This window comes from Thalassophryne amazonica, chromosome 18, assembly GCF_902500255.1.
Source record: "Thalassophryne amazonica chromosome 18, fThaAma1.1, whole genome shotgun sequence".
NCBI classification, from domain to species: Eukaryota; Metazoa; Chordata; class Actinopteri; order Batrachoidiformes; family Batrachoididae; genus Thalassophryne; species Thalassophryne amazonica.
Window position 1 is genome coordinate 21,487,412 of NC_047120.1, and position 72,089 is coordinate 21,559,500.

General features: G+C 45.6%; 1 protein-coding gene across 1 annotated transcript; it reads right to left on the bottom strand.

Moving 5' to 3' along the window:
- Window positions 1–1,117: 1,117 nt before the first annotated feature.
- On the bottom strand, window positions 1,118–57,039 carry LOC117530545 (NACHT, LRR and PYD domains-containing protein 3-like). Its single transcript, XM_034193440.1, has 12 exons — window positions 56,942–57,039; window positions 52,644–52,760; window positions 48,280–48,396; window positions 29,069–29,147; window positions 28,349–28,550; window positions 22,772–24,569; window positions 12,365–12,538; window positions 4,196–4,369; window positions 3,850–4,005; window positions 2,833–2,879; window positions 2,075–2,591; window positions 1,118–1,253 (listed from the first exon to the last, which is right to left on the bottom strand). Exons 1-12 carry the CDS (start codon window positions 57,022–57,024, stop codon window positions 1,118–1,120), a joined length of 3,600 nt encoding a protein of 1,199 aa, XP_034049331.1. The 5' UTR covers window positions 57,025–57,039.
- Window positions 57,040–72,089: the final 15,050 nt, after the last annotated feature.

Below are 72,089 nucleotides of genomic sequence, written 5' to 3' on the forward strand. Positions count from 1 at the left end.
TTTTGGATGTTTTACTTTCACACTTTCCTTGAAATGTCAATAACCTGTGGACAAGATAGCTGTCTTCAGAGGCTTGATGTTAGGAAAGACTGGCTGTCAGAGGACAGACAACAAGTGGACTGATGACAGCACACAGTCATTTACTACCACTCATGTCTGCAGACGTCTGGAGCAGCAGGGATGTCTGTGAGGACGCTGCAGAGACACGCGTCTCCACAGACGGTGATGTCTGCAGACGACTGATCCGTAGGACACGATAGCCTTCCTCAAAATCACTAGCCACAATGAAGACAGCATCAGGGTGGACAGTCTCATGTCTGCTGATGACATTGTGCATTGTCCCGGTGCAGTCACGTGATCCGTCCACAGACGGCAAACACACAGTCCTGATCTGTCTCGGTACATCAAAGGCCTTGCATAACCCCGTCAATAGTTCAATGTCAGAACAGCATTTTTCAAACACCTGAAGGTCCAAAACACCATCTGTTGTCCACGCCCATGCAGACACCTCCTCTTCCTCTGTTCATCCCTGAAACAGACATGCGATCACTGCAGTGCACCAAGTGTGTGTGCAGCTGCAGATCCGAATCCGGCAGACTGTCCCAGATCCAAGTTTCTGAGAAAATAGTAGAAAAGCTAGTAGCAGACGAGGCAGCTTAGGTCTGGTAGTTGTAGTCTTTAGTCTACGAGCAGACACTTGCTAGTAACAGACTAAGCAGCGGAGGTCTGGTAGCTCTAGCTTTTAGCCTATGAGTGGATACTAGCTAATAACAGACTAGACATCGGAGGCTGGGTAGCGCTAGCATTTAGCCTACAAGCAGATACTAGCTAGTAACAAACTAGGAAGCAGAGGTCTGACAGCTCTAGCCTTTACCCTGTGAGCCGACACTAGCAAGTAACAGACTAGGCAGTGAAGGCCTGAGAGCTCTAGCCTTTAGCCTAGGAGCGGAAATCAGCTAGAAACAGACTAGGCAGCTGCAGTCTGGTAGCTCTATCCTGTAGCCTAGGAGTTTACATCAGCTAGTTACAGACTAAACAGCTGCTGTCTGAGAGCTCTAGCCATTAGCCTACCTCTCTTCTCTCGTTTCATCTTCTGATGTACTGTGCATCGACTTAATCACTCACGTGAATCTGGAGCTGCACTCTCCTGCCGGCTGGAGTGAACTCGGTCCAGTCCTAGGAAGAAATCCAAGTCCAGCAAGCTGGGTTTTGGCATACTGTGGGCTCTGCCGATGTCCAGATGTTGGTTTGGACTGTGCAGTAACACGGCACAGGCTAGTTGTACATTTAAAAAGGCACAACATTGCCAACACAGAACCAAAAACATGCAGTGTCGGGAACCTGCGTCAGCCACAGAGGGGCACCAAAAATCATGTTAGTTTACAACCACTGAGACATCAAAGTTAAACCAGCTGGACTTTTACTGTCCAAACACTTATGATTAGGCATAGGTATTGCTAAGATTTTATTATACAGAAAAATGCACACAAACATGCTGAGATGTGAACAGCTTAATGCTAACTTTAACATTGAAAATACCATAGACATGCTAACACGTTAGCATCGGTCCCATTTTTTAAGTTATAAAATACATCTACCAACTGTTTCAGAAGACCATAACAGGTCGGTTTAAAATAAAAAAAGGTAAATATTACTCAGAACATATGCTCTTTGGGGTTTTAGCGGGGAAAAATTAAGATAAAGCGAAATAAAACAAAGAACCAACGAAGCAGCGGGTTGGATCAATGCTTCATTGCTTCAAGCTTCAAAGAAGAGCCGTGCTGCAGAAACGGTTGATTACAGACCCTGCAGGGGTTCTGTAATCTACGTAGAGACATGATCATTTTCCTGACAAACACCCCCAAAAACAGTGGCCGCTCTGAAGGACCGATAAGGGAATCGTTAAGCAAAAAGGCTATTGATGTCGGTGGATCGAATTATTTCTTAACGATACCTGAAAAAAAAAAAACGGTTCTCGATACCCAACCCTACTCATGATCAAGTGTTTGTGTCCACAGGAGGAGACTCTCCGTCCTACAGTCCACACAGAGATACTGTGGAAAAAGGACGATACCTGGCAATCAACCAGTGCCTTAGACCAAATCCGGCACACAGAGGTTCAGTGAAGGTGCAGCAGAAGGTGTGGATGTGGATCAGAGAGTCGGAGGAGACTTCATAGAAGGACAGAGTGACGGCAGGACAGTCCACAAAAACTGAAACTCTGTGAGTGGACGAAGGGGAACGAGGACGGAGTGTTTGTCTGTTATTGTGACGGACAGAGTACCAACGACCATCAAAGCAGAACAGACTCCAGGACTGATTATTACATCCAAACTCGCAGTCATCACTCTTTCCTTTCCTTCTTATTCCCGTGTAAGACACTGATATAAAAACCTCTCCTATCCACTTGACCTCCCAGTAACAGCGACCAGTCAGACCAGTTGAAGACAGGACCTGAGGGCAAACGTCAAATCTGTCTGGATGATCAGGATATGATTGATTCTGTTTCACATGTTCCACCTTTGTGTTGTTGTTGGACAGTTTCAGTACTCTGTGTGCTGAGTTTGGATCCAGAGAGAGTTCACAGAAATCTGATGGAACAGAACACGACACAGTTATCAGTCAATCAGTTCATCGATCAACACGACGAGACAGCTGGCATTATCAATCGATCAGTGCATTGATAAACACAACACAGTCGGAGTTATCAATTGATCGTTTGTAGCAGCCTTCATGTTGAACTCTGCTTCAGTGTCAGTAGGACGTGAAAGAGTGATGTCACAGAGGGTGGTTTCTATGGAAACAGATGGATCAAAGTACAAAGACACTTACACTTCCTCAGACCTGGTCTCAGCCATCGGACTCCACCAGGATCCACCCTGAAAGGAGGAGGGGGCGGAGCAACACATGATCTTTAATCATGGAAACATCAACATGACATTGATCTCATCTACACACTTTAGTTCTTCTCTTCTTCCAAATGGATCATTGATTATTGATCACCTCTAACTGTGCTGATCAGCAGCAAACAACAACGTTTGTCTTTTTCAGGTTTGAAGATTCTGGTAAAAATCTGTTGAAGTGGATTTAACCAATCAGGGCTCACCAACCCTCCTCCTGGAGGTCACCAGACTCTCCAGGCTCCGCCCATTGCTCATTAAGTCAGGTGTGCTCAGTCAATCAGCTGCAGGCGTTACATGTCCCCTCATATTGTTGCAGATCCTCCAGAACTAAAACTACGTTTCAAAGATCATCAAGAACTAAATTAAAGTTTTATGTTCGCAAAATTAATTTCCTGCAGTTTTTATAAAAAAATAAATCATGTTTTAAATTTGGTGCTTTTACATTCCAGTTGGTGCAGAATGACGTCCACAGATGGACCAGATCAGAATTTCTGTCTCAGAAAAGTTTCTCTAATCACAGCCACAGAAGCCAAAAAGTTCTTCAGAGCTGTCTGGGTGTCTTGGTGGCTTCCCTCACTCTCAGTCACTCAGTTTTTGAGAGCTGCCTGCTGCACACAGATTTACTCCACAGTAACAGACTGTTTGGATTTCTGAATGACTGAAACATGACTCAGAACAGACTGACAGTGAAAATGATCAACTTTGTTTGTCTTTGCACCAGAATGTATGAATGACTAACAAATGATTTTCTCAAACACGTGAGCAGAACATACACACGCGTTATGTTAGAGGTCAGCTGACCTTCAGCTGGATCTCTGTCATGTGTTCACATCAAACAGTAACAATAAGTCAGCACAGAGAGTTTGCTGAGTCGCTGTTTGTCAGTGTGAGGTGTTTGAGGTCCACAGGAACCACACGGAGCTCCTCCACCAGACCCAGTCCATACCTGAGAGAGTCCAGAGTCCGGTGTGGGTCCAGCAATTTGACTGAGTCTCCTGGATGGTTGTAGCTCAGGTCCAGCTCTCTCAGATGGGAGGTGTTGGAGGTCAGAGCTGAGGCCAGAGAAGCACAGCCTTCATGTGTGATCAGACAGCCTGAAAGCCTGCAGACAACATAGCAGCAGACACAACGTGAGGACAGTGTCAGGACGTCCCCACTTTGCAGCAGCAAGGACACACTGATGTCTGCTGCAGGATGAGCTCATGACTGTGGTTCCAAACATTGAGATCCATCAACACTCAAACAACATGACATGATTTATGGAGCTGCTGCACACATGGATGAGTCCTGACCTGAGAGTCTCCAGGTGACAGTGTGGACTCTCCAGTCCAGCAGACAGCAGCTTCACTCCTGAATCCCGCAGATCGTTGTTACTCAGGTCCAGTTCTCTCAGACTGGAGGACTGAGAGCTGAGAACGGAGCTGAGAACTTCACAGCTTCTCTCTGACAGATCACACAAACTCAGCCTGAAGACAAAATCAACAAGAAACAGATTTGTGTCATCATGCAAAGGTTCAGAGTGTTCTGCACCTCAGACAGGATCCAGAAACCAGCTTTGGACACAAAGTGTTTTATTCAGTCCAACATGATTCTTCAGTTGATTTAGATGTTTACAGTCATGTGCTGGGAAATCAAGTCTCAAAAGTCAATCATCTGTTTTATAAATGTTGGTTGTGGGGTTGGAATTCGGCTGCTGGCCACCGTCAAACTTTTCACCTTGCTGATGGAAACCTGTTTCTACTTTTACTCAAGTCCTTCTTAAAGCCGTAATATACTTTTGATTTCAGAACATTTGCCATCAGCCTTCACTTCACCCGGTCTGCTCCAAAATCTAAGAGGAGGAGGTGCGCAGCTTTGGTGACCAAACAAGACCGTGATAAATGTGACACACCACAGGACAAGAAGCACCGAGCAACAAGTTCTGCCTGCATGTGGACAGTTTGGACTTCAGAATCTAAAAACACACACAGAAGAACTATGTGACTGTGTTTTTGTTTGCAGCAATCAGCAAAATCTATTTTCTCTTTTATCTCCACAATCCGTCAGCATGTTAAAGGCTTCGCTGAAAGCAGACTCATTCTGTTGTTTCATAAAGTGACAAGAATCATCCGCATCAGGAATTCCTGAGGATAAAATCTCATCACTATTTCCATTTGAACGTGCACTGTGCAGCAGTGTGCCAGAGTGCACAAGTGCTTAGTTCATACAGCTGAACCCAAAGTGCAATGAAAAGGAAACAAGATGAGAACAGAGGCCTGGTGTCACCATTTCTGCAGCAAATCAGCTGCGCAACAAAGCTTGGTCATAATTATTTTATTCTGACACAAGCTCAAAGTGCATGAGCTCAGCACAGCCAACGTGCACATGCATCACAACAAGGTGCACATAAAGATGGGAAGATGCTGCAGATGTGAGTGTGGCCTTTTGCTGGAATAGCAGTAATCCAAACAGGAGTCTGTCTGAAGCCACACAGGCAGTTTTCACAGCGGGGCTAAACCCCAGGATCCCCCGGGTTTTAGGATTTAGAACTCCTGAATGACAGCCACATAGGTGTCAATATCCCCGAGCTGTGACTGGAGATCAGTTGACTGTGGATCTGTCCAAACTCTGCTTGGAAAAGTACCAAGCAGACAAACAGTGAGAAAAAAGATCAATCAAAATGTATTAATAACTGATTGATAATTGATCCAAGGCCCTCTGGATGGTAACTGAATGGAATCGTGATGTGCCAGATGAACTTAAATTAGTCCCACGCATTTAATGTGTTCTAATCATTTGTTCAACATAGTGCGACTACTAGGGGCAGTGTGCATCGCAATGCCCAAGAACCAAGCCTCAACCTCCACACGTCTGAAATGAAGAAAACCTGGAAGTGGAGCGTCTTGTAGTTCCGTGAATGGGCACATGAGTTTGGCTTCAAAACGGAGTTACATTCTATAGAAGTCCATGTTAAAATGTCCAACATAAACAGGTTTACAGTCTGGGACTGACACGGTTTGGATCTCTATAGATAGTTTCCTCCTCCATGTGTGGGGGAGATTTTTCTCGAGTATGACATATTTTACGCCATAACATTCTGAATAATTAGGGGCAGGGTCACTTTGATTGACAGGTCATGTGTGCTGTGAGCTGAGTCCAGATCCCATTGTGGAACAGCCATGTCTGTCCTTTCTGACCAGCTGATTCCAAATGTGTGTCAGGATCCATTAGTTTGGACCTCATGGTGTTCTGTGGTTGTGTCTGTTTATTCTGTGACTGACCAGATGAATCAAGATGTTTTAAAAACTGGGAGCACCAGGGAATCCATGACAAACAGCCTTATCAGTTTCTCCATCATCGTCCATGTGAGCACTGATGTCTCCCAGTCGAACTGAGGGTCTCCAGCGGGAACCTTTTCCAGGATCCCACTCAGAGTCTCGATCATTTAGAGTCTATTGCAGTTCGTTATTATTTCTTATTGCTGTGAATGCTTTGTCAAATGTTTGCAGATGATACAATCCTGATTCTCTCTCATTCAGATTCCATGGTGCTGATGAAGAGGCTAATGTTAGCTTAGTAACCTGGACCACATGGTTTAAATGAATTAAATTATGTCTGAATGTTAAAAAAAAAAAAATTATACTGGAAGTAAAAAGGGCAGCATGGTGGATTAGTGGTTAGCACTGTTGCCTCACAGCGAGAAGGTCATGGGTTCAATTCCTGCCTGTGGCCTTTCTGTGTGGAGTTTGCATGTTCTCCCCGTGTTTGCGTCGGTTTCCTCCGGGTGCTCCGGTTTCCTCCCACATCCAAAGACATGTGGATTAGGTGGGTTGGAATCTTTAAATTGTCTGTAGGTGTGCGTGTGGGTGTGACTGTGTTTGTTTGTCTGTTTGTGGCCCTGTGACAGACTGCCGTCCTGTCCTGGGTGTGCCCTGCCTCGCATTCTATGACTGCTGGGATAGGCTCCAGCCCCCCACGACCCTTACTTGGACTAAGCGGTTGAAGATGAGTGTGTGTGGAAGTAAAAAGTTAAATTCATGCTGAGTGGACTGAGTTGTCTGCAGTGACATGGACTCAATTCTTGGGAACAGTTGATGTGAAGTGAAGTTGGAGAGAAGTGTTGTGTGGCTGGGGGGGCCTGGCTGCCTTTTGTTTCTGTTTTCTGTCCTGTCTTTTGTTTTTCCTTCCAGGTGGTGCGCATTTGGGACTGAGTGGCTGTGTAGCTGAGTTTATCAGGACCTCACCCTGATCACCTGCGGCTCGTCAGGACTCACAGCTGTGGTGCATCTACATGGATTGGAACATGGTGGCATTTAAGACTGGAGTACACAGTGTGTATTTGCCAGAGACTCGACCTTGTGACCAGACGGGTGAGATCGTCGTCTCGGGAGCCATCTCATCATCAGTGGAAGCAGAGAACGTCCAGGTTTGATGCATGGTCTGTGAAAGAGGAGGGGGTGAGGTCTCACGCTCGTCAGCACACTTCTTGAGGTACGTTAGATTTTGTGACTAACATTTATACAGTCAGTAAATGTGGTGTCCCTCACACCTTATTATATTGAGCTGTATGTTGGTCGTGTAATCAGCTTCCTCTGCAGTGGAGTTTTGTGAACAGGGTGTTCTATGCCTGCAGGGTGGGAAGCTGATTAGTAATTAAGCCAGGAAGTGTTTGCTGTTTGTGCACCTTTGAGTGGTCTCTCTGTGTGTTGAGTGTGGACTCACATAATGATTTCTTCTTTCACAGACTCGGTTTGTCGCGGCCACCTGGGGGGTGTCGGCGGGGTCCTTGGGTCCGAACTGGTTCTGGCTCCGGACTGTTTTGTGCTGCTGGGAGCACACCGCAAATCCGCCACGCCAGACCGCGCACTTATTTGTTTGTATTTTTTCACAGCAGTGTTATGTTCATTAAACTCTGTTATCCTTTGTACCGTGCTCTGCTTATTTTATACTGGGTCCTTCAAACGCTGGTCGGTTCTCCGGGCTGCGTCCGACACATAACAGTAGTCTCTGGCCAAACATCACGGACCCAGCGGTAGCAGAGACGGTAACGCGCCGGGAAGGCGGCAGCAGACGTTCAGAAGTTATCCGAATCAGTTGCGGGTGCTCTCTGCCCGGATGGTGTGCGTTGGAGAACCCATTACTGAATACTGACTTAAGCGCTCATGCAGCCGTGTTTCCTGTGTTTGTGCCTTATCCGTGGGTCGTGGTGGAGTGTGACTGACGACGGCTTCGCGTCACACTTCGACCGGATAAGAGGTTTGAACGGGAGCTGCAGGAGTGGGTCTGTAATGGGTGAACGCGCACGGCGGAGCTCTGTGGCACGGGTCGCGGTGCTTCCTGTGTTACAGTCGTAGCCCCGTTTCCCCGGGTAATGATAGCTACTGCGTCTGTTGTGTCAGCTCCGGTGTTATTTAGTTGAATCACATTTTTGGTTGTGTGTTGCTCACAGGAAAAGCAGCATGAATTATTTTCTGTCACCAAAGGGGGTTTTTCATTTTTAGCACTCTGGCTCCCTCTGTTGGTGACTGAGTCACATTACCGTCAAGCTCTTAAGTTGGAACAGGTGTGTTCCATTTGTTTGAGCTTGACGGTATAAATCACTTATTTGTTTTGTGTTAGTTCATTTTGTGTGGGTGTTTTTTGAGTTGGTTTTTGTGTGGGATTTTTTTTTTACACTATTAGTGTCTGGGGTCGTGTCCCTGCAGTCTGTTTGGAGCACAAAAAGGACCCAAGCAACTTTATGTTAGTCTGTTAGTCTTTTTATTTCTTTTAGTTTCACCTCCCCAGGGTTTGATGGGACGGTCCCCTGGGGGGTGATGGGGGGTAATTGGGTTGTTTTTTCTTTTTTTTTGTTTTGTTTTTTGTTATGCCCTCTCTTCTCCTCTGACTCCAGCCGGGTGAGCCGTAGAGTCGGCGTTGCTGGAGTGGTGCAGTTTGGTTATGCTGGGCATTTCCCAGGTAACCTCTGCACCTGGGAGGGGAGGGGGGGGTTTGGGGTATTTTCTTTTTGTTCCCTCTCTTCTCCTCTGGCTCCAGCCGTGTGAGCCGTGGTGTCGGCGTTGCTGGAGTGGTGCAGTTTGGTTATGCTGGGTGTTTCCCAGGTAACCTCTGCACCTGGGGAGGGGGGGGGGTTTTGTTTGTTGATTCCCTGTTCCACCTCCGGCTTCAGCGCGCCTTTGAGCCATCTGCCATCGGCATGGCTGAGGTTTGGGGCAGTGGGATATACCCGCAGCTGGTGGCTGGTTTGGGAGTCGGAGGAGTGGCGCCGTTTTGTGCCGTCTGCCATAACCGCTGTTCCACTCCTCCCGGTTGGCTTCTGGGGTATAGTCACGGTTGGTGACACTGGACGTGCTTCCAGTTTCCACTGCGCCAAGGGGGTGGGGTTGGGGTTGTTTTGTTTGTATGTTTTTTTTTTCTCCTCTTGTTTTTCCCCCCAGTTTCCGCCCTCAGGGTTTGACTGTGGTGTCCTCTGGGGGGGAAAGGGCTGTGGGTCCATCTAGCCATAGACGGCCGGGGCTGGGTCCGTTGGTCATGAGGGGAGGCGTCTCCTGGGGTTGATGGAATGGTCCTCTGGGAGGCGCTGGGAGTCCCTGTGGGTGACATTGGATCCCAGAGGGACCTCGGCTGTGGTTATTACTCCTGGAGCTGGCGGGATGTCCTCTGGGGGGTGTTGGTCCCTACATGTCGTTGGGGGGGGGGGTGTTAGCATTTTTATTTGTAAGCTTAAGTTTGGGTTGTGTTTTTCTTTTCTCCTCTTCCCGGGGTTTGATGGGACGGTCCCCTGGGGAGGGGGGGGTGGTTTTGGTTGTTTGTGTTTGTCTTTTTTGTTTTATGACTAATCAGACTGTGAACATGGTTGGACAAAGGCTGACCGCACAGGTTTAAGAACTCCTGGCCACACCTGTGCTAAGTGACTGACAGAAACAAAGGCAAAGATGCAGCCAGAGGAGAAGACATCAACCATTCTGTTGGAAGACGAATGCAGATACAGTTTCCAGCCATGGCCCCTGGAGGGGGGTGTTTCTCCTGGGCCGGGTTTGTGTGGTCACCGGGAGGCTTCCCGTGAGGGTGGGGTGCTGTTGTGTGGCTGGGGGGGCCTGGCTGCCTTTTGTTTCTGTTTTCTGTCCTGTCTTTTGTTTTTCCTTCCAGGTGGTGCGCATTTGGGACTGAGTGGCTGTGTAGCTGAGTTTATCAGGACCTCACCCTGATCACCTGCGGCTCGTCAGGACTCACAGCTGTGGTGCATCTACATGGATTGGAACATGGTGGCATTTAAGACTGGAGTACACAGTGTGTATTTGCCAGAGACTCGACCTTGTGACCAGACAGGTGAGATCGTCGTCTCGGGAGCCATCTCATCATCAGTGGATGCAGAGAACGTCCAGGTTTGATGCATGGTCTGTGAAAGAGGAGAGGGTGAGGTCTCACGCTCGTCAGCACACTTCCTGAGGTACGTTAGATTTTGTGACTAACATTTATACAGTCAGTAAATGTGGTGTCCCTCACACCTTATTATATTGAGCTGTATGTTGGTCGTTTAAATCAGCTTCCACTGCAGTGGAGTTTTGTGAACAGGGTGTTCTATGCCTGCAGGGTGGGAAGCTGATTTGCAATTAAGCCAGGAAGTGTTTGCTGTTTGTACACCTTTGAGCGGTCTCTCTGTGTGGAGTGTGGACTCACATAATGATTCCTTCTTTCACAGACTCGGTTTGTCGCGGCCACCTGGGGGGTGTTGGCGGGGTCCTTGGGTCCGAATTGGTTCTGGCTGCGGACCGTTGGCGCTGCTGGGAGCGCACCGCAAAAACCACCACGCCAGACCGCGCACTTTTATATTTATCACATCACTGTTATGTTCATTAAACTCTGTTATCCTTTGTACCGTGCTCTGCTTATTTTATACTGGGTCCTTCAAACGCTGGTCGGTTCTCCGGGCTGTGTCCGACACATAACAGAGAAGCCTCAGACCGGGTTAGTTGAGTCAATCCATCAATGTGGATCATAATGAAGGACATTCATCTGGTGTCCAGAAGTGTCCTCCTCACTTTTTGCTACACTTTCTTTGTCCTCATCTTTCATGTTGTCATGTAGTTTGGACAAACTTCTGCTTCTTCACAAAGGCTTTGTTGGGATCGCAACCCGATCTGAATCCAGCACAGTTTTCTACTTGGTATCAGAGCACCAACCTACAAAGTAACATTTAACATCTGGCAAAAAAAGTTTCAGCACTGTTGGGGAAGTATTTCTCATGGCTAGTTTGCTACTTTGACAACTTCATATAAAACTAATAGTAACTTCATATCGCCTTATAGAAAGAATGATATTAATAATAATTTCATATCTCCTCTGGAATGCCATGATGCATACTGTTCTTCTGCTGACCACGCTACATGGACAAAACAGTTTTATTTTTACACATACCATTTAGTACAATGTGAGCATTCAACGCAGATAAAGGTCAAAATGCAACATCAAAACTTTACTGATCCACAGTGAGGGGAGCAGCCCGTCCATCTGTGTGTGGGGGGCTGGAGAGCAGGCTGAGCGCTCTGTGAGGAGTTTGCAAACTCAGGTGGAAACTCCCTGTTTTAGTGAAGGCATCTATTCAATAAAACGTCAAAAAGTGAAGTCTGTTTCCTATCAGTTTTTGAGTCTTCTGAGTTCGCTCCCCATTAACCCGGGAAAAATTGGGAATTACAACCCAACAGCACTGATTTAGCTGCTGTCTCATAACGGGGTTCTCAGCACTTTTCTCTTTGTCTGCATGTACAGTGAGGAAAATAAGTATTTGAACACCCTGAGGTTTTGCAAGTTCTCCCACTTAGAAATCATGGAGGGGTCTGAAATTTTCATCTTAGGTGCATGTCCACTGTGAGAGACATAATCTAAAAAAAAAAAAAAAAAAAAAATCCGGAAATCACAATGTATGATTTTTTAATAATTTATTTGTATGTTACTGCTTCATTTGAAGCCTGCTGGACTCGTTGACTCTCTGCACCATCTTCTTTTCTTTCTCTGGATTTATGGCGTCATTGAAGATGTGCAACATAAAGAAAGAGGAAAAACTACTTGCTTACTTCTAGTTAGTACTGCAGTAGCTGTTGGGTCGTATCTACTAACTGACTACATACTCAGTATTCAGGCTCAGGGCGGGTATACACACACTACCTTGTTCAAGGGCAGTGGGAGGAGCCTAAAGATAACCAACCTGTTTTTAATGTCAGGAATAAACTCACAAGCATGGAGACATCATAGAAACTCCAACAGACTGGACCTGGACTTTGGTTGGAATTGAACCTATGATCTTCTTGCTGTGAGACAAGTGATGCCCGCTGCACCACCCTGCCATGTTTCCAGCAGAGACTGAAATCCTTTAGTTCTGGTTCAGATGACATATCTGAGCACTGATGTGAAACTGAATGTGATGAAACAGTTTAAAATTCAGAGACATTTTGAACCGTTTGAAGCTGAAACTAAATCCTGACCTGAGAGTCTCCAGGTGACAGTGTGGACTCTCCAGTCCAGCAGATAGCAGCTTCACTCCTGAATCCTGCAGCCGGTTGTGACTCAGGTCCAGTTCTGTCAGACTGGAGGACTGAGAGCTGAGAACTGAAGACAGAACTTCACAGCTTCTCTCTGACAGATTACAGCCAGATAACCTGCAGAGACGATTGAAAACAAAGATTTTCAGTTTAAAATCAGAGAAATTAAGTCTCTGTTCAAATTAGTGATGTAACAGATCACAGATGACCCCTCCCCATAGTTCAGCTCACGTATAAACTGTGACTTAACTCCAAAGTTTCCATCACAATGTGAAATACAGATTTATTGTCCCTGTAAGTTGTTTTAAAAGGAATAACTGAATAAATCACGATGCAGAGTTTCAGTGAAATCAAAGTGTGAGCAGAAAAAGCTTTTGTGCGTTCACATGCACAGAGTGAGTTCAAAGTAGAGGTGGGCGGATCGATCCTAATATCGATAATATCGATACCAACGCTGGTATTGATATTGAACGATCCTCGTGTAAAAAGATCGATACTCAAACTTTTTTCTCTCCCACACGCACTGACTGCGTCTACTCTGTCTGTAACAGCAGCTCTGCATATCGGTATCGGTATCAATATCGGTGATACTGGGCCTGTATTTACTTGGTATCGGATCAATACCAAAATTCCCGGTATCGCCCACCTCTAGTTCAAAGCAGACAGGGTCTGCCCCCTTGTGGTTGGCAGTTTGCAGACTGTGAAGCTCCAAACGCGACAAAAATACTCATCAGGAAGATGAGGATGAATATGAGCGCTGATCTCACTGAGATGGTTCAGATCAGTGAGTGTGAGCCGTGACGTCATCAGCAACAACAACAAAAAGAGTGTTCACGACTGTTGCTGAGTGGTGTTTATCCTGAAAGAGCCACAGAAATAGTTATTATTCTGATTTTTACCTTCTGACCAGATAATGGAGACTTCCTCATGTTGAAAAAGAATTTGAAGTTATAATCTCAGGTCTGTTTTTTATTTTAAATTCTTTTTTTCTGATGTTGTCAAAGGTGATTTTTAGTCAGGTGTGTTCATGTTGTAATTTAATGTAGCAATTTAATGGTTTCAAATGATTCTTTAAAAACGGGGTGTCTTGTTTTTTATTGTTCTTTAAAGCTATAAGGGCACCCACAAATCCTGAAATCCAAACATTATATCAGTGGTTGACAGGAGCTGCACGTGTGTGTGATTAGAGGTGGAAGTGACTTTCCACCTTCTGACTGTTTTTGTTACTGGGTGTGTGCACACACCCACATCTCACTGTTTGTGCTCCTCGCCAGCAGTACCAGATCCGACAGTCAGGGACGGTGATCACCTGGGAATTCGGGACTTGGCGGCTCCAGTATTCTCCGGGTTCTGTGGCGGTGGAAATCGTGTGGTTCCGGCTCTTATCAAGACAGACGTCTTCTATCCTCGAGCCTGCACACACGTCACCTTGGTGTATTGACTGCTGTCAGATTCTGTGATTGTCTGTATCATCGTTGTGCACATTCACAACATTAAATTGTTACCTTTTGGCTCATCTATTGACCGTTCATTTGCGCCCCCTGTTGTGGGTCCGTGTCACTACACTTTCCCCAACAGCACCATTTGTTTTATTATACATCTGTGTAGTTAATAAATAAAATAATCTTCATGGACGATTCGCTCGCGCGCGCACGTGAAAGACAAAAAAAAACCCAGTTGCTGCTGCTGTGGTGCTCCTGCTCGCTCTTCCCCCAAACTCTGTCATAATTGTGTTTATAAACCAGTCACTGTTGTGAAAGTGTCGTGACACAGACCCACAACAGGGGGTGTTAATGAACGGACAATGGATAAGCCAAAAGTAACAATTTAATGTTGTGAATCGCACAACGACGTACAGACAATAACAATATGGTGGACTGTCAATTATACACAAAGTGACGTGTGGGCAGGCTCGACGATAGAAGACGCCTGGCGAGAGAAGAGCCGGATCCCACACAGCTTCCACCACCAACGGAGCTGAAGAACACCGGAGCCGCCAAGCCCTGCGCCCCAGGTGGCCGCTGTCTTCAGCAGTCAGACCCGGTACTGCTGGCAGAGAACAGAGACAGTCCTGATGAGTGTGAGTTCGCACACTCAGTAATCCCACAGTCTGTATACAGTTAGGAGGGAAAACCTCCACCTCCAATCACACACTCGTGCAGCTCCTGTCTAACCACTTATCTGGTTGGGGTGTGAAGCAAAGCCGTCGCTGATCACACCAAACGCCAATCCCACAGATAAGGCAACACCCACAGGAAAACGGCTGCAAAGAAGTTCAGACTGTTAGTCAGTGTTTTCAGTTTTGCAGAGAATTACCTTCACAGGTAGATGATATCTCGGCAGCGAGGTGGAGATGACATCCGGCTTTTATGGAGTGATGAAATGATGGGTGATAGCTGTCATGAGTTGATGTGTGACAGCTGAGTACAGCAGAGAATATTACCTGAATGGTAGCTGATTTCTCGGCGAGGAGGTGGAGTTGCAGTCCAGCCTTTATGGTGATGGTGATGAGATGAATGAGTGACAGCTGGTGCTGATGATGAGTGACAGCTGTCACTCCCAGTGGCTCCGGCGCCCTCTCGTGCTTGAAGCCCGCACTCCAAGCAGGGCGCCATCTGATGGTGGTGGGCCAGCAGTACCTCCTCTTCAGCGGCCCACACAACAGGACCCCCCCCCCTCAACGGGCGCCTCCTGGCGCCCGACCAGGCTTGTCCGGGTGCCGGGCGTAGAAATCAGCCAGGAGGGCCGGGTCCAGGATGAAGCTCCTCTTCACCCAGGAGCGTTCTTCGGGTCCATATCCTTCCCAGTCCACCAAATACTGGAACCCCCGGCCCTTTCGACGAACGTCCAGGAGTCGGTGCACAGTCCAAGCCGGCTCCCCGTCGATGATCCAGGCAGGCGGCGGCGCCGGTCCAGGGGCACAGAGGGGAGAGGTGTGGCAGGGTTTGAGTCTGGAGACGTGGAATACTGGATGTATCTGCAGTGAAGCTGGCTTGGAACCGTGACAGAAGTCAAGGACCGCAGCTCTGGCCTCTGGTGGGACGTACAATTTGTTCTTCGGACCTGTCCCCGGGTCCGGGCTCTGTGTCAGGGCCTCCCGGACGGTCTTCTCCACGTCCCAGGTAAGGGTGGCCACGACAGTGGACTCGGGGATGATGGTTTCAGGGGGGTCTGACAGCTCGGTCTTGACCTCCTCTTCATGCACCCGGGACAGGGCGTCAGATCGTTGGTTTTTTGTCCCGGGGTGGTAGGTGATCCGGAAGTCAAAAGGCCCGAAGAACAGCGACCAGCGGGCTTGCCTGGGGTTCAGATGCCTGGCGGTCAAAATGTACTCCAGGTTCCGATGGTCCGTGAAAACCGTAAATGGTACCGATGCTCCCTCCAACAGATGTCTCCACTCTTCAAGAGCCTCCTTCACCGCAAGAAGTTCCCGATTGCCGACATCATAGTTCCTTTCAGCCGGGGTCAACCTGCGGGAAAAGTAGGCACATGGATGGAGAACCTTGTCGGACTCCCCGCTCCGGGATAGCACGGCTCCTATCCCTGAGTCAGAGGCGTCCACTTCAACTACGAACTGGCGATTAGGATTGGGCTGCACCAGAACTGGTGCAGTCGAGAACCGGCGTTTCAACTCCCTAAACGCGGCTTCGCACCGATCCGACCAGGTGAAGGGGACTTTTGTGGAGGTCAGGGCTGTCAGGGGGCTAACTACCTGACTGTAGCCCTTGATGAACCTCCGGTAGAAATTTGCAAAACCAAGGAACTGTTGCAGTTTCCTACGGTTTGTTGGTTGGGGCCAATCTCTCACCGCCGCAACCTTGGCCGGATCAGGGGCGACGGAGTTGGAGGAGATTATGAACCCCAGGAAGGACAAAGAAGTGAGGTGGAACTCGCACTTCTCGCCCTTCACAAACAGCTGGTTCTCCAACAACCGCTGTAGGACCTGACGTACATGCTTGACATGGGTCTCAGGATCCAGAGAAAAGATGAGTATATCGTCTAGATATACGAAGACAAACCGATGCAGGAAGTCCCACAAGACGTCATTAACCAACGCTTGGAACATCGCAGGCGCATTGGTGAGGCCGAACGGCATGACCAGGTACTCAAAGTGACCTAACCGGGTGATAAATGCCGTCTTCCACTCGTCTCCCTCCCGGATCCGAACCAGGTGATAAGCATTCCTAAGGTCCAATTTCGTGAATATTTGGGCTCCATGCAGGGGCGTGAACACTGAATCCAACAGGGGTAACGGGTATCAGTTTGCGAACCGTGATCTCGTTCAGCCCTCTGTAATCAATGCATGGACGGAGTCCGCCGTCCTTCTTGCCCACAAAAAAGAAACCAGCACCCATCGGGGAGGTGGAGTTCCGGATCAACCCGGCAGCTAACGAGTCCCGGATGTAGGTCTCCATTGATTCGCGTTCCGGACGTGAGAGGTTGTACAGCCTGCTGGACGGGTACTCAGTGCCCGGTATCAAATCAATGGCACAATCGTATGGATGGTGTGGGGGCAGCGTGAGTGCCAGATCCTTGCTGAAGATGTCAGCAAGGCCATGGTACTCAGCTGGCACCACCGCCAGTCCAGCCTTTATGGTGATGGTGATGAGATGAATGAGTGACAGCTGGTGCTGATGATGAGTGACAGCTGTCACTCATGATGAGTGACAGCTGTCACTCCCAGTCACTCCTCAGCAGGTGGAAGCGCGCCCTCAGGGCGCTGCTGCGGCTCCCCCTCCTGTCGATCCTGTGCGCAATAGTGACGTTCCACAGGTCATTCAACGACCCCTCCCACCTTCCCCTGAAGCATACATAAGCCCTCCAGAACCGTACGGGGGTTGTGTGGAGACATGCGCGGACTTTCTTATGCAGTGTTCGCTCGTCTTCGCACAACGTCCCGTCATGTACGCGACTGATGCTAGTAAGATAGCTTATGTGATTAATCTGCTTCGCGGCAAGGCACGCGCTTGGGCTACAGCGCTCTGGGAGCAAAATTCACGGCTCCTTCTGACATATGATGGGTTTGTGAGGGAGTTCAGAACAGTGTTCGATCACCCAAATAGAGGAGAGACCGCTTCAGCCGTGCTGCTGTCAATGAGACAGGGGCGCCGGAGCGCAGCTGCTTATGCAGTCGACTTCCGCATCGCGGCTGCGAGGTCCGGCTGGAATAGCACTGCCCTCCGCGCCACCTTCGTAAACGGACTATCGTTGGTCTTGAAGGAGCACTTGGTGGCTAAGGACGAACCGCGGGATTTGGACGGGCTTATTGATCTCGTTATACGATTAGACAATCGGTTAGAGGAACGCCGTCGGGAGCGAGGCGAAGGACGTGACCGGATACACGCCGCCCCTCTCCCTCCCGGGTTCGAAAAGGGGCTGCCCTCCCCACGCTCCACAGCCGCAGCGCTTTGTGGGGCAACAGCTCCCCCTGTTGACGTTGTTAGGGAAACGCACAGGGCCAAAATGGGGAGGCTGATCCGTGGAGAGTGTTTTCTCTGCAGCTCAACAGAGCACACACAGAGAGACTGCCCCAAACGCCCAAGACGTCAACACTCGCCCTTAGAGACTGGGCTAAGGGGGGGTCAAGACATTCAAGTGAGACACACACAAATTGCCACACGACTCCCAGTTACAATCCTGAGCGGGGATTTAACCCTTCAAGCCCGAGCACTGGTGGACACGGGGTCAGAAGGGAATCTGCTAGACAACGGATGGGCAAAGGAGGTAGGGCTCCCTCTGGTGGCGCTTCCTTTGCCATTGCAGGTGCGGGCACTAGATGGCACCCTCCTCCCTTTACTCACACACAAGACACAACCAGTAACTCTGGTGGTGTCTGGAAACCATCGGGAGGAGATTGAGTTTTTTGTAACTCCTTCTACCTCCCGCGTGATTTTGGGCATCCCATGGATGTTAAAGCACAATCCCCGGATCGATTGGCCGTCTGGGGTGGTGGTTCAGTGGAGCGAAACCTGCCATCGGGTGTGTTTAGGATCCTCGGTTCCTCCCGGTTCCCAGGCTAAGGAGGAGGTCAAAGTCCCTCCCAATCTGACGGCAGTGCCGGTTGAGTACCACGATCTTGCTGACGTCTTCAGCAAGGATCTGGCACTCACCCTTCCCCCGCACCGTCCGTACGATTGTGCCATTGATTTGGTTCCAGGTGCTGAGTTCCCGTCCAGCAGGCTGTACAACCTCTCACGACCTGAGCGCGAATCAATGGAGACCTACATCCGGGACTCATTAGCTGCCGGGCTGATCCGGAACTCCACCTCCCCGATGGGGGCAGGTTTCTTTTTTGTGGGCAAGAAAGATGGCAGACTTCGTCCATGTATTGATTACAGGGGGCTGAATGAGATTACGGTTCGCAACCGATACCCGTTGCCATTATTAGATTCCGTGTTCACCCCCCTGCATGAAGCCAAAATCTTTACTAAGCTGGATCTTAGAAATGCGTATCACCTGGTTCGGATCCGGAAGGGAGACGAATGGAAGACGGCATTCAACACCCCATTAGGTCACTTTGAGTACCTGGTCATGCCGTTCGGCCTCACAAACGCCCCAGCGACGTTCCAAGCATTAGTTAATGATGTCTTGCGGGATTTCCTGCACCGATTCGTCTTCGTATATCTAGACGATATACTCATCTTTTCTCTGGATCCTGAGACTCATGTCCGGCATGTACGTCAGGTCCTGCAGCGGTTGTTGGAGAACCGGCTGTTTGTGAAGGGCGAGAAGTGTGAGTTTTACCGCACATCTTTGTCCTTCCTGGGGTTTATCATCTCCCCCAACTCCGTCGCTCCTGATCCGGCCAAGGTTGCGGCGGTGAGAGACTGGCCCCAACCCACTAGCCGTAGGAAGCTGCAACAGTTCCTCGGCTTTGCAAATTTCTACAGGAGGTTCATTAAGGGCTACAGTCAGGTAGTTAGCCCCCTGACAGCCCTGACCTCACCAAAAGTCCCCTTCACCTGGTCGGATCGTTGCGATGCCGCGTTCAAGGAGTTGAAACGGCGCTTCTTGTCTGCACCCGTTCTGGTGCAGCCCGATCCTAGTCGCCAGTTAGTGGTTGAAGTGGACGCCTCGGACTCAGGGATAGGAGCTGTGCTTTCCCAGAGCGGGAAGACCGATAAGGTCCTTCACCTGTGTGCCTATTTTTCCCGCAGGTTGACCCCGGCCGAACGGAACTATGACGTCGGCAATCGAGAACTCCTTGCGGTGAAAGAGGCTCTTGAAGAGTGGAGACATCTGTTGGAGGGAACGTCCGTGCCATTCACGGTTTTCACTGACCACCGGAACCTGGAGTATATCAGGACCGCCAAGCGGCTGAACCCCAGGCAAGCCCGCTGGTCACTGTTCTTCGGCCGTTTTGACTTCCGGATCACCTACCGTCCCGGGACCAAAAACCAGAGATCGGATGCCTTGTCCCGGGTACATGAAGATGAAGTCAAAGCGGAGTTGTCGGATCCACCGGAACCCATCATCCCGGAGTCCACTATCGTGGCCACCCTCACCTGGGACGTAGAGAGAACCGTCCGGGAGGCCCTGGCACGAAGCCCGGACCCCGGAACTGGGCCGAAGAACAAACTATACGTCCCACCAGAAGCTAGGGCTGCAGTCCTGGACTTCTGTCACAGCTCCAAGCTCTCCTGTCATCCAGGGGTGCGAAGAACCGTGGCAGTTGTCCGGCAGCGCTTCTGGTGGGTGTCCCTAGAGGCCGACGTCCGGGATTATATCCAGGCCTGCACCACCTGCGCCAGGGGCAAGGCTGACCATCGCAGGGCATCAGGACTACTCCAGCCGCTGCCTGTGCCTCATCGCCCCTGGTCCCACATCGGCCTGGATTTTGTCACGGGCCTCCCGCTGTCCCAGGGTAACACCACCATCCTCACGATAGTGGACCGATTCTCCAAGGCGGCCCACTTCGTGGCCCTCCCGAAGCTCCCAACAGCCCAGGAGACAGCGGACCTCCTTGTCCACCACGTCGTCCGGCTGCATGGGATTCCAACAGACATCGTCTCCGATCGCGGTCCCCAGTTCTCCTCGCAAGTCTGGAGGAGCTTCTGCCGGGAACTGGGGGCCACGGTGAGTCTCTCGTCCGGGTACCACCCTCAGACCAACGGGCAAGCAGAACGGGTAAACCAGGAGGTGGAACAGGCCTTGCGCTGCGTGACTGCCACGCACCCGGCGGCCTGGAGTACCCATTTGGCCTGGATCGAGTATGCCCATAACAGCCAGGTGTCTTCAGCCACCGGCCTCTCCCCTTTTGAGGTGTGTCTGGGGTATCAGCCCCCGTTGTTTCCGGTGGTTGAGGGAGAGGTCGGTGTGCCCTCGGTCCAGGCCCACCTACGGAAGTGCCGTCGGGTGTGGCGTGCCGCCCGTTCTGCTTTGCTAAAGGCCCGGACGAGGGCAAAAGCCCATGCAGACCGTCGGCGGACCCCGGCCCCTGCGTATCGGCCAGGGCAGGAGGTGTGGTTATCCACAAAGGACATTCCCCTCAAAGTGGACTCCCCCAAGCTACAGGACCGTTATATCGGCCCATTCAAGATCCTTAAGGTCATCAGTCCAGCCGCCGTGAGGCTTCAGCTTCCGGCCTCACTGCGGATCCATCCTGTTTTCCATGTATCCCGTGTCAAACCGCATCACACCTCACCCCTCTGTACTCCGGGTCCGGCACCGCCTCCTGCCCGGATCATCGATGGCGAGCCGGCTTGGACTGTACGCCGGCTCTTGGATGTCCGTAGGATGGGCCGGGGCTACCAGTATTTGGTGGACTGGGAGGGGTACGGTCCCGAAGAACGCTCCTGGGTGAAGAGGAGCTTCATCCTGGACCCGGCCCTCCTGGCCGATTTCTACCGCCGCCACCCGGACAAGCCTGGTCGGGCGCCAGGAGGCGCCCGTTGAGGGGGGGGTCCTGTTGTGTGGGCCGCCAGAAGAGGAGGTACTGCTGGCCCACCACCAGAGGGCGCCCTGTCTGGAGTGCGGGCTCCAGACACCAGAGGGCGCAGCCGCCTCACAGGAGCAGCCAGGGTGACAGCTGTCACGCATCACCTGCAACAGCTGTTACCAATCACCTGATCAGCAGGGGTACATCAGCAGGACGACGTCTCCACCTCTTTGCCGAGATATCGTTCTACCTGGAAGGTAACGTTCTCAGCTGACCGTGAGATCTTTTCAGTAACCTTTTGTGACTTTTGTGCATTATATAGCAGACTCTTTCCAACGAGAGGTGGAGGTAGTTTCCCTACCGTGTGGATTGCTGGGTGTAAACGCGCCCACATTTAATTGTTTTTTTTTTTGTTCCTCGCCAGCAGTACCAGGTCCGACACGCGGAGGCAGTGGCCACCTGGGAGTTCGGGACTTGGCGGCTCCAGTATTCCCGGGGTCTGGTGGCGGAGGAAATCGTGTGGTTCCGGTTCTGCTTTGGACAGATGTCTTCTATCTTCGAGCCTGCCCACACGACACCTTCTGTGATTTGACTTGTTGTCTATTGTTGTAATCTGTTGTGTTTGTTGTGCCCATTCACAACAGTAAAGTGTTGTTATTTGACTTCCTCCATTGTCCGTTCATTTGCGCCCCCTGTTGTGGGTCCGTGTACCTACACTTTCCCAACACCAGTCTCATACTCCACTGTCATGAACAAGACCCCAAGGTACTTGAACTACTTCATTTGAGGCAAAACCTCATTCCCTACCCGGAGCAGGCAATCCATCGGTTTCCTGCAGAGAACCAGTGAGTGCTGGAGGTCACAGGCTGATGAAGCCAACAGGACCACATCATCTGCAAATGCAGTGATGAGACCCTGAGTCCACCAAATTGAAGACCCTCCTCCTCCCGACTACACCTCAGTATCCTGTCCATGAATATCACCAACAGGATTGGTAACAAGGCGCAGCCCTGGCGGAGGCCAACCCCCACGAAAACGAGTCCAACTTACTGCCGAGCACCCGAACACAGCTCTAGCTTTGTGAATACAGAGATTGAATGGCCCTGAGAAGGGACCCCTCACTCCATACTCCCACACGGCACCTCCTACAGTATCTCCCGGGGTACACAATCATACGCTGTCTGACTAAAGTTATAACTTTAAAGACTAAGAAATAAAATTATAGTGGTGACAAAAATATATTTTTTTAAAGCTTAAATCTTAAAAAGCTTAGTGGCTGTACACTTTTAATTTAGAACTCAGTTATTTTTGTCTCCTCAGCTTTTTTTTTTTTTTGTGATCTGAAAATGATCCAAATTGTGACTTTAAATCTTGACTTGAACCATAACTTTAAATCTTGATCTGAATTGTGAGTTTTGTGATCCGTTACACTCAGCATTCAAATACTTGTATGAAAGTGTCTTTGTACTTACAAAACTTTTTTAGATTCTTTGATCACTGGCAGGAGCATCAGAAGAGCCTCATGTGAAGGTTCATATTTCTTCAGGTCAAACATGTCCAGAAGTTGATCTGAGGACAGTAAGATGAAGGCCAGAGCTGATAAATAAGAACCAGACAGACCACTTTCAGAGAAACTTCCAGAGTTTAGGAACTGCTGGATCTGATCTAGTAGAGAACGATCCTTCAGTTCATTCAGACAGTGGATCAGATTGATGTTTCTCTCTGCAGACAGATTCTCATCAAGTTTCTTCTTGATGTACTCGATTGTTTTCTGATTGTGCTCTAAGATTCTGTCTGTCTGTGTCATCAGGCCCCGTAGGAGAGTTTGATTGGTCTCCAGGGAAAGACCCAGAAGGAAGCGCAGGAACAAGTCCAGGTGTCCATTTGGACTCTGTAAGGCTTCATCCACAGCACTCTGATGGAGATGTGTTAGCTTAGGTTTAAATATTATAGTCCACCAGGATGCTGTTCGTTCTTTAGACAGCAGATTGACTCCAGACTGGATAAAGTTCAGATGGACATAAAGAGCAGCCAGAAACTCCTGAACACTCAGATGGATGAAGCAAAAGACCTTGTGCTGGTAGAGTCCTCTCTCCTCTCTAAAGGTCTGTGTGAAGACTCCCGAGTACACTGAGGCTACTCTGATATTGATGCCACACTCTGTCAAGTCCTCTTCACAGAAGATCAGGTTCCCTTTCTGCAGCTGCTCAAAAGCCAGTTTTCCCAGAGACACAATCATCTCCCTGTTCTCTGGATTCCACAGTGGATCTGTCTCAGCTCCTCCATCATACTTGACCTTCTCCACTTTGGACTGAACCACCAGGTAGTAGATGTACATCTCAGTCAGGGTCTCAGGCAGCTCTTGTGTTCCTCTGGTGTCCAACATGTCCTCCAGCACTGTAGCAGTGATCCAGCAGAAGACTGGGATGTGACACATGATGTGGAGGCTTTGTGATTTCTTCACGTGGGAGATGATTCTTCTGGACTGCTCCTCATCTCTGAATCTCTTCCTGAAGTACTCCTCCTTCTGAGGGTCAGTGAAGCCTCTGACCTCTGTCACCATGTCCACACACTCAGGAGGGATCTGACTGGCTGCTGCAGGTCGTGTGGTGATCCAGAGGCGAGCAGAGGGAAACAGGTTCCTCCTGATGAGGTTTGTCAGCAGAACATCCACTGAGCTCGACTTTGTGGCATCAGTCAGGATGTCATTGCTGTGGAAGTCCAGAGGGAGGTGACACTCATCCAGACCATCCAAGATGATCAAGACCTGGAAGTGCTGGAAGCTGCAGATTCCTGCTTCTTTGATTTCAGGAAAGAAGTGATGAACAAGTTCCACCAAGCTGAACTTCTCCTCTTTCAGCACATTCAGCTCTCTGAAAGTGAATGGAAATATGAAGTGGAGGTCCTGGTTGGTTTGTCCTTCAGCCCAGTCCAGAGTCCACGTCTGTGTTAAGACTGTTTTCCCAATGCCGGCCACGCCCTTTGTCAGCACTGTTCTGATTGGTGGCTGTGTGTCAGCTGAGGCTTTAAAGATGTCTTCACATGTGATGGTTCTTTGTGGTGTGTCTGTTTTCCTGGATGCTGCTTCAATCTGTCTGACCTCATGTTCCTGGTTGACCTCTGAAGCCCCGCCCTCTGTGATGTAGAGCTCTGTGTAGATCTCCTTCAGAAGAGTCATCTTTCCTGCTGTTGAGATCCCCTCAAACACACGCTCAAACTTCTGCTTCACCTTAGATTTGAATTTAAGACGACAAACATCAGCACGAGTTCCTGAAAGAACAAACAGCACAGATCAGTTACTGAATGATGACATCACTTCCTGTTTTCCTGACAGAATTCATACATGAATATATTTCAAATGAACAAAGTTCACATGTCATTTAGTGTTATCAGGGAACTGGGGTTGGCGTAGCATAGGAGGTGGTTGAACACAAATGCAGACTCATTACACAGAGGTATGAGTGAAAATGCTTTATCTAAAAAAAAAAATACCAGGCTGGGCTACAGTACACAGGGTGGCTGTCAGAGGAGTGGTGGTAGAGGCAGGAGTAAAGCAGAGGTGTGGTCAAAAACAAGCACAGTTCCAAAAACCAGAAGACAAAGTACAAGGGCTGAGGTAGGTGCAAGGCCCAAAAAAAAAAAAAAAATTCATGGCAAGGCAAAACAGAGGCTGGACCGTGCACGAGAATTCACAACAAACTGGCGGAGAAGTGGTGAACTCAAAAGCCTTAAATAGGGCAGGTGATTAGGGGGGAAGAAGACACAGGTGTGGGAGAACTGTCTGGAAGGGGTGTGGCAAACTAAAGGGAGACGACACACCCATACCAAACCCTGAACACCAGACAAGAGAGTGCAGTAAGACAAAAAGCAAAGTGAACAAGACCCAACTAAAAAATGAACCTGTAACCACAGTGATCGAAATAAAATATCAAAACAAAGGTGAACAAAACCCAAGATCTAATAAATAAGAAATAAAATAAATACCTAACACCAAAGAGTAAAATCAGCAACCAAATGCAAGAACTACAACCCCTGGCAAAAATTATAGAATCACCGGCCTCGGAGGATGTTCATTCAGTTGTTTAATTTTGTAGAAAAAAAGCAGATCACAGACATGACACAAAACTAAAGTCATTTCAAATGGCAACTTTCTGGCTTTAAGAAACACTATAAGAAATCAGGAAAAAAATTGTGGCAGTCAGTAACGGTTACTTTTTTAGACCAAGCAGAGGGAAAAAAATATGGACTCACTCAATTCTGAGGAAAAAATTATGGAATCATGTAAAACAAAAGAACGCTCCAACATATCACTAGTATTTTGTTGCACCACCTATGGCTTTTATAACAGCTTGCAGTCTCTGAGGCATGGACTTAATGAGTGACAAACAGTACTCTTCATCAATCTGGCTCCAACTTTCTCTGATTGCTGTTGCCAGATCAGCTTTGCAGGTTGGAGCCTTGTCATGGACCATTTTCTTCAACTTCCACCAAAGATTGTCAATTGGATTAAGATCCGGACTATTTGCAGGCCATGACACTGACCCTATGTGTCTTTTTGCAAGGAATGTTTTCACAGTTTTTGCTCTATGGCAAGATGCATTATCATCTTGAAAAATGATTTCATCATCCCCAAACATCCTTTCAATTGATGGGATAAGAAAAGTGTCCAAAATATCAACGTAAACTTGTGCATTTATTGATGATGTAATGACAGTCATCTCCCCAGTGCCTTTACCTGACATGCAGCCCCATATCATCAATAACTGTGGAAATTTACATGTTCTCTTCAGGCAGTCATCTTTATAAATCTCATTGGAACGGCACCAAACAAAAGTTCCAGCATCATCACCTTGCCCAATGCAGATTTGAGATTCATCACTGAATATGACTTTCATCCAGTCATCCACAGTCCACGATTGCTTTTCCTTAGCCCATTGTAACTTTGTTTTTTTCTGTTTAGGTGTTAATGATGGCTTTCGTTTAGCTTTTCTGTATGTAAATCCCATTTCTTTTAGGCGGTTTCTTACAGTTCGGTCACAGATGTTGACTCCAGTTTCCTCCCATTCATTCCTCATTTGTTTTGTTGTGCATTTTCAATTTTTGAGACATACTGCTTTAAGTTTTCTGTCTTGATGCTTTGATGTCTTCCTTGGTCTACCAGTATGTTTGCCTTTAACAACCTTCCCATGTTGTTTGTATTTGGTCCAGAGTTTAGACACAGCTGACTGTGAACAACCAACATCTTTTGCAACATTGCGTGATGATTTACCCTCTTTTAAGAGTTTGATAATCCTCTCCTTTGTTTCAATTGACATCTCTCGTTTTGGAGCCATGATTCATGTCAGTCCACTTGGTGCAACAGCTCTCCAAGGTGTGATCACTCCTTTTTAGATGCAGACTAACGAGCAGATCTGATTTGATGCAGGTGTTAGTTTTGGGGATTAAAATTTACGGGGTGATTCCATAATTTATTCCTCAGAATTGAGTGAGTCCATATTTTTTTTTCCCTCTGCTTGGTCTAAAAAAGTAACCGTTACTGACTGCCACAATTTTTTTTCTTGATTTCTTATAGTGTTTCTTAAAGCCAGAAAGTTGCCATTTGAAATGACTTTAGTTTTGTGTCATGTCTGTGATCTGCTTTTTTTCTACAAAATTAAACAACTGAATGAACATCCTCCGAGGCCGGTGATTCCATAATTATTGCCAGGGGTTGTAAAAAGAGGGTCAACAAGAAAATAAATGCTAAGACATCCTAGAACAGAACTCACATGTGACAAGAGTAATAATAAACAGACAATTCAACATAAGAAAAAAGAAAAGCAAACAGGAGATAAAACGAATGATTATACAATGACAGGACTGAAACTAGACACATGACTAAAATACGAGGTCTGTAAGAAAAGTATCGGACCTTTTTATTTTTTGCAAAAACCTGATGGATTTGAATCACGTGTGCTTGCATCAGCCAACCTTGAACCTTCGTGCACATGCATGAACTTTTTCACACTTGTCGATTGCGTCATTTCCTGGTAAGCAGCCTTTGTATGAGGATTGTGCAGTGTGCTTGGCGGATTTTCATTTCAAGGAAAAAGACAGAGCGACTGGAGCAGCGCCGCATCAAATTTTGCCAGAAACTGGGCGACAGCCAGGTGGAAACCATTTGAATGATTCAGGCGGCTTTCTGTGACTTTTCAGTCGTGTGACTATCTGAGAAATTTTGGAAGAGGTGGGCATGTCACAGCATGTCCTGTGAGACTTCAACACGAAGTTGCTTTTGCTCCGCCATCAGCAGCTTTGTGCCGAAGCCATCGGCACAAATTTCACCGCCACTCTTTTCATGGCCAAATCTTCTGTCACAATAGAATGTGCCGAAAAAGTGCGGTCCTGCATCACCACAGCGTTCACTTTGGAAATGATCTGGTCATTTCAGCATGTTGATGGCTGACCGGAGCGCGGCTCGCTCTCCACCGTTGTGCGGATGTCTTTAAACCGGTTGTACCGCTCCTTAATCTGTGTGATGCCCAGAGCATCGTCACCGAAAACCATCTGAATCTTCTGAATGGTTTCCACCTGGCTGTCGCCCAGTTGCTGGCAAAATTTGATGCAGCACTGCTCCAGTCGTTCCGTCTTTTTCCTTGAAATGAAAATCCGCCGAGCGCACTGCGCAATCCTCACACAAAGGCTGCTTACCAGGAAATGACGCAATTGACAGGTGTGAAAAAGTTCACACATGCGCACGAAGGTTCAAGGTTGGCTGATGCAAGCACATGTGATTCAAATCCATCAGGTTTTTGCAAAAAATAAAAAGGTCCGATACTTTTCTAACAGACCTCATATGATGAACAGGAAATAACTGATAAACCAAAAATATAACTACTGACAAATGTATTACCAAAGAAAAGAGAAAAACAGAACCAAACTAAGATGAGACTAGACAAATGACTAAAATATCATGTCCAGATAAAAATAGGGGACAAAACTTGACCGGGCCAGAGCGGAGTGGAAACATGACAAGCATCTGTGTTAAATGTGGACAGAAGTCCTCTTACTGCTCTGCAGACAGTCAGCCAGCTCATCATAATTCATTCTCCTCATGAAGATCACTGTGAGGTCCAGGAAAACCAGTCTGCTGCTCCTCTGCTCCTCATCCTCACTCTGACTCTCCAAGTATTCTGCATCATTTGTCAGGAGAACCTTCTGGATCATCTTCAGCTCATCTTTAACAAACGTCACCATGTTCTCCTCGATGTTCTGCAGCAAAACATCAACATGGACGAAGAAACTCATTACCTTGCTACAAATGTGGATTTTGTCTCCACATTATATTTTTCACTGTGTGGGATTCTCCTGATTTTGTTCAGAAAATCCAGTTCAATTAAAAACAGACTGAAAAGTTAAATCCTTTAAATAATTTTTCTAAACTGTCAAAATCAGAATTTCACAAAATAATGTAACATTTTGATGTTAAGCACAAATAATACATATCTTTACTTTCACTACCAGCTTTCTTTACACAGCTGAGTGGACAAGCACATGAACATTCCCGTCTGATAATTAAAAAAAAATAAAGTAAGTAGCATAAACAAAATTCCAAAGATTTTTTGTTTATACTACTTTATAAAGAATCAAGTCCATCATTGTTGATGAATCCATGAATGATGCACTGATAAACATAAATATGAGAATAAACATCATCAAAGTGTTTGTTGCTGCAGCATGGAGACATGAACAAACTGTCCAATGATAATATCAGATGGACGTCAACAGACCGTAAACATGTGGTTCAGGCCTCTTTGATGCTGCTGAGCAGATGGAACCCTGAGAACCTCTGAGCTCTGCTGCTTCACTCTGTGGACCAATCCGAAATAGTTTACTCAAATGATGTCTGAACAGAAACAGCTTCAAGTTCACATCAACCTGCATCATTGGTCTGAACACTCAGACTGGTTTTCCTGGTCTTCTTGTTGGTCCCCCTGAGAGTCCCACAGCGGACTTGACTGTCCATCCACACAGGACCACACACTGACCTTGTTGGTTGTGTTTCCCTTCCACAGTCTTGGCAGGACGGCCCGCCGTGCCAGAAACAGTGACGGCTCCTCCATCAGCACCACTAAATGAGGAGCTTCAATCCTGACTGAAGATGTTAAATGTTGACTTCCTGTCTATGTTTCTGTTGTCTGCAGTGAGGATCAAAGTGAATGATCAGGAACTCAGGATACGTTCACGCAGCTGCTGTTAATTTACAGATTTCCATGTCCTGTTCTGTCTCCTCACAGCTTGCTGGTACCAATGAACCTCCTCCCTCTAAGTGATTCCAGCAGGTCGGGAAATCTCTGCACCCCATAAATGGAAACAATTTCCTTAGAGTCGTCTCTTTCTGTCCAAATCAGATGGTTGTGAAAGCAGCAAACCAAATGTGGACTTTGACAACCACCAAGTCCAAGAATCCAACGAGGTTCATCAAGACCTTGAAGTCTAAACTGGGGCTTTTCCACACCAAGGATGGAAAGTTTCCTCACAGCTTCCAGATGTAAATTATGTCCTTTCTGTAGAAACTGATATATTCTGTCCAACTGGAAGCTTTTCTCAAAATGTCAACAAGTCAAATCATTTGTCTTCTGCCTGTTTAAAAAAGTTAAATTATAAAGTATCCTGAGACAACACGTGAGGGTCACAAGATTTAACATGTTCTGTCCCTAATTCACCATCTAATGTCAAACAAAACCTGAGAATCTGCTCCTGTAGTTACAAGAAGACAACTGAAGGAGAGACCCGACCAAACGTCCTCAGTCTGGTTCAAACCTGGCTGTTGTCTTCTGAACATCTTGTACTTTTATGGATCAGACCACAAAACATTAGATTACAGCCATGAATCAATGTGGGACCATTGGACATCACCAGCATCGGTTGAGTCCTTTAAATGCTGTGGACATGAAGACAGTCCATCTAGATCGCTTCTTGTATATGCAGGTCCAAAGACAATGTTGGAACTAAAATCACTCTTTCATGATGATGAATTCCACAATCACCCAGAGATGATAACTGCTCATTGGAGATGACTTTGTCTGACGGGGTCAGGAACAACCGTCTTAGTCCTTAAGGTTGAGGGGACAACTGGGGTAAGTCCAGTTTCAGTGCCTCATCTGGATTTGACTCATGCAGTCTGTTTAGTTCTGACGCTGGACTTCACCTGAGTGTCCTTTTGGCCATCTGTCACTGCAAACACGGAACTACCTGGAGGACAGTTCCCTCCCAGGGACCAGCCTGGACGTCAGCACAGCTAACTTGCGACCGAAATAGTCCATCATGTTTCCATGACATTTTAGCAATCAAGTCAAAACCGAGCTGTCGGATCCACCGGAACCTATCATCCCGGAGTCCGCTATCGTGGCCACCCTCACCTGGGACGTGGAGAAGACCATCCGGGAGGCCCTGGCACGGAGCCCGGACCCCGGAACCGGGCCGAAGAACAAACTTTACGTCCCACCAGAGGCAAGGGCTGCAGTCTTGGACTTCTGTCACGGTTCCAAGCTCTCCTGTCATCCAGGGGTGCGAAGAACCGTGGCAGTTGTCCGGCAGCACTTCTGGTGGGCGTCCCTGGAGGCCGACGTCCGGGATTATATCCAGGCCTGCACCACCTGCGCCAGGGGCAAGGCAGACCACCGCAGGGCACCGGGACTGCTCCAGCTGCTTCCTGTGCCTCACCGCCCCTGGTCCCACATCGGCCTGGATTTTGTCACGGGCCTCCCGCCGTCCCAGGGCAACACCACCATCTTCACGATAGTGGACCGATTCTCCAAGGCGGCCCACTTCGTGGCCCTCCCGAAGCTCCCGACGGCCCAGGAGACTGCAGACCTCCTGGTCCACCACGTCGTCCGGCTGCATGGGATTCCAACAGACATCGTCTCCGATCGCGGTCCCCAGTTCTCCTCGCAGGTCTGGAGGAGCTTCTGCCGGGAACTGGGGGCCACGGTGAGTCTCTCGTCCGGGTATCAACCTCAGACCAACGGGCAGGCAGAACGGGCCAATCAGGAAGTGGAACAGGCCCTGCGCTGCGTGACGGCCGCGCACCCGGCGGCCTGGAGTACCCATTTGGCCTGGATCGAGTATGCCCATAACAGCCAGGTGTCTTCTGCCACCGGCCTCTCCCCTTTTGAGGTGTGTCTGGGGTACCAGCCCCCGTTGTTTCCAGTGGTCGAGGGAGAGGTCGGTGTGCCCTCGGTCCAGGCCCACCTGCGGAAGTGCCGTCGGGTGTGGCGCGCCGCCCGTTCTGCCTTGCTGAAGGCCCGGACGAGGGCAAAAGCCCATGCAGACCGCCGGCGGACCCCGGCCCCTGCATATCAGCCAGGGCAGGAGGTGTGGTTGTCAACAAAGGACATTCCCCTCAAAGTGGACTCCCCTAAACTGCAGGACCGTTACATCGTTACATCCCTAGACCCGGCCCTCCTGCCCGATTTCTACCGCCGCCACCCGGACAAGCCTGGTCGGGCGCCAGGAGGCGCCCGTTGAGGGGGGGGTCCTGTTGTGTGGGCCGCTGAAGAGGAGGTACTGCTGGCCCACCACCACCAGAGGGCACCCTGCCTGGAGTGCGGGCTCCAGGCACAAGAGGGCGCTGCCGCCTCACAGGAGCAGCCGGGGTGACAGCTGTCACTTATCACCTATGACAGCTGTCACCAATCATCTGATCTTCATTTGTATATCAGCAAGACGACATCTCCACCTCTTTGCCGAGATATCGCTCTTCTTAGGAGGTAACGTACTCAGCCGTTGTGTTGTCTTTCAGACAGTAAACATTGTTGCTTTGTGTTTTGACAGTAGTCAGTGAGTACTTGCAGCTGGAGACTGAGTTGGACTTTTCACCAACCTTTTTGATAAGTACTCATACTCCTACACATACCAGTTTTCTGATGAGAGGTGGAGGTGGATTTCCCACCATAAGTGTTGCTGGGTGTAAACGCACCCACATCTAACTGTTTTTGCTCCTCGCCAGCAGTACCAGATCCGACAAGCGGAGGCAGTGGCCACCTGGGAGTTCGGGACTCGGCGGCTCCAGTATTCCCGGGGTTCGGTGGCAGAGGAAATCGTGTGGTTCCGGTTCTGCTTTGGACAGACGTCTCTTATCTTCGAGCCTGTCCACATGACACATTCTGTGAATTGACTTCATTGCATTCTATTGTGATCTGCCGTGTTTGTTGTGCTCATTCACAACAGTAAAGTGTTATTATTTGACTTCCTCCATTGTCCGTTCATTTGCGCCCCCTGTTGTGGGTCCGTGTTCCTACACTTTCACAACAAGTTCACTGGTATTGGAAAAAGGACTGCATGGAAAGTGTTCCAGCAGTATCCTCATCTTCTTCAAAACTTTGGTGAGGAAGAAATGCCAAGTCCAGACACTCTACGCATGGCAGAACAATTTGTATGCAAACTGTATGACCCAAAATCAAGCAGTGAATCAATCCATGAGGTTTGATGTGCCCTGTTTCGGAAGGTGAAAGCCAATGTGGATACTTTACCTCCAACAAAGGATGCCTTGTCTCTGCACCTCATGAGGGCACACTATCAAACAAAGATTTGGAAACAATCACTAGTGTCTCATCCACAGCTTCCCTCACCAACTAGTTGTGGTTGGCATATGAAGGATGGTGTGCTGGTACCCAAGCTTTTAACCAAAGAACCATTACAGGCAAGATCTTTGGAGCTGACGACCTGTGGATGCAAGGAGAGTGGAACGCAGTGCAGCACCAGGCAGTGCCGATGTCGAAGAGGCGGGATGTTTTGCGGTGGGGCATGTGGTTGTGCTTCAGCAGCTTGGTGCAAGAATACTCAGGTAACCACATCACATTATATGTTTATCATATTATGTTCAAAATAATAATTTTCCAGTTCATGTGATGCATATTTTAACAAAATTAAACCGCAAACTCTGCTGGCAACATACAATTTCTACTTTATTTGGAGTACAACAAACCAATCTAATTCTACCAGCAGGCTTTGATGGACATTACCATGCTGTTAATCAATCAATCAATCAATCAATTTTTTTTTATATAGCGCCAAATCACAACAAACAGTTGCCCCAAGGCGCTTTATATTGTAAGGCAAGGCCATACAATAATTATGTAAAACCCCAACGGTCAAAAGGACCCCCTGTGAGCAAGCACTTGGCTACAGTGGGAAGGAAAAACTCCCTTTTAACAGGAAGAAACCTCCAGCAGAACCAGGCTCAGGGAGGGGCAGTCTTCTGCTGGGACTGGTTGGGGCTGAAGGAGAGAACCAGGAAAAAGACATGCTGTGGAGGGGAGCAGAGATCGATCACTAATGATTAAATGCAGAGTGGTGCATACAGAGCAAAAAGAGAAAGAAACAGTGCATCATGGGAACCCCCCAGCAGTCTACGTCTTAGCAGCATAACTAAGGGATGGTTCAGGGTCACCTGATCCAGCCCTAACTATAAGCTTTAGCAAAAAGGAAAGTTTTAAGCCTAATCTTAAAAGTAGAGAGGGTGTCTGTCTCCCTGATCTGAATTGGGAGCTGGTTCCACAGGAGAGGAGCCTGAAAGCTGAAGGCTCTGCCTCCCATTCTACTCTTACAAACCCTAGGAACTACAAGTAAGCCTGCAGTCTGAGAGCGAAGCGCTCTATTGGGGTGATATGGTCCCTAAGATAAGATGGGACCTGATTATTCAAAACCTTATAAGTAAGAAGAAGAATTTTAAATTCTATTCTAGAATTAACAGGAAGCCAATGAAGAGAGGCCAATATGGGTGAGATATGCTATCTCCTTCTAGTCCCCGTTAGTACTCTAGCTGCAGCATTTTGAATTAACTGAAGGCTTTTTAGGGAACTTTTAGGACAACCTGATAATAATGAATTACAATAGTCCAGCCTAGAGGAAATAAATGCATGAATTAGTTTTTCAGCATCACTCTGAGACAAGACCTTTCTAATTTTAGAGATATTGCGTAAATGCAAAAAAGCAGTCCTACATATTTGTTTAATATGCGCTTTGAATGACATATCCTGATCAAAAATGACTCCAAGATTTCTCACAGTATTACTAGAGGTCAGGGTAATGCCATCCAGAGTAAGGATCTGGTTAGACACCATGTTTCTAAGATTTGTGGGGCCAAGTACAATAACTTCAGTTTTATCTGAGTTTAAAAGCAGGAAATTAGAGGTCATCCATGTTTTTATGTCTGTAAGACAATCCTGCAGTTTAGCTAATTGGTGTGTGTCCTCTGGCTTCATGGATAGATAAAGCTGGGTATCATCTGCATAACAATGAAAATTTAAGCAATACCGTCTAATAATACTGCCTAAGGGAAGCATGTATAAAGTGAATAAAATTGGTCCTAGCACAGAACCTTGTGGAACTCCATAATTAACTTTAGTCTGTGAAGAAGATTCCCCATTTACATGAACAAATTGTAATCTATTAGACAAATATGATTCAAACCACCGCAGCGCAGTGCCTTTAATACCTATGGCATGCTCTAATCTCTGTAATAAAATTTTATGGTCAACAGTATCAAAAGCAGCACTGAGGAGATGTTAATGAAAGTTCTGAAGTCCTAAAGAAGTCCAAGTTCCTTTAAGTTTGTAAAGTGTGTTTATTTTCTATTAAACAATGTTTTTGGTCAAAACATGAATACGTTGAGTTAATGTTTTCTATTGCATATAGGCCTATATAGGCACACATGCGCACACACATATACATATATATATATATATATATATACAGTGTATATATATATATATATATACAGTGTATATATATATTGCTTTGATACAGTTGTTGCATATTGAGTTACAGTCAGGTATATGAATTAAGTCAAATAGGACCAAATGGTATGGGCTTAATTAGAATTCTAGATTTCCGCCTAGTCATTAAATGGTAAAAACCTATGCAGTGTTGTTCCATTTCACAATACATGCCTTACACTTGGCACACCTCTTTCCCCTACAACCCCTGGCAAAAATTACGGAATCACCGGCCTCGGAGGATGTTCATTCAGTTGTTTAATTTTGTGGAAAAAAAGCAGATCACAGACATGACACAAAACTAAAGTCATTTCAAATGGCAACTTTCTGGCTTTAAGAAACACTATAAGAAATCAAGAAAAAAAAGATTGTGACAGTCAGTAATGGTTACTTTTTTAGACCAAGCAGAGGAAAAAAATATGGAATCACTCAATTCTGAGGAATAAATTATGGAATCACCCTGTAAATTTCCATCCCCCAAACTAAAACCTGCATCAAATCAGATCTGCTCGTTGACATTGACCCTATGCCATGACATTGATCCTATGTGTCTTTTTGCAAGGTTTTTGCTCTATGGCAAGATGCATTATCATCTTGAAAAATGATTTCATCATCCCCAAACATCCTTTCAATTGTCCAAAATATCAACGTAAACTTGTGCATTTATTGATGATGTAATGACAGCCATCTCCCCAGTGCCTTTACCTGACATGCAGCCCCATATCATCAATGACTGTGGAAATTTAGATGTTCTCTTCAGGCAGTCATCTTTATAAATCTCATTGGAACGGCACCAAACAAAAGTTCCAGCATCATCACCTTGCCCAATGCAGATTTGAGATTCATCACTGAATATCACTTTCATCCAGTCATCCACAGTCCACGATTGCTTTTCCTTAGCCCATTGTAACCTTGTTTATGTTGTGAAAGTGTCGTGACACGGACCCACAACAGGGGGTGGTAATGAACGGACAATGGATAAGCCAAAAGTAACAATTTAATGTTGTGAATCGCACAACGATGTACAGACAATAACAATATGGTGGACTGTCAATCATACACCAGGTGACGTGTGGGCAGGCTCGACGATAGAAGACGCCTGGCGAGAGAAGAGCTGGATCCCCACACAGCTTCCACCACCAACGGAGCTGAAGAACACCGGAGCCGCCAAGCCCTGCGCCCCAGGTGGCCGCTGTCTTCAGCAGTCAGACCCAGTACTGCTGGCAGAAAACAGAGACAGTCCTGATGAGTATGAGTTCGCACACTCAGTAATCCCACAGTCAGTGTTCAGTAAAGGAGGGAGAACCTCCACCTCCAATCACACACTCGTGCAGCTCCTGTCTAACCACTTATCTGATTGGAGTGTGAAGCGAAGCCGTCGCTGATCACACCAAACGCCAATCCCATAGATAAGGCAAACACCACAGGATAACGGCTGCAAAAGAAGTTCAGATTATTACTCGTTTTGAGTCAGCAGAGAAAAGTACCTGAATGGTAGGTGATTTCTCGGCGAGGAGGTGGAGTTGCAGTCCGGCCTTTATGGTGATGGTGATGATGATGAATGAGTGACAGCTGGTCCTGAGGATGAGTGACAGCTGTCACTCCCAGTGGCTCTGGCGCCCTCTCGTGCTTGAAGCCCGCATTCCAAGCAGGGCGCCATCTGGTGGTGGTGGGCCAGCAGTACCTCCTCTTCAGCGGCCCACACAACAGTTTATTCTGTTTAGGTGTTAATGATGGCTTTCGTTTAGCTTTTCTGTATGTAAATCCCATTTCCTTTAGGCGGTTTCTTACAGTTCAGTCATAGACGTTGACTCCAGTTTCCTCCCATTCGTTCCTCATTTGTTTTGTTGTGCATTTTTGGATTTTTGAGACATATTGCTTTAAGTTTTCTGTCTTGATGCTTTGATGTCTTCCTTGGTCTACCAGTATGTTTGCCTTTAACAACCTTCCCATGTTGTTTGTATTTGGTCCAGAGTTTAGACACAGCTGACTGTGAACAACCAACATCTTTTGCAACATTGCATGATGATTTACTCTCTTTTAAGAGTTTGATAATCCTCTCCTTTGTTTCAACTGACATCTCTTGTGTTGGAGCCATGATTCATGTCAGTCCACTTGGTGCAACAGCTCTCCAAGGTGTGTTCACTCCTTTTTAGATGCAGACTAATGAGCAGATCTGATATGATGCAGGTGTTAGTTTTGGGAATGAAAATTTACAGGGTGATTCCATAATTTTTTCCTCAGAATTGAGTGATTCCATATTTTTTTCCTCTGCTTGGTCTAAAAAAGTAACCATTACTGACTGCCACAATCTTTTTTTCTTGATTTCTTATAGTGTTTCTTAAAGCCAGAAAGTTGCCATTTGAAATGACTTTAGTTTTGTGTCATGTCTGTGATCTGCTTTTTTTCTACAAAATTAAACAACTGAATGAACATCCTCCGAGGCCGGTGATTCCATAGTTTTTGCCAGGGGTTGTAGATGGGGGTACTGATTTGTAGAGGTTTTTAGTTTGTATCTTGTGTTTTCTTTTTTTTTAAATCTCTTTATTAAGGTTTTTTTCTTTTTTGATACATACAAAATTAGGAACAAATACAAAAAATACAGAGAGTTGAGAAAGGAGAAAGAAGAGAAGAAAAAGAGAAAGAAAGAAAGAATGAGAGTGGGGGCGGGTCACCTATCACAAGTATGATTCACTTTACCTGTTAAAGTAATCTAGGAACAGTTGCCATATCCCGTAGAATGTGTCCACCTTGCCTTTCAGCTCAAATTTAATATTTTCCAATTGTTCATGTTTCATTATATCCAGTAATAAATTATTAAAGGAGGGTGGGTTCTTTTGCTTCCAATTCAACAGTATTAATCTTTTAGCCAGAAGCACCACAAATTTTATTATAGTTTTTTGTTTAATTAAAAGGTTAGTTGTAATTGGGGCAACACCAAATAAGGCAAAAACCGGGTCTGGGACTAAACGTATATGGAAAACCTCAGAGAGCATCTGAAATACCATTGTCCAGTAGTTGTAGATGTTTGGACAGCTCCAAAAGGTATGAGCCAATGAGGCCGGACTCTGGCCACAACGGTCACATGATGGGTCTGTCCCAGGAAACATTTTAGTCAAACGTTGCTTGGACAGATGAAGTCTATGCAAAACTTTAAATTGCAATAATCCGTGTCGAGCGCAGATTGAAGATGAGTGGACATTATCCTGAGCCTTGTTCCATTGGGAGTCCGATATGTTTACTCCAAGGTCCTTTTGCCAACCTTCCTTCAGGTGGCCTAGAGAGGGCAGATATTCCATATCTGACAGATCATTATAGACCTTAGAAATTGAGCCCTTTGTCAGTGGGTCATTTAAAATAATTGAGTTCAACTCGTATTCAGGGGGTCGACCGGGAAAAGAGGGAAACATCTCCTTCACAAAGCTGCGAACTTGTAAAAATTTAAAGAAATCTCCCCTGTTAATGTTATACTTCTCTTTTAGTTGATCAAAATTAGCAAAAGTGCCTTGTATAAAAAGGTCACGAACACAGTGTATCCCTTTAGTTTCCCATTGCTTAAAAGATGTACCTATAAGCCCTGGAGCAAACTCATGATTACCCATTATTGGAGCGAGCACTGAACTCAACTTCCAACCGAGGTGTCTCCTAAGCTGGCGCCAAATTTTTACTGAATGATTAACAACTACATTGTTCACTTTCGGAATAGATGTCTTAACAGAAGAATAGACCAGTGCCCACAGTGAAGATGGGTGACAGCTATGATTTTCCATCTCAACCCAGTCGACCCCCGGCCCACCACAGCAAAAAGACAAAGATTGAATATTACAAGCTCAATAATATAACTGAAAGCAAGGCAACCCCATGCCCCCGAGTATTTTTGGTCTCTGCAGAAAAGATTTCTTGATTCTAGGAGTCTTCTTGTTCCAAATGAATTGAGAAATCAAGCCATCTAATTTTTTTGAAGAATGTTTTTGAAATGAAAATCGGTAAACATTGAAATACAAATAGAAATTTTGGTAAAACACTCATCCTCACAACATTTATTTGTCCTGCTAAAGAAACTGGAAGGTTAACCCATCTGTCAAAATCTGATTTGATTCGCTCAAGCAAACTTGATATATTATGTTTAAAAAGATTAGAAAAATCTTGTGTGATAATGATTCCTAGATATTAAATTTGTTAGAAACTGTGAATGGGTATGAATTTATGAAGCTGGAATGTTGCTGGTCCATTCCCTTAATTGGGAATAACACACTTTTAGAAAAATTTATTTTATAGCCAGATATACCAAAATTTTGCAATATTGATAGTATAACTGGTAGAGATTCCTTCCCATTTGATATATATAATAAGAGGTCGTCAGCGTACAGTGATACCTTGTGTTCCATATTACCTCTGAAAATTCCAGAGTATCCGTCAGCAGCTCTCAAAGCAATAGAAAGGGGCTCTATCACTATCGCGAACAACATTGGAGATAGGGGGCACACTTGTCTAGTAGAGCGGCCTAGGGGAAAAAAGTTTGAGCTTATGCTATTGATCTGCACTGATGCCTGGGGTTGAATATATAACAGTTTTACTAGAGATATAAATTTGGGGCCGAATCCAAACTTTGACAGGGCCGAGAAGAGATAATCCCACTCGACCCTGTCAAAGGCCTTCTCTGCATCAAGAGAAAGTAGCAATTCTGCTCTGTGGTTCTCCACATTTTTTGTATAAATAATATTCAGTAATCTTCTTATATTAAAGAAGGTGTCTAGCTTTGATGAAACCGCTCTGATCCTTTGATATAATTGTTGGACTGTATCTTGTGTTTTCAAGCTGATATTAACTTTATAAAGTGGTACACTTTAGGCTGAGATGGATTTTTACATGTTCAAGCTCCATTTTCTCCTAGAGTGTAATAGGTATGTACATGCTGACACTTCTACTGACATCCCAGAAGTGTCAGCTTTCATTTTATACCAAGTTTTTGTCTGTGGCCCTTGCAGTTCCTGAGATAATCACCATTTTCTGTAGTTATGTCGTGTTACACAAAATAACAATTTTTTTCCCCCTAAAATATCTCCTAAAAGTCACAAAAACATTTTTTCAGCCTGACAACCACTCTAGAATTTCACCTGTGTGTCCCTTCTGACTAAAAAAATAGGTTGTCATCTTGTACCCTGACATGTCCGCAAAAGTCTTAACGGAAGCACTTTTCAGAATTGGCCCCCTGACTATACGTATGTTTACCCCCATCAAGTTGATCTCCCTGTAGCACAAATTGACAGTTACGTGTGTCGAGATGAGCTCCCCGTCGAGCTGAACTTCCCGTCATCTAACGACAATATTTTTCTTTAAAGACAGCATTTACATGCAAGTCTTTACTTTTTAAAATCAAAAAGAAACTTGTTCCTGTATTTTTATGTAAAAACAAAACTTACACAGGTTTTCTTCAGTACTGGAGATCACCTCTACGAGTGACCGTGTCCCGTCAAGATGAGCTCCACCGCACAACTGCGCATGCGTCAAGTTGAGCTCACCCACCGAAGAAAAGTAGCAAACCCACGTAAGTTTTGTCTTTACATAAAAATACAGTAATGTGTCTATCAATTTTAAAAAAGTGAAGACTTGCATGTACACTCGCTGTCTTTAAATTAGAATATTGTTGTGAGATGATGGGTAGCTCACCTCGACACTGAGATGCGCATGTGTAGTTGTGTAGTGAAGAGAGGTAGATAAACTCGACGGGGGAGGTGTTAACGTCTGGGGTAGAGAGAACTGCGCATGCACAGTTGCGCAGTGGAGATCCTGTCGACGGGTAAATAATCTCGTCGGGACACCGGCTACTTTGTGTGGGTCCTGTTTCTTGAAGAGTCTGTTGACATCCCTCTCATGAATGGCGAGAGGTGTGGTGGGGAGGATGTGCTGGTGGGTTGGAGCTGATGTTTGTCGTTGGGAATGGTTGCAGGACAGTCCCATTGTCTCTCAAATCTTCAGTAAAATTCATTCAGTTGGTTTGCTAAAATGAGGGTCCTTGGCAGAGTGGGGGAGGTTTGGTTTGTTGGTGATGATTTGTCTGAGACCTTTCCAGACAGAAGTGGAGTCACTGGCTGAGAACTGATGTTGGATTTTCTCAGAGTACAGCCATTTAGCTTCCCTGACCACCTTCCCAAACCTGTACTTTGACTCTTTAAACTTGACCTTGTCCCTGCTCTTGAAATCCTCCTCCTTCTGCATCCTAAACTGTCTGAGTTTAGGACTGAACCAGGGTTTGTCGTTGTTATACCTCACCATGGTGCGTGATGGTATGGAGCAGTCCTCACAGAAGTTGACATATGAAGTCACAGCATCTGTGTACTCATTCAGACTGTTGGTGGTAGTCTTGTACACATCCCAGTCTGTTTTTTCAAAACATGCCTGAAGATCCTCCACAGCCTCACTGCTCCACTGCTTTGATGTCCTCACTAAAAGTTTGCAGAGCTTTAGCTTCTGCCTGTAGGTAGGAATAAGGTGAACCATGACATGGTCAGAGTGGCCCAGAGTTGCACAGAGGACCGCATGATAAGCATTGTTTATACTTGTGTAACAGTGATTCAAAATTCTGTCCTCTCTGGTTGGTCATTTAATAAGGTGTCTGTATTTGTTTGTGGGAGAGATTACCTTTGTTGAAGTCGCCCAGGACAAGCAGAGCAGAGGGTCACCCCTTTGAGTCTGGTCTGCTTGAGGTTTTTTCATCAAATCATCAGAGGGAATTTTTCCTTACCACTGTCACCTATGTGCTTGCTCTAAGGGTTGGTAAGGTTAGACCTTACTTGCGTGAAGCACCTTGAGGCAACTTTGTTGTGATTTAGCACTATATAAATGAAATAAATTGTAATTGAAATAATCAAAGATTCCGGATTAGTCTGCTCCACATCAAGTATTGTATCTGGTCGATGAGCGTGCGTTGTGCCTCTTGCACATTAGCTGGCGGTGGGATTTAAACACCAACCAGAATGTAAGGAGAATTCACAGGGTGAGTAGAACAGTTTTCAGTTAATAAAAAAGTTTCCATATCAGGAGAGCAGTGCTGCTGGATCACTGTCATGTCATTACACCAGCCACTGTTGATATAAAAACAGATTCCACCACCCTTCGTTTTTACAGACAGTCCTGTGTCACAGTTGTACGTACAATGACGCACATTAAGAAACAATATGGAGCCGCACCGCAATTCTCAATTTAATTTTCAATTTATTTTCATTTATATAGCACCAAATCACAACGTTGCCTCAAGGTGCTTCACACAAGTAAGGTCAAACCTTACCAACCCCCAGAGCAAGCACACAGGCGACAGTGGTAAGGAAAAACCCCCTCTGATAATTTGAGGAAGAAACCTGAAGCAGACTAGACTCAAAGGAGTGACCCCCTGCTTGGGTCATGCTTCCAACACAATTGATAAAACAATTTATAAAACAAATATACAGGAAATTTTGCCGGCACACAGGACAGCAAGGCTGCAGAAGTTGACACCACTCCATCTCTGGATGGAGCCGCATGTTGTGCTGCCTTTGTTTTTTGCACCTTGCACCACTGATGTCCTCTGTAATTTTCTCAATCTTTTTGTTTTTGTCTACTTAGATGACATGATCTTTTCTAAGAACCTGCCAGAACACATCCAAACATGTCCGTCTAGTGTTAAAACGCCTCCTTGAGAATAGCCTCTTTGTCAAAGCCGAGAAATGTGCCTTCCATCAGACCTCTGTGTCATTCCTAGGGTTCATATTTGAACTCAATCAGATTAGACCAGATCCAGCCAAAGTCTCAGCCGTAGTGAAATGGCCAACTCCCTCCAATCGCAAACAACTACAACAGTTCCTAGGATTTGCTAATTTTTCCCGTCGTTTCATACGTAACTTTAGTCAAGTAGCTGCCCCTCTCATAAACTCACTTCTTCCAAGTCCAGTTATCATTGGTCCACTGAAGCCGAACAAGCCTTTCACTCCCTTAAACATAGGTTAACACTGCTCCTGTCCTCATTCAACCCGATCCAGACCGCCAGTTCGTCGTGGAGTTCGACGCCTCCAACATCGGGATCGGGGCCGTTCTTTCCCAGCGGGCTGAGGGCGACGATCTATTGCACCCATGTGCTTTTTTTTCCCGGTGGCTCTCTCCCGCTGAGTGCAACTACGATGTTGATGACTGGGAACTCTTGGCTGTGAAGGAGGCGCTGGAGGAGTGGAGACACTGGCAGAAAGGTACGTCAATTCCATTTGTTGTTTGGACTGATCATAAAAACCTGGCTTACATTCAAAATGCCAAGAGACTCAATTCCAGCCAGGCCAGGTGGTCTTTATTCTTTGGTTGATTTAACTTCACCCTCACCCACAGACCTGGTTCCAAAAATGTCAAACCCGGTGCCTTGTCTCGCCTGTTCGCTCCCTTGGACTACTCCCCTACACCAGACTGCATCCTTCCCAGCCACATGGTGGTAGGCGCCCTCTCCTGGGACATCGAGCGAGTCATCCGGGAGGCCCAGAGAACTCATCCTGACCCTGGAGGGGGACCTCCCGGTCGCCTGTTTGTGCCTCCCTCAGCCAGATCTGATGTTCTACAATTTGTTCATTCCTCCAAATTCTCCTGTCATCCCGGCATTCATAGAACCATACAGCTTGTTCAGCAGCATTTCGGGTGGCCATCTCTCCAAGCTGACACCCATGAGTTTATCAATGCCTGCACCATCTGCGCCCGAAATAAATCTTCTCACCAACAGCTTCTGGTCGTCTGCGTCCGCTTCCCACACCTGGTTGACCATGGTCCCACATCTGCCTGGATTTCATAACTGGATTGCCTCCCTCAAGTGGAAATACAGTCAACCTCACCATCCTGGACCGGTTTTCAAAGGCAGCACACGTCCTGGCCCTGCCCAAGTTACCCTCGGCACTGGAGACTGCAAGCCTCCTGGTCCACCATGTGTTCCGGCTGCATGACATTCCCCTGGACATCGTGTCAGGTCATTCCTCAGTTCACATCTCAGGTCTGGAAGGCCTTCTGCACAGCCTTGGGGGCTTCGGTCAGTCTCTCATCTGGATTCCATCTCCAGACCAACGGGCAGGTGGCGCGGGCTAATCAAGAATTGGAAGTCGCCCTTCACTGTGTCACATCTTCCCACCCATCTTCCTGGAGTACTCACCTACCATGGGTGGAATATGCCCATAATTCCCAGGTGAGCTCGCCACTGGCCTGACGCCTTTTGAGTGCTCTGTGGGTTATCAACTGCCTCTGTTCCCTGCTCAGGAATTAAACCTCTCAGTGCCTTCAGTCCAGGTCCATCTGCGGCATTGTCAGCGAGTCTGGCGGACCGCCCGCTCTGCACTTCTCCGGACGAGGGAGAGGACAATTCACCATGCAGACCGGCATCGTGTCCTGGCCCCCCACTACCATCCTGGCCAGAAGGTTTGGTTATCTGCCAAGGATGTGCCTCTTAAGGCAGCCACCAAGAAGCTGGCTCCTCGATTCCTGGGTCCGTTTGTTGTCGATAAGATTGTCAACCCTGCAGCTGTTAGGCTCAAATTGCCTCGGACCCTCAGGATCCATCCTGTCTTCCACGTGTTTTGTCTTAAACCAGTCTGTTCCAGCACCTTGTGTCTGCCTGCCATTACCCCTCCTTCCGCCCGGACTGTGGGTGGCCATCCGGCCTGGACAGTGAGCCACATCCTCGACGTTCATCACCGGGGCTTCCAGTATCTGGTGGACTGGGAGGGGTATGGCACTGAGGAGCGTTCCTGGGTCTCGGGGGGCCTTATTTTGGACCCCTCCCTCATCTCTGACTTCTATCGGGCTCATCCGGTTCAACCTGGTAGGTTGCCTGGAGGCTCCCTTTGAAGGGGAGTCCTATTGTGCTGCGTTTGTTTTCTGCACCTTGCTGCTGGATCTGCTTCACTCCCCTTCCCTTCCTGTGTCTGCTGGAGCCACCTGTGGAACTGATTGGATTCACCTGTTCACACTCATCAACCTCCTGTACAAATTCTGCTTCTCTTCACGCTCTCACACGCCGGAAACTACAGTTGCCTCCAGGTTTCTTCGGCCTCGTCTCTGCAGCATTTTTTCGTCCCATGTTTTGACGTTGTAAACTAACTCTGTGTCTCTTGCGTCCTCAGTGCTCCTGGTTCCATCAGCTTAACTGAGCCAGCTGGTCCTGTTTTGAGCTGGTTCTGGACAATCTGTGTTTGGGTGTGACGTTCCTGCCCCCCCGTGTGCTCCAGCGGTCTCTCCTTCCTCCAGTGACTGGCTTCCTGGTTTAAACTATTACCATACATATCAATAAATCATTATATTTTTGTACTTTGGCCTGTTTCCTGCATTTTGGGTCCAACTAACTGTTCTGTGGGTTTATCCATACCATCGCACCTCAAACAGAGAGAAAAAATGGAATCAGGCATTGGAAAAACAACAAATACAGTATAATTTGTCAGCATTAAGCAACAACAAAAACAGAAGAAATACTAAGGTGATTGCCGGCCACGATCCCTAAGCTTCACGAAAAGACCCAGACATTAGATATAGTTGAGGCCACAGCTCACTCCGTTTCCTAAAAAAATGAATTTAAAAGAGTAAAAAGCATAGTAACATACTATGCCGGTATGCTAGATATACGAAAGGGAAAATAAGTGCATCTTAAGTCTGGACATGAAAGTCTCTACAGAATCTGACTGTTTTGTTGATGCATGAAGATCATTCCACAGAACAGGGGCACAATAAGAGAAAGCTCTGTGACCCGCAGACTTTTTATCCACCCCAGGGACACAAAGTAGCCCTGCACCCTGAGAACAGAGCCTGGGCCAGTACGTAGGGTTTAATTAGGTCAGCTAAGTAGGAAGGTGCCAGTCCGTGAAGAGTTTTATAAGTTAGTATGTGAACCTTAAAATCTGATCTCAGGAAGCCAGTGAAGAGATGCCAAAATGGGTGTAATATGGTCAAACTTTCTGCTTCCTGTCAAAAGTTTGGCAGCAGCATTTTGAACCAGTTGGAGACCCCTAATGCTGGACTGCGGTAAACCAGAAAATAGAACATTGTAGTAGTCCAATCTAGAAGAGACAAATGCATGAATCAGGGTCTCAGCATCAGCCATAGACAGAATGGGAGGAATCTTCGCTATATTTCGCAGGTGGAAGAAAGCAGTTCTTGTAATATCATTAATGTCAAGGTCAAAGGACAATGTAGGATTAAAAAATTATCCCAAGGTTCCTCACTCTATCAGTGTGATCACGAGCCTAAGCTAAGCGTTAGCTGGTTAAACTGCTGCCGATGTCTCACTGGACCAAGAACCATCATTTCAGTGTTGTCAGAGTTTAAAAGTAGGAAGTTGCTAGACATCCAGCTTTTCACTGATGCAAGGCAATCTTCTAAGAATTTTATGTGGATGAGATTACCAGCAGTTATCGGCATGTATAACTGAGTATCATCAACATAGCAATGAAAGGTAATCCAAAAACACCGCAATATGTGCCCAAGGAGTGCTAGATAAAGGGAGAAAAGCAGGGAGCCTAAGACAGACCCCTGTGGAACCCCAAATTTCATGTCGCTAAGATTAGAGGTAGTGCTATTGTACAAAATATAGGGAGAACGACTGGTCAGGTATGATGTCAAAAATGCAAGGGCATTCCCAATAATCCCAAAATGATTCTCCATCCTATTGAGTAGACTATGATGATCCACGATATCAAATGCAGCACTAAGATTTAACAGCACCAGAACCATATCTATTGCAAGCAGAAGATCATTCACCACTATAGTGAGAGCTGTCTCTGTGGAATGATATTTTCTGAAAGCAGACTGCAGTGGCTCAGAAAGATTATTCTCAGTAAGGTGGTCCATGAGCTGCCGTGAAACCACCTGTTCCAGAATTTTAGAGCAAATTGATAGATTTTATATAAACCTATAGTTTTCAATACACTAGGGTCTCGATTAGGTTTCTTAAGTTAATAGTTTCATCACTGCAGATTTGAAACATTTAGAAACAGATCCAGAGGTTAATGAGAGATTAATCATTTCCAGCACAGTCGGCCCAAGAATGTGCCACAGGTCCTTAAACAGTTTTGCTGGTATAGGATCAAATAAGCAGGTTCTGCTTTTTGGAGACATTATGAGTTTTGCTGGCATGCCTAATGAGATACTATTAAATTCTGTAAATCTAGGAAATACCTCAGTAATGGCATCCACCTCAATAGCAGGGTGTAGTGGCTGGGTTAAGGCGTGCTGGGATATGTTTAACCTAAAGCTGTCTATTGTCTTCTCAAAGTAATCCAAGAAATCTTGTGCTGTAAAAACAGAATGAGTACAGGTGGTTGCCCATGTATAAGTGTTACCACTGTGTCGAACAAGAACTTTAAGTTATGCTTGTTTTTGTTGATGAAATCAGAGTAATAGGCCCGCTTTGTAGCCAGTAGTGCATGCTTATAGTCTAAGATAGTATCACGCCATGCGAGGTGGAATACTTCTAATTTTGAACTATGCCATTTCCATTATAGACCTCTAGGCTTATGCTTGAGGTCATACAAGTATTCACTGAACCAAGGTGACTGTGTTTTGGGGGAGCATGGTTTTAATATAGGTGGCGGAATCATGTCGAGTGTAGTTTTGAGCGCCGAGTTTAAACTATCCACAAGAATGTCTACTGATTTGGCATCTAGCTTCAAGTTCAGTCATAGCTGAGGACTTGATGCGTTGCCGCCGATGCAAGAGGCATGGTGTCAATATTTGTGACAGCAATACCACGTGCAAGAACCAAATTCAAGGTATTTCCACTAATGTGCGTCAAATCCTGAATGCATTGCTGGAATCCTAATGCATCCACAGTTTACATAAATGATTTGCAGAGGAAATTAGAAGGCTTATTTATATAAATGTTGAAGTCACCAATAATCAGAATGTTATCTGCACTAGTCGACAAGTTAGAGTTGAACTCAACAAATTAATCTAAGACTTCAGAGTATGGGCCAGGATGCCTATATACAATGGCAAGGTAATACGGCTGATTTTTATTCTTCTGACCTTGGCAATATGTAGCATCATGGGCAGAGTGGAGAATCAAATGTTCAAACAAGTTATATTTGTGACCCCCAATAGCTATTAAACTAAACCTAGATTTATAAATAAGAGCAACACCCCACCTTGCTTTGCATCATGAGGGATGTGACTAAATGTGACTGAGATTCACCAGATCACAGAGATATCATAAAGACATGCTAGTGTCTCACATCTGTCCAGCAGAGGGTCCACATCGTTTAAATTCAGGAGGAATACTCATGGACCAGTCACTGTTCAGGGACACACAGCTGGGTCCAGGTCCAGACAATTCTGGACTCTGATGGATCCTGACAGAAAAACAGCACAAACACAATTAAAGGTCAGAAAACAGGATCATCAATAATGTTTGAAAGCAGTGGCAGCTGATCACTAGAGGGTGATATGGCACCACCCCCTCAAAACACTGAATTAAAAGAAAATCTACAACATAATTAAGAAATTACAAATAAGTCTGGTTTGTTCAGAGTCTGTCAGTGTGAATTTAAATGTGTTCCGACACCATTTCAGTTTTTCATTTCAGTGAGAGTCAAGTGCACTTCCTGTTTGTGTTGCCGGTCATGAAAAGTCTGAAATGTTTCCGACTGTCCATAATCATGTGATTTGAGGTTGAGTTCTTCTTCATTCATTCCCTTGGGGACGCAGCTCTGATGGAAAGTTTTTCATGTTTGTTTTTAATCTAAATCTTATTGGACAAATCACTCACACATCAGACATGGGGTAATCACAATCTGTAATCATACTCATCCTGGTCTCACGGCAAGTCGTGATTCAGCAGCACGAAATATACATTAATCTATTGGTTCATGATATTGTGACGAAAAGTGCCTCATTTTCGTCACGGCAGCACAAATTCATTCTAATTCATTCCGTGATGGCTGCACAAAATTAAAAGTGAAGTGGGGGAGTCGGGGGTGGTTATGGTTAGTGTGGGGGGAAAGAGTAAGATTAGGTTTTGGTTAAGGTTAGGGTCAGGGGTAGGAGTAGGGTTAGGAATAGTGACTTAAAAAAAACGCCGTCACAAAAATTTGACTCATTTCATCACGGGAGCACCAAAAAAAAAAGTGAGACTGGGCTGTCATACTCGATTATAATCATGACATTTTTTCATGTAATCTAATGAAATCTCTCATTTTAACTAGCAAACAAAACAGATAATTGTAATCATAATTTAATTGTAATCTTTGGAGAAATAAATTGTAATTGTGAGAATTATGTCAAGGTTACCGTAAAACAAAATTATCTTAAATAGTTCAACAACAAAGTTGTTCAGAAGATTTCCTTTCCATTACTACCAACAATATGCAAGGAGATTGTGTGACATTTCACTGGTCACACTGGTCATACTGTATGGCAGACCAATTGTAAACACTTATTATAATCCTAATAGGAATGCATGAAGCCTCCAACTTACAACCACATCTTAGAGCCCCTTCATAAATGACATGAAGTTGGCAAAACAAAAAAAGCAGAAAGTGGCCAAAAAAGGAAAAAAAAAATGAATTAGCGAAACGTGAAAAATTCCAGCCGCTGTCAGGAGGGACAAACGGTCGGACAGGCGTGAACAAACCAGCTGTGACATTTTTGTGCACGCTCATGAGCATGCTCATAAACATAGTGCAAGCACGTGAGAGGTGTGATACAATCACACACATGGTGCATGTGAGACTTGGCTCGCCGGCTGTTTACATGATCAGTTGAATATTTTCACATGCGGCAGCCTGGCTGATGGTGTTCAGTGCACACTGAGGCGCTGGTGACCACGTTGCAAAGGTAATATGTGTTTTTATTTATTACTATGTGAGGACAGCCCGCTGATACACACGCATTACAGTAGCATGTTGAGAGGTGATATCCTGCACGGCGCAGTGATGGCACAGCGGTTAGGTGCAGCTTTGACTGCATGCTCATCACCGTGCATTGAGCATGAGCTTTTGTTTTTATTTTTCCCCATGTTGCCATCGTTTGCACGCACTCTTACACCTCTGTGCACTGCACATAGGGGGTTGGAGCACATGTGACAATATGTGTTCCCCAGCATTGTGTTGCGCTGACGCGGCGCTCAGCTGGAGCAGCGCAAACAGCCGAGGAATGCAGTCACTGGCTGTGGGCCATGATCAGCTCCATGTCTTCTTGATTTCAAATGACAGCCAATCCATGATTATATGTCAACCAAATGCATAACTGTAGTGGGTGTGTGCATGTGTGATATGGACATCACATCATCGACAAGCGACACGCCCACCTTTCCATTGCAGCAACACTCTCACATAAATGGGCTCACGGTTCCAGGCTGTGGGGCACTTGAGCTGCCTACGCTGATCTTTTGGAGGCTGTAAGTCAAGCTGTCACATGATGGACGGACCATGTGGACGCAGTGATCATGTGTCATGTGACGTGCAGGTCTGATCAGATGGCGCACTGGTGCTGTGACACGCAGCCGAGTTGGGTTTTTATTTTTATCTTTGTTGTGGTGATGTGGGATTGGGATACACCATAGTGTTCCACAGCTGTCAGCTGTTCCATCATGGACATGACAGATATCCAGCTGTGCACACTGAGCTGACAGTGATCACACCGCACTGCAGCCACCATTGGAGCCTTCGCAACCTCAACCGCACCTTGACTATAGGCTCGTAATGTGGGTGGGGGTGCACACTCACAACATGCCATCTGTGTTGCGGAGAACACACACCGCACACTCGCATGCCATTTGTGTTGCTGGGGGGGCAACAGCACACTCACATGCCATTCGTGTTGCTCGGTAACGGCACACTCGCAGGGCACTTAGAAAATGTGGAGCCATTTGCACAGCCAGCTCAAAAGTGGTCTGCCTGCTCTCTACTTTTGTGTTGATTGCGTGAATGGCCCCGCCTTTTCTAAGTACCCTGCGAGTGGTGTTGGATGGTTGTGGGTGGCACCTGGACTTCTGCCTACACCGACAGAGAGTGGGTCGAATGGCCACTCGCCTGGCATTCGCCGTCATTTGGCCACTGGTGTGAAGGCTGCCTCGATCGTGCCATTCGGCCAGGGTTTTTGACATGGCCAATGATTTTGCAGCCACAGCACAAAATGCGTGACCTGCGTTCGACATGCGAATGTTGCGAGCATGATCAGATGGCAGTGCGACCTCATCTTGCCCGCCGTTGGAATGGGTTTCCAGTGGAAGCAGCATGCAATTGCAGAGTGCATGTGCTGTGCCCAAATGGATGTGGCGACTGCTGTATGAGGCATTTGAGTGCCGCTCTGATTTTTCACAAGTGCCATTCAAATCCTCCTTCGTGCACCATTCAGCCTCAATGTGTTATGTGTGAAGGGGCCCTTACATTCATGAACATTAACACCTGTTGCAGAACAATGCCACAAATGCCCCTCCAAGCCTCCCCCACGACTTCTTTAACTATGAATTGATTGAACATTTTCTTATGAATAACCAAGACAAAGGACAGACATACACAAATAGAATTTCTTTGTTAGAACATCCTGCTTTCTCAGTGAGCCTCTGCAGCTCTGATCTTCAGACATTCTTGTCTACTAGAAGCCTCACCAGTTCAAACGTCCCATGTTGGTAAGTCTGGCCTCGCAACACTTGCAAATTCCAACCACCTATGCTCCAGCTGAGTGGTTATTGAGTGAAAGAATTTTTCTTTCACCAAAAAATTAAATCTGGGCTTGCATATCAGATGCATCTTCTGGCACATTGTAACTGAACTTTCAGGTCTTCTTTTTAACCCTCCTCTGTGCCACTTCATCATGAAGATGTATAACTGGGAATACAAAATGCAAAACATGCACCATGCACAATTTCTCCAATCACAGCCAGAGAAGAAGCCTATAACTTCTTCTGGGTTGTCTGGGTGTCTTGGTGGCCTTCTCCACTCTTCTCCTTCTTGCACAGTCACTCAGTTTTTGAGAACTATCTACTCCACACAGATTTACCATAGAGTGCCATAGTGTTTGTATTTATTCATAACTGATGTAAATAAAGTTATGAATCATGTTGTGCAGCGGCTCTGGTGCCCCATGGTCCTGCAGCACCCTCCACAGGACACAGATGGATCAGCTTTTTTTATATAAGCAATGTCTAAGCTTGGGCATAACTGGATCTGTTTGGGGTTATAGCTTCAAAATGAGGTTACTAGAACTATGAAAATGAGGGTGAAAATTAAGGTTCTTGGGGATCGTAGTCTTATCAAACAAATGTGGGGTGTTATATCAATTTGGGATGAAGGCTACGAAAGTGAAAATGTGCAAAAGAAAAACAAAACAAACTACTACAACACATTTAGCAGTATAGGTGAAGCATTAAAAAGCTCAGTTACACACCAACACCACACACTACAATTTATGCAGATAGTTCAGTAAAATTTATAAAAGCGGTATTAAGCAGATAAATGTATTGATATCATGATATGCATCGATTACTGGACGTACAATGATACACAATGAGAAACAACATGGAGCCGCACCACAGACTGAGATTCACCAGATCACAGAGACATCAAAAAGACAGAAACATGTTAGTGTCAGAGCTCACGTCTGTCCAGCAGAGGGTCCATGTCCTTTAAATTCAGGAGGAATACTCATGGACCAGTCACTTTTCAGGGACACACAGCTGGGTTCAGGTCCAGACCAGTCTGGACTCTGATGGATCCTGACACACAAAGATCATAAAACAGGATCATCAATAATGTTTGAAAGCAGTGGCTGACCACTAGAGGGCACTATGGCACCGCCCCCTCAAAATACTGAGTTAAAAGAAAATCTACAACATAATTAATGAATTAGAAATAAATCTGGTTTGTTCAGTCAGTCTGTCAGTGTGAATTTAAATGTGTTCCAACACCACTTCAGTTTTTTAATTTCTGTGAGAGTAAAGTCCACTTCCTGTTTGTGTCGCTGCTCATTAAAAGTCTGAAATGTTTCTGACTGTCCATAATCATGTGACTTGAGGCTGAGTTTTGATTTGATTTTCAGTCTTTCCCTCAGGGATGCAGCTCTGACAGAAATATTTTCATGTTTGTTTGTCTAAATTTTACTGGACAAATCACTCACATGTAGCGCAAGAGTTTCACTCACCGACGCCACTCTGGACGGAAAAAGTATTCAAGCTACTACTTTTGTCTTACTTTGTGGTTTTGTGATCATCACATGACATCATTTGAAGCAAAGATCAGCACAAAGCACTCTTTGGAATCCTCAAAGTGCGGTTTGAAGATTTCAGTTGAAGCTTTTTGTTAGTAGAATTGAAAACAAGAAGGCCATTGCAGACTAACTAAGTTACAATACTTAGTTATCCACTGGTAACGTGAAATATCAAGTAACATAACATGACATTGCAATTCAAAGCACTGATTTTAGCACCATGCACTCTGGAATATCTGAAGCTTTTAATAAAAGCTTTGAATCAAAGTCTTGCAGGCTGAATTTACAACAAGCAATTGGTTAGCAGGACGCAGATGGACAACTTCAACGGCTTCATCAGCTTCAACGGCTTCTGCAAACTTTCAGTCCGCTAACATTTTTTTTTTTTTTTTTTTGCTGGCAAAGTGAGCAACGTTTAACGATCAAAAACATTTGTAAACCCTAAAATCAAACATTTTAGTCCCTGTCTGTTGTGTGTTTGTGGCAGACTGGCTGTTGCTGGCTAATGACATTATCATTAAGTGCAAGATGTGATTGGCGGGTCGACGCAGGGAGCACTGTGGGGACTGTAGTTCAGGTTCACTTTGGACATTACAGTGTTACCGTCCGCTCTACACAGAGGCAAAACAGACTAATTTTAACATTATTTTATTTTATTTCTTTGTGGCTGATGGGATAATTTCATCGCCAAGACCCGGTGGAGAGAGGAGATCTGACGGCGCAGCTGTGTACAGAGGGACTTTTGTTCACCATTTAGACACCATTTTGGATAATTACGATGCTTTATGTGGATTATATTTCTTCAAAATGCAATGAATCCCACTTTAACAGTTAAGAATTTATATTTACTACGTGTCTTGTACTCTGCCAATCAATGCATTAATGGACGTATATCAGTTGTACAAGCTGCAGGGTTCAATGCGTGTGAAAAATGCAGCAGGTTTTAGTCAGTAAATGACAGTGTATATAATCCTGAGATAATGTGATAATGTAAAGATGTGACTTCTAATACTGTGATTTACTGTTTTTGAAAGATGATGACAGTGTTCGGGGTTTTATTTTTTTATTCATTTATTTTTTGTGTGTTCTTATTGTGTTTGTGATCCTGGGAATGACTTGATCTTTGAATTTACCCAGCAGCCCCTGCGGCGCTTAAAGTGAAACTGGTTTATCAGAAACCGACAGTGTAATCTGATGTAGCCCTGACCAAATCAATACTAAAAGTTGTCGGTTATCTGTAACTTCCACTAAATGTTTTAGCGTTATAAAATCGGTTTAGCGTTATAAAAGTTAACTTTTCAGTTAGCAGATTAATGGTTATCGAAGCTAACTTTGGGTTAGCTGTGCTCACCATTGGTCATCATTGCTCCATCCCATGCTCCTGCAGCACCCTCCACAGGACACAGAGGGATCAGCTTTTATTTTTTTATAATGTCTAAGCTCAGGCATGACTGGTCTGTTTGGGGTTATAGCTTTAAAATTAGGTCACTAGAACTATGCAGATGAGGGTGAAAATTAAGGGTTTGGGGTTTCTTAGTCTTATAAAAAACAGGTGGGATGTGATGTCAATTTGGAATAAATGCAAAAACAACAACAAACAAACACAAAAACAGATGAAAATGTGCACAAAAAACCCAAAACATACAACTACAACACACATTTAGCAGTAAAACTGAAGTATTAAAAAGCTCAGTTACACACCAACGCCACACACTACAATTTAGGTAGATATTTAATTTTTTTTATAAAAGTGGTATTAAGCACACAAATGTATTGATATCATGTACAAACTAGAAGCACTCAGAGAGTGCAAACCTGCGCCAAGGCCATGGGGTCACTGACGCCATAACATCTACACACCGTGGAATCACTGAACCTAAGAAAGTCTAACAATGATGTTTGCTCAGTAGTAAAAAAAAAGTTTCATCTGCTGTGACTGGATAGCATGTATCCTTAGCGCTTGGCATCACTGTTTATTGCAACTTGCACCTTTCCCAGAAGCTACTGTCATCTGAGCACTGATATTAATATTGCATGTGCTTATAGACAAAAACAAATAAGAGACAAAATTCAATTTATTATTCAACTAAACTGCAAATATATGAATTTTTTAACATTTATGAAACACTTCTCTAAACAAGGCCATAGGGTCACTGACCCTAAAGAGACTCCCTCCTTGGCACAGTGATCTATTCAACAATTCAGTGTTACAATCAAAACTATGATACACACACTTTTCTTTCCTTTATATTTGACATCATTGACCATGAAAACATACCACTAGAACTTGCAATCACTTTTATGTCTTTATTAGTTCAAAAGTTATTGTATAAAAATGATTTTTTTGGTAATGGCGGTTTTCTTCTGGATCGAGCTCCATAACATTTGAAGCTACATCAAATCTGATGACACCTTAATGAATCAGTACAGATTCAGCTACAATTTGGTGTTAGTTGTGCATCTCTAGCTTCATTTGTCACCTCACACTGACACATTTTCTATTTTCCCTATATTTTTGCATATTCTGGATCACCAGATCCGGAATCCGGATCCGATCATCACCAAACTTTGTTGTTTGATAGAACATTTGACTATGTTACACCTTTTTTTTTCAAGCCTTTCTGCCTTGTTTTTGTGGAGTTAGAAACTAAAATGTCAAAATTCCCCCTATCCCACAATGGTGAAGAATCCTTTAAAAAACTTCCTGGATCCGGATCGTGATCCGGATCACCACTAAAATTTAATCACTTGTTCCTCTTGTCATTTCCAACCACTCCACAAAATGTCATCAAAATCCATTCAAAACGTTTTGAGTTATCCTGCTGACAAACAGACAGACAGACAAACAAACAAACGTGACCGAAAACATAACCTCCTTGACGGAGGTAATGATTGGACGTCCAGTGATGCACATTGAGAAACAACGTGGAGCCTCACCACAGACTGAGATTCACCAGATCATAGAGACATCATAAAGACAGAAACATGTTAGTGTCAGTCAGAGCTCACGTCTGTCCAGCAGAGGGTCCACGTCCTTTAAAATCAGGAAGACTACCAATGGACCAGTCACTTTTCAGGGACACACAACTGGGTCCAGCTCCAGACCAGTCTTGACTCTGATGGAGTCTGACCGAAAAACAGAACAAACACAAGTAAAGATCAGAAAACATGGTTATAAATAATGTTTGAAAGCAGTGGTAGCTGGTCACTAGAGGGCGATATGGTACCACCACCTCAAAATCTACACCATAATTAATGAATTAGAAATAAGTCTGGTTTGTTCAGAATCTCTCAGTGTGAATGTAAACTCACCGAGTGTTCTCTATTTGTAGCCATGCTAGCATGGACAGAGGATGCACCCAGAAAAAAAGTGTGAATGTGTTTGTAAAACTAATCACAGATGTGCTGCTCTTGTTTACTGCATTTCCACTGCGCTGTGAGACACAGCGAGATGACACAAACTGCATTGTCATCTCCAAGCTGCTGCACAAACAGCAGACTAACATCCACCGCCCACATACTGAACATATGAGGACCGGATTACGTGTACCGGATGTCTCATGCCAGTACTTCCATAATACCGTGATCCTGTATCGACCCCTTTCGCTGAACATGAACAATGACGGTGCGGCGATGTGAGCACTGACCTCTGACCTGGTCAACAGTTACAGTTTCAGATCCTGGTCTCACCTCTGAGCTTTGATCTGGATCTCAGGGTCCCCACACAGACCGGTTTTCGTGGGTCTGTCCTGGGTGTCCGCACACTGATCCATAGCAGAGTCCACACCTTCACACAGACACAACGTGATGTCACACAGGATTTCACAGCATTCCTCTGTCACATGACAAACTCTGCTGACAGAAAACCTTTGAATTCAAGAAAAAATTCAATCTGTGGGAAGATTTAATTTTTGTCAGATTTAGGCAGCAGAACCACAGAATAGCAGAGTAACAGTGTTTGTCTCTGTAGTCTGCTACGTGCACCAGGAGGAGAAGGACAGAGATTTAGTCCAAGCAGAGACACTGACCCTCACTGTTTCACCTCCCTAACAGTTCCTCCACTGTCCACTTGAGGCTGCAAAAGCAAGCAGGTTCCCCTTCAAGTCCATGTTAAAATGTCCAACTTTAGAGCAGAAATAAGCATGTCCACAGCCTGGTACAAAAACAGTTTTGGTCTCTATGCATTGTTTCCTCCACGACAACTGGACGGGGTGAATTTTTATCTAACTTTTTAGTTTAAGATATGTAAGCCATAAAGTTCTGTAAATTTTAGGGGTGTGGTCTCTTTGAGTGACAGCTCTCGTAGCGTCTTTAGCTCAGTGTCTGCTGGATGCATCTGCTAACTGTTGTGTTGTTGCTGTGTCTGTTGTTTGGAGTATTTTAGCTCCTTTAGCAGCAGTCATTAGCATCACCCATTAGCTCCACTTAATGCATGATCAATGAGAAAACTTTAAACATCCACAACAGATAAACTGAGAGGAGAACACCACACAGTCTGAAAATATGATTTAACAAAGACCTGAACCCAGGATAGCCTGTTAGCTTAACTGGTCTGGACTCAAAGAGAGGGGCGTGTTCATCACACACTGAGGCACCCACACTCCGCCTCTTTATGCATTAATGAGTTCATCATGAATCACTGTAGGAGGGGCCATCAAATTGGTGACGCCCAGACATGGGAGTCAAAACGTTCAGGTGATGTCACGCAGACTTTGTCCAGGACAGACAGACAGTCTGTGGAAAACTCCTTAGCATGGCATAATGCTAATGCTAACAGCTTAGTGTTAGCATGAGCTAACTAAGTGCCTCCATTGTGAGCAAGAGGATTTATTATCTCATCGGTTGAACCACTTATCCAAGATTGGGTCGCAGGGCAACAGCTCCAGCAGGGGACCCCAGACCTCTCTTTTCCGGGCTACCTTTGACTGGGGTATCACGAGGCATTCCCAGGCCAGTGTAGAGATATAATCTCTCTACCTAGTCCTGGGTCTTCCCCGGGGTCTTCTCCCAGAAGGACGTGCCTGGAACACCTCCCTAAGGGAAACACCAGCCACCCTCCTAAGGAAGGCCATTTCGGCCATTTGTACCCACGATCTACAACCCCTGGCAAAAATTATGGAATCACTGGCCTCGGATGATGTTCATGCAGTTGTTTAATTTTGTAGAAAAAAAGCAGATCACAGACATGACACAAAACTAAAGTTATTTCAAATGGCAACTGATGGGGAAAGTGTAGTGACACGGACCCACAACAGGGGGCGCAAATGAACGGTTAATAGATGAGCCAAAAGGTAACAATTTAATGTTGTGAATGTGCACAACGACTATACAGACAATCTCAGAATATGATAGCAGTCAATACACAAAGGTGACGTGTGGGCAGGCTCGAGGATAGAAGACGTCTGTCCTGAGAAGAGCCGGAACCACATGATTTCCGCAGCCACCGAACCTGGTGAATACTGGAGCCGCCAAGTCCCAAATTCCCAGGTGATCACCGTCCCCGACTGTCGGATCTGGTACTGCTGGTGAGGAGCACAAACAGTGAGATGTGGGTGTGTGCACACCCAGTAACAAAAACAGTCAGAAGGTGGAAAGTCACCTCCACCTCTAATCACACACTCGTGCAGCTCCTGTTAACCACTTATCTGGTTGGAGTGTGAAGCGAAGCCGTCGCTGATCACACCAAAACGCCAATCCCACAGATAAGGCAGCACCCACAGGAAAACGGCTGCAAAGAAGTTCAGACTATAAAGTCAGTGTTAAGTTCAGACACAGCAGAGAATATTACCTTCACAGGTAGATGATATCTCGGCAAAGAGGTGGAGATGACGTCCGGGTTTTATGGAGTAGTATGATGAAGTGTAGATGGGTGACAGCTGTCATGAGATAATGAGTGACAGCTGTCACCCCCGGCTGTGTCCGTGGCGGCAGCGCCCTCTCGTGCCTGAAGCCCGCACTTCAGGCAGGGCGGCCTCTGGTGGTGGGCCAGCAGTACCTCCTCTTCTGGCGGCCCACACAATAGCAACTTTCTGGCATTAAGAAACACTATAAGAAATCAAGAAAAAAAGATTGTGACAGTCAGTAACGGTTACTTTTTTAGACCAAGCAGAGGAAAAAAATATGGAATCACTCAATTCTGAGGAATAAATTATGGAATCACCCTGTAAATTTTCATCCCCCAAACTAACACCTGCATCAAATCAGATCTGCTCGTTGACATTGACCCTATGCCATGACATTGACCCTATGTGTCTTTTTGCAAGGAATGTTTTCACAGTTTTTGCTCTATGGCAAGATGCATTATCATCTTGAAAAATGATTTCATCATCCCCAAACATCCTTTCAATTGTCCAAAATATCAACATAAACTTGTGCATTTATTGATGATGTAATGACAGCCATCTTGTTGTATGGCTGGGGGGCCTGGCTGCCTTTTGTTTCTGTTTTCTGTCTGTTGTTTTTCCTTCTAGGTGGTTTGCGTTCAGGACTGAGTGGCTGTGTGGCTGAGCTATCAGGACCTCACCCTGATCACCCGAGGCTGGTCATGTGCAGCTCGTCAGGACTCACAGCTGTGGTGCATCTACATGGATTGGAGCATGGTTGCATTTAAGTCTGGAGTACACAGTGTGTATTTGCCAGAGACTCGACCTTGTGACCAGACGGGTGAGATCGTCGTCTCGAGAGCCATCTCATCATCATGGATGCAGAGACCGTACCAGGTTTGATGCATGGTCTGTGAAAGAGGAGGGGGTGAGGTCTCACGCTCGTCAGCACACTTCCTGAGGTGCGTTAGGTTTTGTGACTAACATTAGTACAGTCAGTAAATGTGGTGTCCCTCACACCTTATTATATTGAGCTGTTATGTTAGTCGTTTAATCAGCTTCCACTGCAGTGAAGAATGTGAACTGGGTGTTCCATGCCTGCAGGGTGGGAGGCTGATTAGTGATTAAGCCAGGAAGTGTTTGCTGTTTATGTACACCTTTGAGTGTTCTCTCTGTGTGTGGAGTGGTGGACTCACATGATAGTTTCTTCTTTCACAGACTCGGTTTGTCGCGGCCACCTTGGGGGTGTCGGCGGGGTCCTTGGGTCCGAACTGTTTCTGGCTCCAGACCGTTTGTGCTGCTAGGAGCGCACCGTATATCCACCTCGCAGACCACGCACTCATTTGTTTGTACTTTAGAACATCACTGTTATGTTTATTAAATTCTGTTATCCTTTGTACCGTGCTCTGCTTATTTCATACTGGGTCCTTCAAACGCTGGTCGGTCCTCCGCCTGCGTCCGACACATAACAGTAGTCTCTGGCCAAACATCACGGACCCAGCGGTAGCAGAGGCGGTACCGCACCGGGAAGGCGGCAGCAGACGTTCAGAAGTTATCCGGATCAGTTGCGGGTGCTCTCCGCCCGGATGGTGCGTGTTGGAGAACCCATTATCGAATACTGATTTGAGCTCTCTTGCAGCCGTGTTCCTGTGTTATGCCTTATCCGTGGGTTGTTGTGGAGTGTGAATAGCGACGGCTTCGCGTCACACTCCAACCGGATAAGAGGTTAAACGGGAGCTGCATGAGTGTGTCTGTAATGGGTGAACGTGCACGGCGGAGCTCTGTGGCACGGGTCGCTGTGCTTCCTGTGTTACAGTTGTAGCCCCGTTTCCCCGGGTGAAGATAACTACTGCGTCTGTTGTGTCAGCTCCGGCGTAATTTAGTTGAAGCACATTTTTGGTTGTGTGTTACACATAGCTGCGCACAGGAAAAGCAGCATGAGTTGTTTTTCTGTTACCAAAGGGGTTTTTATTTTCAGCACTTTGGCTCCCTCTGTTGGTGACTGAGTCACATTACCGTTAATGCTCTTAAGGTGGAACAGGTGTGTTCCATTTATTTGAGCTTAACGGTATACGTCACTTATTAGTTTTGTGTTGGTTCATTTTTTGTGGGTGTTTTTTGAGTTGGTTTTTGGGTGAGATTTTGTACACTATTAGTGTTCTGGGGTCGTGCCCTTGCAGGCTGTCTGGAGCATTAAAAGGACCCAGTTAACTTTATGTTAGTCTGTTAGTCCTTCTTTTTATTTCTTTTGGTTTCACCTCCCAGGGTTTGATGGGACGGTCCTCTGGGGGGTGATGGGGGGGTAATTGGGTTGGTTTTTCTTTTTTCTTTTTTCGTTTTTGTTATTCCCTCTCTTCTCCTCTGGCTCCAGCCGTGTGAGCCGTAGGCTGTCGGTGTTGCTGGAGTGGTGCAGTTTGGTTATGCTGGGCATTTCCCAGGTAACCTCTGCACCTGGGAGGGGGGGGGGTTTGGGGTGTTGGTTTTTTTGTTGATTCCCTGTTCCACCTCCGGCTTCAGCGCGCCTTTGAGCCGTCTGCCATCGGCGTGGCTGAGGTTTGGGGCAGTGGATTATACCCGCAGCTGGTGGCTGGTTTGGAAGTCGGAGGGGTGGCGCCGTTTTGTGCCATCTGCCATTACCGCTGTTCCACTCCTCCCGGTTGACTTCTGGGGTATAGTCATGGTTGGTGACGCTGGACATGCTTCCAGTTTCCACTGCGCCGAGGGGGTGGGGTTGGGGTTGTTTTGTTTGTATGTTTTTTTTTTCCCTTTTGTTTTTCCCCCCAGTTTCCGCCCTCAGGGTGTGACTGTGGTGTCCTCTGGGGGGGAAAGGGCTGTGGGTCCATCTAGCCATGGATGGCCAGGGCTGGGTCCGTTGGTCATGACGGGGGGCGTCTCCTGGGGTTTGATGGAACGGTCCTCTGGGAGGCGCTGGGAGTCCCCATGGGTGACTTTGGATCCCAGAGGGACCTCGGCTGTGGTTATTACTCCTGGAGCTGGCGGGATGTCCTCTGGGGGGTGTTGGTCCCTACATGTCGTCCGGGGGGGAGGGGGGTGTTAGCGTTTTTTTTTTATTTGCAAGCTTAAGTTTGGGTTGTTTTTCTTTTCTCCTCTTCCCGGGGTTTGATGGGACGGTCCCCTGGGGAGGGGGGGGGGGGTGGTTTGGTTGTTTGTGTTTGTCTTTTTTGTTTTATGACTATACAGACTTTAAACATGGTTGGACAAAGGCTGACCGCACAGGTTCAAGAACTCCTGGCCACACCTGTGCAAATTGACTGACAGAAACAAAGGCAAAGATGCAGTCAGAGGAGAAGACGTCAACCGTTCTGTTAGATGAAGATTCTGTTGGAAGATGAATGCAGATACGGTTTCCAGCCATGGTCCCTGGAGGGGGGTGTTTCTCCTGGGCCAGGTTTGTGTGGTCGCCGGGAGGCTTCCCGTGAGGGTGGGGTGCTGTTGTATGGCTGGGGGGCCTGGCTGCCTTTTGTTTCTGTTTTCTGTCTGTTGTTTTTCCTTCCAGGTGGTTTGCGTTCAGGACTGAGTGGCTGTGTGGCTGAGCTATCAGGACCTCACCCTGATCACCTGAGGCTGGTCATGTGCAGCTCGTCAGGACTCACAGCTGTGGTGCATCTACATGGATTGGAGCATGGTTGCATTTAAGTCTGGAGTACACAGTGTGTATTTGCCAGAGACTCGACCTTGTGACCAGACGGGTGAGATCGTCGTCTCGAGAGCCATCTCATCATCATGGATGCAGAGACCGTACCAGGTTTGATGCATGGTCTGTGAAAGAGGAGGGGGTGAGGTCTCACGCTCGTCAGCACACTTCCTGAGGTATGTTAGGTTTTGTGACTAACAGTAGTACAGTCAGTAAATGTGGTGTCCCTCACACCTTATTATATTGAGCTGTTATGTTAGTCGTTTAATCAGCTTCCACTGCAGTGAAGAATGTGAACTGGGTGTTCTATGCCTGCAGGGTGGGAAGCTGATTAGTGATTAAGCCAGGAAGTGTTTGCTGTTTATGTACACCTTTGAGTGGTCTCTCTGTGTGTGGAGTGTGGACTCACATGATAGTTTCTTCTTTCACAGACTCGGTTTGTCGCGGCCACCTGGGGGGGTGTCGGCGGGGTCCTTGGGTCCGAACTGTTTCTGGCTCCGGACCGTTTGTGCTGCTAGGAGCGCACCGTATCTCCACCTCGCAGACCGCGCACTCATTTGTTTGTACTTTAGCACATCACTGTTATGTTTATTAAATTCTGTTATCCTTTGTACCATGCTCTGCTTATTTCATACTGGGTCCTTCAAATGCTGGTCGGTCCTCCGCCCGCGTCCGACACATAACACATCTCCCCAGTGCCTTTACCTGACAGGCAGCCCCATATCATCAATGGCTGTGGAAATTTACATGTTCTCTTCAGGCAGTCATCTTTATAAATCTCATTGGAACGGCACCAAACAAAAGTTCCAGCATCATCACCTTGCCCAATACAGATTTGAGATTCATCACTGAATATCACTTTCATCCAGTCATCCACAGTCCACGATTGCTTTTCCTTAGCCCATTGTAACCTTGTTTTTTCTGTTTAGGTGTTAATAATGGCTTTTGTTTAGCTTTTCTGTATGTAAATCCCATTTCCTTTAGGCGGTTTCTTACAGTTCGGTCACAGATGTTGACTCCAGTTTCCTCCCATTCGTTCCTCATTTGTTTTGTTGTGCATTTTTTGATTTTTGAGACATATTGCTTTAAGTTTTCTGTCTTGACGCTTTGATGTCTTCCTTGGTCTACCAGTATGTTTGCCTTTAACAACCTTCCCATGTTGTTTGTATTTGGTCCAGAGTTTAGACACAGCTGACTGTGAACAACCAACATCTTTTGCAACATTGCGTGATGATTTACCCTCTTTTAAGAGTTTGATAATCCTCTCCTTTGTTTCAATTGACATCTCTCGTGTTGGAGCCATGATTCATGTCAGTCCACTTGGTGCAACAGCTCTCCAAGGTGTGATCACTCCTTTTTAGATGCAGACTAACAAGCAGATCTGATATGATGCAGGTGTTAGTTTTGTGGATGAAAATTTACAGGGTGATTCCATAATTTTTTCCTCAGAATTGAGTGATTCCATATTTTTTTCCTGTGCTTGGTCTAAAAAAGTAACCGTTACTGACTGCCACTATCTTTTTTTCTTGATTTCTTATAGTGTTTCTTAAAGCCAGAAAGTTGCCATTTGAAATTACTTTAGTTTTGTGTCATGTCTGTGATCTGCTTTTTTTCTACAAAATTAAACAACTGAATGAACATCCTCCGAGGCCGGTGATTCCATAATTTTTGCCAGGGGTTGTAGTTCTTTCAGTCATGACTCAACCCTCATGACCATAGGTGAGAGTAGGAACAAAGACTGACCAGTAGATCGAGAGCTTCACTTTTTGGCTCAGCTTCGTTTTTGTCACAACAGTACAGTAGAGCAAATGCAATACCGCCCCTGCTGCACCGATTCCCCGGCTAATCTCACAATCCATTGTCCCCTCAATCGTGAACAAGACCACAAGATCCTTGTCCCAAGTGAAGGATTCCCTATCTGCAGTAGCCAGTCCTTTGGTTTCCTGCTGAGAACCATGACCTCAAATTTAGAGGTGCTGATCCTCATCCCAGCTGCTCACATTCGGCTGCAAACTGATCCAGTGACTGTTGGATGTCACAAGCCAATGAAGCCGACAGGACCACATCATCTGCAAAAAGCAGTGATGAGAACCTGAGCCCACCAAACTGGAAACCCACCTCCCCCCAACTACACCCTGATATCCACTCCCTGGTGGATGCCAACCCCCACCGGAAACGAGTCTGACTTACTGCTGAACACCTGAACACAGCTCTTGCTTTGTGAGTACAGAGACTGGATGGCCCTGAGAAGGTGCATGTCTGTTATTAATTAATTATATTTTTGGGGAGTAGCATCTGCGTGCCTGTTATTAATTTGTGTTTATGAGGGAGTGGCATCTGCGCGTCTCTTATTATTACATCTGCGAAGGACGTAATAAAATGACTTACATTTGTCTGTCTGTCTGTATGTCTATCTGGCTGTTTGCACGATTACGTCAAAACTATTGCATGGATTTTTATGAACTTTTTAACACAGATAGTACATATTACGCCATGGAAGACTCCATTAAATTTTGGAGGTGATCTGGCCAGATTCTGGATCAAGTTTCACTTGATATAGTCTTTGAAGGATTACGTCAAAACTACTTAATGGATTCTCACCAAATTTTCACCACAGATACATATTAGGCCATGGAAAACTCTGTTAAATTTTGGAAGTGATTTGGATCCAACTCCTGATTCTGGATCAAGATTTCACTTCATATACGCTTTGAAGGATTACGTCAAAACTACTTCATAGATTCTCACCAAATTTTCACCATGGATACATATTAGGCCATGGAAGACTTCACTGAATTTTGGAGGTGATCTGGATGTGAATCCGGATTCTGGATCAAGATTTAACTTTATATACGTGTTAAAGGATTACGTCAAAACTATTTGATGGATTCTCACCAAATTTTCACCATGGATACATATTAGGCCATGGAAGACTCCATTAAATTTTGGAGGTGATCCGGATCCAAATCCAGATTCTGGATCAAGATTTCACTTTATATACGCTTCACAGGATTACGCCAAAACTACTTCATTTGTCTCCAAATTTGCACCACAGATATATATTAGGCCATGGAAGACTCAGTTAAATTTTAGAGGTGATCTGGAACATGATCACCTCTTGTTTCTGGATCACGTTTCAGTTTATATACACTTGAAAGGATTACGTCAAAACTACTTAATGGATTCTCACCAAATTTCAACACAGGTAAATATTAGGGCATGGAAGTCTCCACTGAATTTTGAAGGTGATCCGAATCTGGATCAGGATCCAGATCCGGATCTGGATCTGAATTTCATTCATTTTGGAATACGGCTGTAACATAACAATATGTTGAGAAAATGAAGTGCTCTGAAGACTTTCCGGATGCACTGTGTTTTCAAATGGGTCAAAATGCTGTTGCTAGAGTATTAAAAAGGAGAAGAAAGTTTGACCATATCACCTTAATGTTGGCCTTCCTTCACTGGCCAAGATTAAGTTACTGTACAGTTACTGTGCAGGTGTCTGTTAGGAGTTGATTAGCTGTGCACCCAAATTAGCAAATCAGCTTGTGGCAGAGCAGGGAGTGATCAGATTCAGGGTTAGGATCAGAGGAGCTTGAGGATCAGATTGAGAACCCTATCCAGAGTCCCATTTTAAAGACAAGTAAACCTCCACACTAACCAGCAACAGCTGGTTAGAAACAAACAAACATTGATTTTTGACAATTGACCCTTCTTTGTTGGCTGTCTGCATTCCGGGGTCCCACCTTCATCCATTTAGTGGTGTTAACTATAACAGAGTGGCTATATGCCCAACCGTTGGTTCAATAAAGTAAATATGCGAGCATATACACCCAACCACAACCGACTAATGAGCGCGACTGTAAGTTCACTTCCGGTTTCAACGCAGGGGAAAAAAAGGCAGATATTTTCTTGCCGGCTGCAGGAGGGTTTGCAGTCCACAGAGGGGCTGTGATCTAAAGAGGTTCTGTTTGGCTCATCACGCCCAGGGAACTGTGTCAAACTAATACCATCTTACAAGCAACAAGCAGCATTTTGTTCATAAAAACTGTTTTGTCGTCGTTAACAGGCTTCCGTTCAAAATGCAGTTTGTCTCCTTTATCCATTGCAGTGTTTTTTTCCCTCAGTAATTAAAGACGCCGCCATTAAATTTGTCAAACATACGTAGCTTTTCACGGCACAATAAAGCCTTAAAAAAGTGGTCTAAAAAACGTAGTTTAGATGCACAAAACATGTCAAATACACAATCACAGTTGGGCAAATAAGGTAAGACATTGTGTTTATCTGCCCAACGGTTGAGCGTGTAATGTTCCATGTATGACTTATCTGCCCAACAGTTGGGCAAATAGCCTTTGCCTAACAATAACAGCAGTAAAACCTGTATGAAAATTCCCCGTCTATGATGTCACTGACGTGTCTGTATTCCTGAACAAACACCATCACTGCCTCATTGATCCAGTAAATAACCATGTGTGATCTGCTGGTCAACAGCCAACAGAACCTCTTCCACCGTCCCACAAGGATCCACAGGAACAATCCCATTCCCATGATGGATAGACAAAATGTTATGTTTCCTCCAGGAAACACATAACATTTAAAACTTCATGAAATCAGTCAAAAGTCATATACTGACCTGATCCTGAGCAGACAACTGAAGAGATGAAAACACAGACAAAAGTGGAAAAAAAAATTGAATTTGTGAGAAGAACTTCTCAGGTAAACCTCCACAACCTCTTTACAACACGCACAGAACTGTAAGTGAGCAGATGAACCACACCTTGAATGGACTTAAGCTGCAGCTCCCCAGTACAAAGTCCTATGTGCTGTTGACATTTCGTGCTTAACTGCCTCATCAAAAGTTTATGAGGGTTATTGTACCAAACCTGCAGTGGTGGGCACACTTCCAATAATCCAATAACAGATAATTATCGAAGATAATGTTTTCATTATCGGATTATCTTTTTAGATAACTTTAAAAACCATTATCGAACCAATTATCTTCCAATTAATTTTTGTCCGATAACTTTTAAACCGATAAACAAAATAAACAAAGCTGAACAGCGACAAGAATTTTTAAAATTTAAAATCAGTTCAGCACCCACCTGTTAAAAGTTTTGTAACAGATGCACAGTTATAACCTCTGCAAACAGAAGAGAACTGCTTGTATGAAAAGCGTCTCAATCCTCTGCAGACAAAGGAGAAATGGCCAAAATAAATAAATAAATAAAACATTTCCTTTAACACCATAACGATATGCTGGCAATATCACCTAAGTCATCCAGAGGCATACATTTTTAACTTATGGTTCAAATTTTACCCAAACTAATTTTGGACAAGTTATTTAAAATTACTGTCATGTCTGAAGTTTTATAAAGTGAAAATATCAGATATACGAGGTCTGTGAGAAAAGTATCGGACCTTTTTATTTTTTTCAAAAACCATATGGATTTGAATCACGTGTGATTGGATCAGCCAAGCTTGAACCTTCGTGCGCATCCGTGATTTTTTTCACGCCTGTCGGTTGCGTCATTCGCCTGTGAGCAGGCTTTGTGTGAGCACTGGTCCACCCCTCTCGTCAGATTTTTATTGCGAATAAATGTCTGAACGATTTGGAGCTTTGCTGCATCAATTTTTTCCAGAAACTGTGAAAGACCTCCAGGTGGACACCATTCGGAAAATTAATATGGCTTTCAGGGACGATTTTATGGGGATTAACCAGATTAATCAATCAATCAATCAATCAATTTTTTTATATAGCGCCAAATCACAACAAACAGTTGCCCCAAGGCGCTTTATATTGTAAGGCAAGGCCATACAATAATTATGTAAAACCCCAATGGTCAAAACGACCCCCTGTGAGCAAGCACTTGGCTACAGTGGGAAGGAAAAACTCCCTTTTAACAGGAAGAAACCTCCAGCAGAACCAGGCTCAGGGAGGGGCAGTCTTCTGCTGGGACTGGTTGGGGCTGAGGGAGAGAACCAGGAAAAAGACATGCTGTGGAGGGGAGCAGAGATCGATCACTAATGATTAAATGCAGAGTGGTGCATACAGAGCAAAAAGAGAAAGAAACAGTGCATCATGGGAACCCCCCAGCAGTCTACGTCTATAGCAGCATAACTAAGGGATGGTTCAGGGTCACCTGATCCAGCCCTAACTATAAGCTTTAGCAAAAAGGAAAGTTTTAAGCCTAATCTTAAAAGTAGAGAGGGTGTCTGTCTCCCTGATCTGAATTGGGAGCTGGTTCCACAGGAGAGGAGCCTGAAAGCTGAAGGCTCTTTATGTCTGTAAGACAATCCTGCAGTTTAGCTAATTGGTGTGTGTCCTCTGGCTTCATGGATAGATAAAGCTGGGTATCATCTGCGTAACAATGAAAATTTAAGCAATACCGTCTAATAATACTGCCTAAGGGAAGCATGTATAAAGTGAATAAAATTGGTCCTAGCACAGAACCTTGTGGAACTCCATAATTAACTTTAGTCTGTGAAGAAGATTCCCCATTTACATGAACAAATTGTAATCTATTAGACAAATATGATTCAAACCACCGCAGCGCAGTGCCTTTAATACCTATGGCAGATTAAGGAGTGTTACTGCCGCTTTAAGGACGGCCCACAAGTCCTGAGAGCGCGGCGCGCTCCCAGCCCCCATCAACATGCTCAGACCCCGCTGAAACAACCAGATCATTTCCAACGTGAAGGCTTTGTTGATCCGGGACGTCGTCTGACTTTCAAAAAAAGGCAGGAGACGTGGACATCAACACTTTTTCGGCACATTCCACTGTTACAGGAGTGTTTTTCATGGAAAGAAAAGCGGAGGGACGCGCCACGGAGCCGTTCATTACGCTGGACAAAACCACCTCGGTGTTGGTCTCACAGGACGGCTTTCAGATGGATTCCGGTTGCTTTTCAGTCGTGTGATTATCCGATTGTGATTGTGTATGAGCTGGACATGCCCCAACATGTCCTGGAAGGCTTCATCACGGCGTTGCTTTGCGCCATGCGGCTCCACCACTCCTCCTCTTTCCATGACAAAAACTCCTGTAACAGTGGAATGTGCCGTTCATTTCTAAACTGGACGCTGTCTTGATCCGGTATGTCGTCTGACTAGCACAGGAATTGTGAAAAGACCTGGACATCAGCACTTTTTCAGCACATTAAGACAGACGTGCAGAGGAGTTCCGCACGTCGCGGTGGAGCCGCATGGCACAAAGCAACGCCGTGATGAATCCTTCCAGGACATGTTGGGGCATGTCCAGCTCATACACAATCACAATCGGATAATCACACGACTGAAAAGCAACCGGAATCCATCTGAAAGCCATCTCAAAGCCGTCCTGTGAGACCAACACCGAGGTGCTTTTGTCCCGCGTAATGAACAGCTCCGTGGCGCGTCCCTCCACTTTTCTTTCCATGAAAAAAACTCCTGTAACAGTGGAATGTGCCGAAAAAGTGCTGATGTCCACTCCTTCTGCCTTTTTGTGAAAGTCTGACGAGGTCCCGGATCAACAAAGCCTTCACATTGGAAATTATCTGGTTGTTTCAGCGGGGTCTGAGCATGTCGATTGGCGCTGGGAGCGTGCCACGCTCTCAGCAGTTGTGGGCCGTCCTTAAAGCGGCAGTAGCACTCCTTAATCTGTATAATCCCCATAAAATCATCCCTGAAAGCCATATTAATTTTCAGAACGGTGTCCACCTGGAGGTCTCTCACAGTTTCTGGAAATAAATTGATGCAGCAAAGCTCCAAATCATTCAGACATTTATTCGCAATAAAAATCCGACGAGAGGGGTGGACCACTGCTCACAGGCGAATGATGCAACCAACAGGCGTGACAAAACTCATGCATGCGCACGAAGGTTCAAGCTTGGCTGATGCAATCATACATGATTCAAAACCATATGGTTTTTGAAAAAAATAAAAAGGTCGGATACTTTTCTCACAGACCTTGTATGTTTTAGTTTTAAAGTAATGTGCTAATTTTTAAGGTTTTGTGAGCACATGCTGTGCCCCGCAGTACATTATGGGTACGATGATGTAATCTCAGTACGTCACAACAGGACAAATGCATTTCAGACACTCTGTTCAGTTCCACGGACAACAGCATTAAACTCTAGTGCCTAAAACTCTCTTGAATATATTCTCTGCGTTTATAGACGTTGGTTTTGTATTTGCGCATTTTAAATGTAGCAGACAGGGATTATCTGGAATTTTGTTTTCAAGGCCTCGACTGCCATCTACTGGCCAGTAGTGTTCATGGCAGTATTTGCCCTAAGTACTAAGCGTCTGGGAACCAGTAGATGGTAGTGTTCTATTTATTTTGACCCCGGTTATATCAGATGATTGTCAAATCAACTTTTTGGCTTTGCAAATGTTTTTTTTTTTTAACAAATGAAGTTTAAAAACAAAACAAAACAACAGCAAAGTAATAATAATAATAATAATAATAATAATAACAATAATAATAACATTACAAGCCAGCTCTGCAGTGTTTGCACAGGCACAGCGCAAACGTTTGGATGCTTGTAGCTTTTCAGCAGCAGGAAACCTTCACGACGGCCGACCACAGGAATATATCAAACAGGTTTGATTCTCATTCGACCATATGATCGGCGATCAGGAGGTGGTCGTCAGATGTTAACCGCAGCTTGATACTCCACATACACTACACGATGCAGGACGCACGATTAACCTGAAACTCGGTCCAAAAAATTCCTGCATCAAAAATCATCTCGCACAGTGTAAAGCACGTTTTACAACATCATAAAACGTGCGCACATTCTCTCCACATGCAAAACATTTTGCGATGACACTTCCAGGGCTCCGTAAAAATGCTTATTTTTACAAATAAAAAAATGGAATATTTTACAAAAGCACATTTATCTTTAAGCACCAACACATGACAGACGTCACATTAATGTGTTGGTTTACATAATGAATGACTGAACCAATCAGTGTTTAGCAGAGGCACTTGTACCTAGAATACTTTGCGATCTGTCTGTTTGTTACAAAACCTCAGAATTAGTGCATTATTCAACATTAAAAGATATATGTTATATTTTAACTTTGTACAAATGACAGAATTGACACTAATGGAGTTATTCTATCGGTATTAATGTTATTTATAAATCAAAACCATAACTCAGCATGACTTTATTTTTCAAGACCTCCGCCTGACCGGAGCATTGTAATTGATAAAGAGCTGGCTTTATGGCTACTCTTGGGGTGCCTCTGTGCTGGGAGCGTTGTAGTAAACAAGAGCTTCCAGCAGGGGCAGAATGTTGAAAGAAAAAAGTGTGGTCTCATTGTTTGGGTCTGTTGTTATTTTTAATATAATTAGAAGCTATTAAATTTGTTTTACTAGTA

Bases quoted from the DNA above. Each gene is read 5' to 3' on its own strand.
- LOC117530545 (XM_034193440.1), bottom strand. From the start codon at position 57,024: ATGGATCAGTGTGCGGACACCCAGGACAGACCCACGAAAACCGGTCTG. The intron at 28,551-29,068 runs GTCTGTTGACGT...GTTTTGCTGCAG, and splicing joins GCCTGAACCACATGTTTACG to AACATCGAGGAGAACATGGT. The intron at 12,539-22,771 runs GTAAGTACAAAG...TCGTCTCTGCAG, and splicing joins AAAGAATCTAAAAAAGTTTT to GTTATCTGGCTGTAATCTGT.